The following is a 72,089-nucleotide window of genomic DNA, read 5'->3' as shown; positions in this document are numbered from 1 at the left end:
CTTCGAATCTCAAGGATGAGATTCATTTTAAGTGTGGTAGGTTTGTAACATCCCAAAATTGGAAATTTTGGAATGTTATATTAATTAAATAAATTTGATTATTTATTTGATTGATTGACTGAAAGCGAGTGGAATTTGAAACTTAAAAAAATCAAATGAGAGGGAAGAAAAGGACTTTCCCAAAGTTTTCCATTTGAATCCCTATCAATTTTAAGTTTGCATCTTGTAAAAAATTTTCTGATAAAAAAATAATATGAGAGGAGGACTATGACACTCCAAAAATCAGAGACAATGTTTAACTATTTATTTGAAACTCAAATTCTATTTCCATTTGGAGTTATTGCAAAAATGTTTTTTAGTATTTTATTTGGCTGTATCTTGAGTTTTATAAAATATTTTTGATTGATTCTTTTTGGTACTGTTTTGTTATTGTTTTGTCTATCTAGTAGCATATAGTGATTTATTTTTAGTTTATTTTAAATTAGGTTTATTGCAAAAACAACATTTTCTTATATAGTTGTTTTAGTCATATAATTATTCTTTTCAATTATTTTTAGTTAATTCTTTTTGTAAATTTTTACATGTTGTTATATATTTCTGTTATACTACAGTATAATTTTTTTAGTTATTTATTAGTGTTTACCTACTGTTTTTGTATTTGCTTGTTCAGTTCATAGTGATAGTTGATAAAAAATAGTTTTATTAGTTTTAAAAGTAATTATTTTTGCCACTCCAAGTTAGGTTATATTGTTTCTGTTATTTAGAATTAAATTAGTTTTTTATAATTAATTTAGTATTGTTTACTATTGTCTTAGTGCTTTCCTAGTTGCTATAATTGTTTTAGTGTTAACTAGACATTTATAATAGTTTTTTAGTTCTTTTTGCTAGTTAATAATTTAGTGTATTATTTTCTATTGTTTTATTACAACTAGCAGGTGTACCCGCGCAATTGCGCGGCTAGGTTTGGTTATATTCATATATTTGATAAATAATTTTTGCTTTTGTTTGTGCCTTTTTTGGAAATTTATGATTATTGTCTATCGAAATTCATCATTTGAGTCATCTAATAATACAGTAGATCTCTGTCTTTTTCCCAGCGTACATATTTCTCTAATATGATTACTTATTAAAATGTCTATTGGTATATTTATATTTGTATGTCGATACATTTGTCTATTGAAATGTCTTTCTACTTTTTTATTTAAAATTTAGATGTACATTGAGTACTTGAAGGTCCTATCACTATTAGTGTGACCCTGCTACCGTTCCATTTTTTTTACTAAAAAGAGAAGTAGTTGCTTCATGGCAGTTGGTACAGTAATTCATTTTAGAAAATTAGATTTGAGACTATATCTGAAAGTATAAGGATCCAACGAATATTTACAAAGACAAACCTTAAAATCTTAGTTAGGAAGCTACAAAGAAGTTAGCCCGTCAAAAAATAGATCAATAACTAGATAATACCCCGCGCGTTGCAGCGGAAAAATAAGCTAATAAAAATTTAGATGTATAGAAAATAAAAAAATGATACTTGATTTTTTGTATAAATAGTTTAACTACAGATGTTATGCTAGTGTGGTAAAAAAAATATCGACTATAGAGATGCATGTTCGATATAACTATATAGTGCATGAAAATAGAAGGCGACGAATGGCAGAGGCGCCTGTATAGAGAATTCAAAGTTACTATTTGTTTCCGATCAGCTGAGATACACATTAAACAAACATCAATTACTTGTTTTTTTCCACTAAAGACAACATCCGTTAAAGTCCATATAACAACTCCATAAATATATTTTTCTTGGTCCTTGATGTAGAATTCAGTCTTTGTCACTGGAAGAATTAAGCGACTTCGCAAGGAAATATTATTTGTAGTTGTCCAACTGAAACTGGCCTGAAAATAATGACAAAATTGTGCATCCATTGATGTGTCATCAGTGTAAAATGTACTTATTGTATTGTGCTAGGGCAGATAGGAAAATCGTTAAGCAAGAAACATTACGTACCATAGGAACCAACAAACCTTAGGCAGAAGTATATTAATCATACCTCAATTGTCAATTCTACAAGGATCTGTTGTGACAGAAAAATAACTTTCCAGTGATAAATGGACCTTTGATATTTGAAACACAACTTTTCCAGTGCCTGAAATACCATGTACGATTAATCATATGACAGACATTTTAGTACCTTCTAGAGAGCAGTAATATATTAGTTGAGAATGGTACACAATAAAATGAATAGAATGTTAGGTCAGCTATGGTGCATTGCCTATCAGAACTGACCAAAATCTATCATTTTTGTTGCCTCTAGGCCTTCTACAGTACAGTGGAGGGCAACCATACCAACCTAGGAAAAAAGAAAGTGTTGCCTCCACCCAATAGGATAATGTAATAGGTAGACATATATGTTTCTTTAAATAGATAAAAAAACTATTTTACTTGCCTCGCTCCGCACGATCTACATCGCATCCCCGCAGTTTGGAACTCTCATATGCACAGGGAGTAATCCAACATACACTAAAATCTGAACATGCCGCCTTGAATTTATGATATCTAATCAATGAAAAACAAACACATTCTATGCGGTTACCTGTGAGGATACAGATGCAAGCAGCAAGACCATCAAAATGAACATCTAATTTATTTAGTCGTACCCAAGGCTATAGTTAAGTCTGATCAAAGAAACTAAAATGGGCCGAAAAGAATAGGAAGTCTGAAGTACTTACCATATTTCAAAGATTACAGAACATAGGAGAACCAAGCGCGGATCTGTAGGAAGACTTGTACTGATATATGCCTATCTTATTTCCCTGACTTTGGAACCCAACTCTCTGTTTTCACAGTAGAAAAACTTGTATACAGACAGAGGGAGATTTCTATTCAATCTTGAAAATCCTCGATCTTACCAAACTAAAAACACATAAACTAAATCATGGCGATATTCCAACTTGCAACTGACAGAATCCACCAAATATTAACCATTACATCAATGTCGTCGGCAGGCCATGGTAGCAAGAAGATAACTGGTGGATCCATGGCGAGGTGATGGCTACTGCACGTTGGGCCGAGGAGAAGGATTATTTTGTTTGCGAGGACAGGGGTGCGGAAGGGATTCATCGTATGGAGATTCGATACTTGTACCATTGGAAGGGCAAAAGAAGATGCTAGGAAGGGGAAGAGATTACTGTGTAATATTGGAATGTGAAGGAAAAAAGATGGCGCCTCCATCAGTTTCCATTTTTTAGATCGTGTCCAATAGTTTCCTTTCTTAATTGCTTCCATCGGGCTGCATGTGGGTAAGCAGGGAATTGGAAGGGGGTATGCAAGCCGGATCCATGCATAGGGATATTTTTTTTTCCTTCTAATAATAGGCTGATTGTGGGTCAGCATGGAATTGGAAGGGCGTACGCACATTTTTTTGGAACGTGATGTTTTCGAAGGTGGAAGGCCGTGGTAATTGATTGCATGCATGCTTGTGTTTGGTAACTAAATGCGAATGCACACAAGGAGATAGTTGCTGGTGTGGCTGGGCTGCTGATGTGGAGTGATTGTCTGATTTTGCAAACTGATTGATGATGTGGCATATAGATGATGTGGATAGTGTGCATGTTGAGAGAATAGGTAGAAGTGGGAAGCAACTTCTTAAGAATGTTAGATATGCCTTGTTTTGACAGAGTAAATTATTAGTTTATATCTCCATAATGATTTCATGACTATTAGAGTGTGTGTTTTGACTTGTATGTCATTGGCACCATATTTTTGGCAAAAAAGGGTCATGGCGAGTGGTTCGAAGTTGTTAGTGTTTCTCAAATAAAAGAAGCGACTCAAGAGAAGAGACACCTCAGGACATGTGAGAATATTTGTAAACACAAACTTTTACTCCCTCCATTCCTAAATATTTGTCTTTCTAGACATTTCAAACGGACTACTACATACGGATGTATGCAGACATATTTTAGAGTGTAGATTCACTCATTTTGCTCCGTATGTAGTCACTTGTTAAAATATCTAGAAAGACAAATATTTAGAAACGGAGGGAGTAGATGTTAACTATTAAACAACTAAAATATTTTTTTCAGGGAAAGATTACAATACAAAAGAAATTAGTTTGTAATGCATGCGGATAAAAGAAGAGATGAAAAATAATACCTTAATAATGCATATTTGATCTTGTCGGTTGTTGAGTAACTGCTTTGAGAGGGCGCGCAATTTTTTTTGTTTTCAGAGGGTCCAGGATTTTTTTTATGTATTTTTGCTTTTTAATCAATATTAGTTACAGTACCTTGCAAGAAGCCTAAGTTTTTTTCGGAGAGCCTAGTACGACGGGATTTTCAAAAAAATTTGAAACTGGTATTTTTCTAATTTGATACGCAGAAGTAATTGACTTATGTCTTTTTTTAGACTCGACTTACTTCTTTTTTTAGGCAACAACTTACTTCCTATATTTTTTTTTGAGAACCACGACTTTACTTCCTATTTTCTTTTGAGGGGTGACTTTACTTCCTATATGAAACAGTCAACTTTGCCTTGCCCATGTACGGGTGGTTGAGGCACAGCAGTCGTGATTCAGGGGGTGTTTGGTTCAGGGATTTTTTAGTCCCAGAGACTAGAAAAAGTCCCTAGGAACCAAACGGGAGGGACTTTTTCTACAGGGACTAGAAAAAGACTCTATTAGAGAGTCTTTTTTGATTAGTCTCTGGGACTAGAAAAAGTCCTAGAACTTCTGAACCAAACACCCCCTCATGCCCATGTGAGTCATTTAGTAAACTACCTTTTTCTCAAAGTTCACCTAGAAAAAACATTTTCTCAAAGTTAAAGCACTGGTGCCTCTTCGTCTCTATCATCTCCGTCAATCCTCTTCTCAAAACAAAAAATCTCCGTCAATCCTAGCCTGCTCGTGACCACATCCACATACACCAGTGCCTTAAATAAGGATCCGCCGAAGGAAGATTTCACTGCTGGCTTATGTGAAACTAATTCCCGACCTATCCAGGCACTACTTCTTGTCTCTTATCTTCATTTTTTGGCGCTGTCCTCAAACCCTAGCTCTACTGATCTTAGGTTGTGCATGAAGCTGCGACGAACCGTGTGTGTAGGTCTCAGCTCGTTGGCGCGAGTTCTCGCCTTCCTCATTTCTGGTGCCGTCGGCCCTCCACCAATGTAAGTCCTAGTGCTTTGCATAGTTCCTCGTACAGATCGTCTGACTCTGTCCATAGCACTATACAATACATTGTGTTTTATTTGTTATCACCATGCCCTGTTAAATTAGATTATTTATACATAAATAAGTGAATGCAAGAAGGTTTGTAGTATTTATTAATTCAATTTTTTTGGTCGTTAGAACGAAGCAGAGGTGCCGAAGCAGATTTTGAAGAAATAGTAAGACAGGATATGTGTCCGCTGGCTGAGCCCAATTGTGGGCCTCCTCGTTGTTCATGATGTCGGGTTTCCACCTACGTAATTTGCTACAGCTTCACATCATTCCTACTTCCTCCATAGCGGGTGATTCTTCGCATGTATCTTTTCCCCCTCTAACAAAGCTAAAAGGATATAATGGTTTTATTTGTTGTTACCATATATTAGCAAGTGATATTACTTGTACATGTATTTAACGCGAAGCAATACACATGTGTTATTTGACATAGAATGGGTTTTCTATATGATGAATATAACGTTGGAGCTTTTCTAATGTTTCTCTCGAGCTGAAAAGACTGTAGGATAGAAGATTTGTTATATGAAGAACACAAAACTCATATTTCAAATAAATACTATATGGCTTGCTTCTGGCAGTGCTAACTTCAGAGCCTTCATCAACCTCTTTTGTATTTTTTTGTGCTCTCCTTGCGGCTGCAGTAAAAGTACATATTATTTTGCCACAACGACAATTGACTCTTAATCTTAAAGCGGGGGGAAACCCTTTACCGTCTCTTCAAGCATCGTAGTTTTTACTTTTGCTTCAACATTTTTCTTGTTCCCAACGTTACAATTTTCTCCTTTCTTTTTGGCACGCTTATCTCGGCTCATTCATCCTCAGAGCCATTCAATAATACAGTAGATCTCTATATTTTTCTTTTTTTCATTGCAGAGTCCATGTGATTCCAACATTTTTTCTTCACACCTATCATCATTTAATATAGCCTCATTAGTATTGTGGGGCTCTTCTTCCGTAGGCACCAGTTGACATCTTTTTCTGAGGTGAAGCTCTATTGTTATTTGTCAGCGAAATAAAAGTATATTTCAAAGATTAGGCCCATCTCTAAAAATTGAGAAGTATGTACGCTGAGAAAATCAGTCACCCTTTTATCCTCCATGTTATACTTCTTCGTTGATTTTTTTTAACACGGCGTCCACCTTATCATCCATCAAAATGTACGCATAATATCTGATGTGTTAGTTAGGAAATTACAAAAATAGTATTTATTTTGTAATGAATTAAATGGAATTACCTTGGTTTTATCTTTCAAGTACAACATCTCAAGCCTATTAATTATTAGGCATAAATATTCACTCTACTGCACAGTTTTTGTTCCGAAAGTGAGATTGCCATTGCGAGTTTAATTGAAAATAAGTCTTCGGCAACATTATTGTTGTATAATCTTTGGCGCTTCTTCATATTTCTCATCCAATGAGTTCAGCAAGTGGGAGACATAATAATTAAGTAAAATATGGTTCCATATTAACTTATATTGACTTGTTTTCAGTGCAGGTATTAACATCATTTTTGTCATAAAAAAGTGGCGATTTCATATCTTATAAGAAGTCTCATGCATTACCTCACTTGCCTAGTTTTTGTGCCTCATTTCAGTAAGTTCTTGCAATGTTCTCCTCTTGTAAAACACTTGTTCTTCTAGTGAAAAATTAGTTGATTAATAGTAAAAAATGGTCTCCCATGCATGTCAAGTATTTCCCAAGTTTTGGTATATCTTGATCTGTATGTATTTTTGTGGCACTGGTTGACTTTAAGCACAACCATGTTTATCAATGAAAAATCTGTTAGATATATCTTTGGTAAAAAAAATAGAAGAGCTTGTAACATTAATGAACTTAGAATTGAACTTCTGCACCATTGTGAGGTCACAATAAGGACAGTTTGGTTTCACATGCTTCATTTGGGTGAGTAATCCAATGACATCTGTAAAATTGGAGATTAATTATTTGAAAGTCTAAAATATTAATATTTTGAAGTCTCATTTACAACTATAAATTATAGAGATACCTGAGCATTCTTCATCTTTCTCTACATGTTCTTCTAATATTTCCTCTGTAGCAAACTCGAAGTAGTAATCTGGGTAACCTTTGATTATTTCACCTCCTTTACTTTTGTATTGTATGCAAAAATAATTATATTTCACTACTTAGCTGGTAATACTTTGTGGAATCCGCACTTAAAATTCCTAAATGCATAAGTTGATTCTATCAACTACTCGATAGTATCCTGAATTGTTTGGCCCTGTTAGAAAAATCAAAATATAGTTAGTAGTTATTGTATAAAAAATAGAAAAACTTGCAAGTCAATATGTAATGACAAAACCTTATCATCCATGAATATCATATCAGCAAAATATACTTAGTTGTTGTATAAAATAGTAGAACAATCTATAAGTAAATACGTAATGACTAAACATTTTCGTCCATGAATCATCATATCGAGGCTCCTAAGCCAATTACTTATAAAATTGATTGAATCTCATATTCTCATTACTTGCACTTGAATGTCAATCTCATTCTTTTGCTATGAACTCGTAAAGATTGTTCTATGCCCTTGCTGCAAAAGGATCATACAATCGCTAGTCAATTAATATTGTACCTATGAAGATTTTATCCAGAATAACAATTACAAACCTTGATGCTCCAGAGTGAGAGGCCACTTGGAAGACAGATTTGATTTAGAATAGAAGTTATGAAACCTTGATGATCTAGATGAGAGGCCACTTGAAAGATAGACTTGATCTAGCATAGAATTTATGAACCTTGATGATTCAGGTGAGAGGCCACTCAGAAGGTTGCTTGGTGTAACTTCGTCCGACGGTGCGACATTGCGCAGTTGAATCTGAAGACTTTGATGTTGTTGGTAGTGTGCTGGTTAGGTAGCAAATTTGGCTTACTTTGATTTTGGACGACGATAACTGCCACACATGTGGCATCTAGTGGGGTTGTGCCGCACGCCCTGTGTGGCACGGCGACAACCCCGCCCTCACGACGATGTCCGGGCGCACGCAGCCACAACCCGCATGTCCGGTGTGTGGCACAATCGCCCACACGTCTGGGCGATCGACAACGCTGCCCGCACGACCTAACACGCCCATCGTCCCGGCCTGCCTTCGAACCCCAGTCCGACCTGCCGCCGTTGTCTCCTACCTCTCGATCCCCTACCTCCATCGTCTTCCTTCTCTAGTTGCCATGGCAACCAGAGCAGATCCCTAGCGCATCCCTACCCCCACCCCCACCGCCACCCCCCCCTGTGATGACGAGCTAACAGGTCGATCTCTGATCTCCTCCTGTTTCTCGTCCTTCTTCTGTCCAGAAAATTGAAATTCTAGATTGCCCACGAAGATGGCGACTAGATCCACACTGTCATGGCAAACACATCACAGATTTGTGTGTATTCCCCTTTGCCCACCAACATACACCAGATCTGCCATATTGTATCCTAGAGTTGAACTAAGCTTCTGTGTTGGGTTGTTGCAAGTAGTTGCTCCAGAAGGATGTGTAGGATTCACTAAAATTAGGGGAAGAAAGGAGGAATTTGGGTGGTGCATACGGAGTGCGAAAATTAATTGCCACCTATATCTGACGTTAGTTGCCACCTATCTTCGCCGTTAGCTGCCATCATGTTATGTTGTTACTTGCCATCATATTATCTTGGCTGTTGCCATCTTTTTAAAATGATAGTTGGCATCCAGATTTTAGAAAAGAGAATGAATGTGCATGTCCTACTTGCCATGATGTATTGGTTGTCTATGCAAGAAATGTGATAAGATTGCCGTGTTTTCTTGTATGTGCAAATAACAAGTGTGCATTTTCGGATATTCATGCGTTCTTGTTCGTGCAGTGACTGAAAACACAGTGGTAGAAAAAGCGGAAAAATGAATTATGAAGACGGCACTGATCCTTGGTTTTCTCAAAGGCCGGAAACGCCCCCTGGGATGCAGCAGAGTACAATCAACTCATTTCCGCAGGGCCGTTGCTGCCACTACTAGAGCAGTACGTGAGCATCGGCATGATGCATGATAAAAAAAGAGACTGTTGCCATGTTTGTGATGAGGAAAATGGCGTTCTACTTATGTCCTACAATGTCATTTTTCGCAGGTTCTTATGACCCAACCACACACACACAGGGATACCATGGCAAGTTCAGGCACAGAGCTCTAACGTTGACAGATGTACAGGAGACCAACTTCAAGTAGCCAATGTGGCAAATCAAGGTAACGCATACGAAAAGAATCATACTGGTGTGGCCATGAAATTAAACTTGTAAGGATGACAAAGACTTACGAGTTTTATGGAAAAACGCAGGACCTTCATGCAGCACGTGGCAACAGGCGTCGTACACAGGTGAGCCGTATGAAGTGATTTTGTGGATAGTGAATCAGGAGAAGGAACATAGGTGACATTGGTGTTTACATGGTGACTTGACAAAACGCAGTTGACGTGTCTGGACAACTGCAGTTGCCATGTCAAATCAATTGCAGTTGCCATGTCTAATCAACTGTGATTGCAATTTCTAAACAACTGTGGATGCCAAGTGTGAACAAATCTATTTGCCATGGTTGAACCACCACATGTGCCATGTTGTACAAACTACAGTTGCCATGCATTGACCAACTGCTAAATGATCGCAGGTTGTTATGGTGGAACCACGTCGGCAAATGTATCGTGGCAAGCTTTATTGTTGCAGAACAACGCTATTGCAGATAGAGCACATCAAACTGGAATGACAGACCGACTTCGATTAGCACATGCGGCACAACAAGGTAAAAAATATGTGAACCAGCAAAACAGTAGTGCATTTGCTTTAGTGGAAAAGCATGGGGGGAAAGTGGATTTGTCACGGTGGCGGCGGAAAAACAACAAAAATGCTACCAAGTGGACACGTGCAAATAGTTATCTATTGTCTTCAGGATTTGTCAATTGCTGTCCGCTTGTGTGCAACATTCGTGATTGACTCCATTTGCCTAGTGGGCTCGTAACTAGAATCCAAGTTTTGATGCTAAAGATGATGGTTGCCATGCCTTGGCTACAGTAACTGCCATGTTTGTTGGACTGTAGCTGCCATGGCTGAAAAACTGCAGTTGCCATGTATGGCCAGATGTAGATGCCATGACTTGCTGTATGAATGATGTCATGCCAAAATCAGATGCAGTTGCTATATTCCGTTACGATAAACCTGCCATTCAAGCAATGCTTACACACGCACCTGTTTTTTTTTGCAGGACCTTCAACTACAATCAACAGCGGCGCGAGAACATCTCCACCAGCAAGTCAACAATCCTGCCACAAACAATGCAGAATCAGTGTCAGAAATGGCAATTATTCCAGTAATGACGACAAGCACACCTTTGCACACCAGCACAAGCAACACTCAAGGAGATGAAACAACCGCCGATACTGAAGTGAATGATGAAACTGGTGACGAAGCACAAGGGGATGAAGAAGGTGGGCAATCAGAAATCATGATACCTCAACCACCGTATGTTGGGCAGAGATTTGGTTCCTTTGAAGATGCCAAGGAATTCTACCAGAGATATGTAATGTTCCATGGGTTTGCGGTGAACACCGAATACCATAGGAAAATAAAAAAACTAACAAATACAGCAGAGGTGAGATAAGGTGCTACAAGGCACGAAGGAACAAGAAGGGTAAAGGTGTTGCGCTTGTCGTGCCGGAACGAAAGAGAGGTATCATTGTCAAGACGGAATGCCCTGTCCGGTGTAAGCTAAATGCAGATGGAGCACGGTGGGTGGTCACCGAATATTTCGACGAACACAACCACAAACTCACAAAGAAGTTTGACCTGGTAAAATTTCTAAGCATCGACAGAGGATTCAGCCCCCTCGAGTAGAAATTCATAAAATTGCTACATGATTGTAACGTCGGTCCATCAAGAATGGTCCAAATACTATCCATAATCTACAGCGGAGATGGTATACTAAGTAGCATGCCCTACATACCAGCAGACGTCACAAACCTAAAGGCAAAGTACCATAGAGAGAGCCGGTTGGCTTACATAGAAGACACAATAGCCTACTTTAAAGAGAAAGCAAAAGCAGATGCTGATTTCTTCTACAGGATAAGATTGCATGATGAGGACCGTGTCAGAAACATGTATTGGGTGGATGGTGCTGCAAGAAGAGCCTACAAACATCTCCGTGATTGCATTTCATTCGACGCGACATATCTCACTAATATGTACAAGATGCCCTGCGCTCCATTCATAGGAATAAATAACCACAATCAGTCATTGCAGTTTGGTTGCGGACTCGTTCGGAACGAAGATACGGATGGTTACACTTGGCTGTTCAAAACCTTCTTGGAGTGCATGGGTGGACTTGCTCCGATGAACATAATAACAGACCAGGATTTTAGCATGCGTGCAGGCATAGCGGAGGTCTTTCCGTTGGCAGTGCACAGGCACTGCAGGTGGCATATTATTAAGAAGGCTGAGGAGACGCTAGGACCATTCTTTGCTGACCGTCCAAAGCTACACAAGGCATTCGAGTTGTGCGTGGACCACAGCTTGACGGTGGAGGAGTTTGAACGGAGCTAGGCGGCTATGATTGAAACATACCAAGTCCAAGACAACGAGACACTTACTAGCCTGTGGGAGAAGCGAATGTACTGGGTGCCGGCCTAGTTCATGCATTGCTTCTTCCCATTTCTGCAGACTACTCAGCGCAGCAAGGGGTTCAATGCTGTTTTGAAGCGGTACTTGAGCCCTGGCAGCTCATTGCTGCAGTTTGCCAAGCAGTACACAACTTTGCAACAGAAAATACTGGGAACTGAGCTACATCAAGAAGCAAACACCGTGCTCAAGCAGCCTGAATTGCTAACATATTTACCGATGGAGAGGCAGATGAGTAAGATATATACCAACAAGATTTTTAACAAGTAAGTGGATTATCTTACCGTCTTATTTGCACAAGCATGAAGATAGTAGGTGCCATGTAGAATGCAATGCAGTTGCCAACTTTTTTTGACTTGCCGATCTATTGAAAAATAGCCACTGAGTACATTATAAGCATGATCTGTAGTTGCCATGTGAAATCAACTATATTTGCCATGTGTGGTGAACTGTAGTTGCCATGTGTAATCAACTGTAGTGGCCATGCGAAATGATATGTAGTTGACATGTGACACAAAACTGCATTTGCCATGTTTTATGAACTGCATTTGCCATGTTAAATGAACTGCATTTGCCAATTTAAATGTTATGCAGTTGCCATGTGAAATATCATGCAGTTGCCCTGTGGAAACAAACAACCCAAGAACAAATGTGGGGAAAAATAAGGATTTTCCTGCCATCATTGATTTTAGATACATTTGTTATGTTACGACCTACCTCAACATAAGTTGCTACAAACATCATATAAGAGTTTAACAAAGCACAAAAACATGCAGATTCCAGGAAGAAATAAAGCGTGCCAGCATGTACACAGCTTACCAGGTGGACGAACATACGTTCAAGGTGTGTTCTCTCTTGGGCATGTCGGATTCAGAACCTGAAGACCCGGACAAGGGAAGGAACTACTTCGTGAAGGCCTCGATAAATGAAGGCGAATACTACTACCAATGCTGCAAATTCGAACAGGACGGGATTGTGTGCTGTCACATACTGAAAGTAATGGACATGCACGCGGTAACGCGATTGCCCCGCCATTTCATACGGCGGAGATGGACTTGGGACACTGACGATGCGTTGGGGCCACAAACATCAAATGTAGTTTTGGCTGTGCATGATGAGAGACCAGAGGCAACCATGGACGCCGTGAGGCACGTTGTGTTGACCAAGAACTATGCTGAACTAATAGATGAAGCATGCAAGAGTGACGAGACAGCGAGGGTGGCAGAAAAAACACAGGAAGGCCCTGAAAAGAGAGCTTGATGAGATCAAGAAGAGGAAGGCTGAAGAAGCCTTACATAGGTTCCCCCGCACCTCAAGTGGCCTTCGTCCACGGGTCCATCATATGAAAACTCGGTAGGGTCTGGAACAGCAAGCACGCAAACCCAGGCCAGGAACCCGCCCTGTTCCATCACAAAAGGGCGTCCAAAAGAGGTGAGATACAAATCGGGGTTGGAAATTCAAGCAAAGCACAAGAAAACAAAGAAAGGGACGGGCAACCCGTAAGCAACTGTGGAGGATTGTAACTTGGGTGTTGGTGACTTTTTTGTAATGTAGATGGTCTAGATTTTAAAAAATGGGAGAATGACTGTTGGTGGGCATCAGAATTTGAAGAAAATGCCATGAATAAATGACTAAAATTGCCATGTGTGTGCTACTAAATCTGCCATGCAGCTTCCATCGAATCTGCCATGTTATTTCTACTGAATCTGCCATCGCGTATATTTCCGTTTTCAGACAACGCATTTTTCCCACACATATTGTATTGTATGCATACTATGAACAAACTAGTTGAAACGATCACGTGCAAAAAACACGAGATAACGACTGCTTATGAACTACCATGCTAACCGATACAGTTAGCAATGCAAAAAAAACCTAGAACCAAAAAACGGAATGATTACTTTCACTAACCGTGTCTGATCAACTATATTTGCCATGTTTCAGGCATCATAGACGCATTCAAACACCCAACTGGTACTACCAACCACAAACACATAATAGTACTGAACATAAACGTAGCTGCTGTCACACCTAAGCAGGTTCACATCCACACATATATTACAAATATTCAATGGCACTCACACGCCACCACTATATATACTACGGGGGGATGCAGTCATAATATAGCACACGGACATAGTTTTAAAAGAACAAGTTGATACATTACATTCCTCAGCCACATAATGTAAGGTAGGCGTGCGGTATGGAGCACCACGTGATCACTTGTACTTCTTATTGGCTTTTTTGATAGCTTCCTCTGTGAACTCTCGTGCGTTGGCCCACGTGTTGAAATCTTCATTCATCAACCAGTTCCATGTGTATATTTTGCGGAGCTCAACGACCATTGCAGCTGTGATGACAGGGACCCGTCGACCTTCCCACTTTGCAAGGTATTCCAACGTGTGAAAGCCACGGTCATGCCTATAAAGAAAAGAATCAGGTGAACTCAATAGAAACAGAAAAAAAATCATAAACTTCAATGCAGAGGTGACAAAAGGTTTAGGATTGGTGTGGAGGACACATGAAAAAAGATAGTAATTACCGGTTTCCTTGCTTCGTAGTCGCGACATACTCGATTGGGAAATGACTGATCTGGACCTTTGAGTTTTCGTAGTGACGGTACCATATCTCTTTGAGGTTGTTGATGAAAAATTCAGCATGTGTAGTAAGGTCTTCGTCAGCTTCTGAAAGCATTGAATCAAGCACCTCAAATCGTTGGTTCTTCAGGTTAAGGCAAATCGCGTAGTGGTGACCACACTTGTCATCTGGGTTGTCTGGTGCAAGCTCCTGGAACATGGGGAACATGACCTGCAAGTAAAAAAAGGAAAGAAAAAGCAGAGTTCACATAAAAACAAAAATGATGTAGTTGGAAAAATAATATGTAAAGATATTGCCAGATGCAGTAAGAGGTACATGAATGACAAAGCAGCAAGGGTCCAAAAATGCGCCCACAGAGAATGTTTATTTTCCATGTGTAATTAAAAGAAGTTGCCATCCATGTATAAACAAAGTTGCCCAATATTTTAAGTGAAGTTGCCACATAAGTTGCATTAAAAATAGTCAAACTTATTTCACATGGCAGCTGTTGCCACATGAAAACATCTGTCACAAAACAGTATGTAGCCCACCTATGAAGCATAGCTACTGACAAAACATACAATGGGAAAAAAATATGTGCAAACAAGAAGGAACACTCACACATTTCTTCAGTGTGAGCTTGAATTCACCATGCGCGGCAAAATGCTTCCTCAGGATTTTATGGTGGAAGTCACCATCCCATATTTTGCAGGTCACGCTGTACTGCATGATCGTCTTGTCGGGACAAATATCCATATGCCTGTTGATGAAGTCAATCCCACACGCAACTACATTCTTCGACATTTTACCAAGTGGCCTCACAGACTCGGCAAGATCACCCAGCCGACGTACATCGCATCACATTGTATGATTTTGGTTCTGTCCAAACATGAGCTGTATGAAAATGATATAACATGAAAGAATCATGTCTACTAAATAAAATAAAAATAAAACATAAACAACGCATGGCTGGAATAGCAAAGGAAAAAATAAGAGAAAAGCAAGTGAGGGGTTATGTGGTGTGGACATTACGCTTTCAGCTCCTTCATGTGCTTGCTGTTCGACCTCGCATTTCCAAAACGCTTGACAATATCGTACAGATGGTTCTGCTCCTCTGTGGCCTTGACTTCGCGCTCATAGTCATCCACGGGTGGTTCGTAAACTACCCTATGCTGCCTCACAGATCCAGGGGTGGCACTTCTAACGGTATCCTCGGATACCAACTCAGCAGGCACGTTAGAACTTGATTGCCCCTGACCCCGGAGGACCTCCTCTTCGATGCTTCCTCCTCAATCCTGCAGTAAGCTTCATCAACTGACGGCGAAATCTCCTCAGGGGTGGCTACAAGGATCAAACAATGGGTTAGGAAACTTGGAAACAACAAGTTATTGTGAAAAAGAGTGCAGAATGTGAACTGTAGGTGCAAACTAGAAAGCGTCCATGTGGAAACAACTCCAGTTGCCATGTGCAGTGCACTATAGTTGCCATGTGGCAACAACTGCAATTGCCAAGTACATTGAACTGGAGTTGCCATGTCGCAGCAACTTCAGTTGCCATGTGCTTGGCGAATGGAATTGCAACATGACAACAACTGTAGGTGCCATGATGCAGCAACTCCAGTTGCCATGTGCATCTCATGAGATTTGCCATCACTAGTAAGAAACCAAAAAAGCTTGTGACAAACGTCAGACTAAAAAAATGTAGAAACAACATGATAAACACACAAAAATGTAACTTGCGCTATCGGCTCTGCAAACTTCACAACCTTCCTGCCATCAGCCATTGGCTGCGCCATCATTGGGGCCATGCCTGCCGGGAAAGCAAAGGCAACAGGTGTAGGATCTTGCACCACTCGTTCATCTTGACTGCGATCGATGCCAAGGCTACAGCTCAGTGGGGTGAAGGCCATTGGGTGCCTCTCCTGCCTACCAGCCGGATCGCGAACAAGTTGCCTGGCAGAATCCAGGGGTGACAGATCAACAAACATTTTTGCCTCGTCTACTGCAGAATCATCATGCTTATTAGTAGGGCGGGGCATGCTGCTAGCGGTATCAATCACAACTTTCTTGCCAATCTTCTTGTTTGGGCTGTATGGGACACCAATGTTGACTGGGAGCTTAGAAGTGCGCAAATTTAAGCTGGGGTTCTCCATGGCGGTGAAAGACGCAGTCTGCTCCGGACGTTCACCTCCTTCAGTCGTGCACGGCTTGCCACCTGCGTCAGTTGTACTCCGGACTTCCGTTTTCTCCATAACATTGCTTTTGGCAGGAGGTGGGAACAGTGTGGAAGCAGGCACATAACCAGAGTCATCTCTGCTGCTCCTAGCTACATCTGGTGCATTGGATATGTCTGCAGGATGTTTGTGGGGGCTACGCCGCCTTGGTGGAAGACCAGCTCGCGCAACGGTCACTGTAGCAACCTCTGGACCACCAGAAGCTGGAGCTGTTGTGCCATGAGTCTCACCTGTGGATGGCATCTCATTCTGAATTGTGGCCGCAACCCCTTCTTTTGTGGACGCAGAAGTACCACCAGCCACATGCTTGGAATCCGTATTAGATGAGCAGGAATCTTCCTTGTTTAGGTTGATCTCGGGAGCGTCCACTTCAACACTTGCTGATCGGGTGGCATGGGTCACAACATTATCCCTCATTGTCAGCAGAGTGGGCAATATCTCAGCAGTCCTGGCAGATACTGACTCATCACTCCCAGATGTACGGATGCCTGTTGTTGTAGCCTGCACATATGCAACCGACGGAGATGGTCGGCCGCTTGCATCAGAGCTAGTGGGAACAGTGGACGGTGCAGCAGCAGTTTTGTCGACTGGCGGCTAATGAACATCTGAGTTGCCACTTGTCGACAACTTGGAGTGAATGCGTTCGAGAGGGTCTCTAGGGTTGTGTTTGGTCACGCGTATAGTAGTCTTCTTCACCCTGCAAGAAAGCACATGAAGAGTATAAAAAAGTGAACAAAATATTTGCCATGCTAGTCATCATAGAAATGAAAAATGTGAGATCTGCCAGAGCTGCCATTTGAGAACATGGTATGGATGAGCACACATGACAATGTTAGGTGGTGGAAGTCAGTGGAAAGCTGCTAGTTGCCACATCAGTGGAATAAGAATTGCCATGTGGCCTAGTTAGCAGTTGCCATACAGAACAAGCAGGAGTGGCCATGCAGCAAAAAATAGATCATGAAAAAACAGCAGTTGCCATATGGGACTGATGGCAGTAGCCCATGTGGCAAGCTGGACAACTGCCATGAAAAGCAGACGGTAGTTGCCACATAAATGTATCAAGTAAAAAAGGTGTGTATGATCTAGAATGCAGCAAGCAAAAAAATAGCACGATGACTTGAAAAACAGGGAGAACCTACTTCTTGATTGTCTTCCTCAAGTCTTCCAACACGACAGGATCCCCGGTGTTGGACGTTGACGTACGAGGAGAAGACCTAGCGGAAGTGGTGTCACCAGCAGTGGGAGAACCCTTGTTCAAACGGGCAGAAACACGGGTTGGAGTTGGTGCTTGTTTCTTCTTAACTACTCGTCCACCAGCTGTCACCTCACTGGACGTAGAAAAAATGGCATAAAAGGATACCAAGTGTGAGACACAAAAATCATGCCACACTTAGCAAGCAATGAAAAAAGGGTCGGTCTGTTAAAAGGGAGGGACAAACAAAACACTAAATAGATGTCGAACCTCCTCCTAGCAGCTACGGGATCGGTCCTAGACCTGTTGCCAACAGAGCCCTGCCCCTCTTTGAGGGCGACACTCCCGTGTCTCACAACTATTTGTTCAATGACTTTCTCCGGTGGAGGAACATTTGGTGCAGCCTTGTCCTTCTTACCACCTACACGAACTTCAACATGTTCGTCGTCGTCGGTTTCATGTTGCACATTTGTAGCGACCAGACCTCAAACAGTCTGTGCTGCTGTGCACTAGTGTCATCCCTGGATCAGTAATGCTGACACGCACAGTACAAATGGAGGATTTATAACAGAGTAGCAATCACACACTTATTACAACGAATATCTCAAGAGAGAATAAGTATGATAAATATGGCTTAAGGCCATCTAAATACGATAACAGAGGAAGGCTTCGAAGATAAGTGAGTCCATCAACTCCAACGGCATCACTGAGTATAAGACCACGACCTAAGGCACCTTACTCGTCGTCTGAAAAGTCTGCAACATGAAACGTTGCAGCCCGAAAACGGGTCAGCACATGGAATATGCTGGCAATGTAACACATAGAGAATAATGAACATAATAATGCTATACTACATGCATATATGGCTGGTAGAAGGCTCTATGGTTACAGTTTTGCGAAAAGCCAATTTTTCCCTACTGCAAAGGAATAAATTTTATTTAACTATCATGGTGGTTGTGAAACATTGAGAAGGTACCTCCAACTCAATCCCAATTAAGTATCATCATTAACCCAACAAAATTAATAAAAGTAACATGGTGATGAGATTCATATGATAATCCAGGTACTAGATAATCAAGATGTCCATAACCGGGGACACGGCTAACCATGATTAGTTTGTACACTCTGCAGAGGTTTGTGCACTTTTCCCCACAAGACTCGATCGCCTCCGCTTGATTCTCGCACTACATGTTGTTTGAGAAACGGATGACCGAGACACAGTCTTTCAGAAGCGTAAACTCTCTACTCCGGGTAGACCGTACCACCTACATCCCCTACATCTGCTAGTCTACCTCTTCAAGAGCTCACACAACTTAATCAACTATGCTAGAGCCCATAATAGCTTGTGGCTGCACATGGAAGTTTCTAGCATGAATAACCTCATGATCCCTTTGAGCCTGGGTGGCGGTCCATAGGATGATCACACGGGTACTCCGGGATATCCAAAAAATACAGGCAACACTGGGTTCTCCAGGTGCCTCAATCCACCCAGATGTGAGTTTTAGTTGCCACCTTAAGTAAACCATTAATTAACAATCTCACATCTGTCGTGAATATCTCTCAAACCCAATCCACGTCTACAAGCATAGCATGGCAATATAAGCAAACGTAGAAGTAACTCCCAAGGGTTTGATAATAAAACAGGTAATAGGTACTACCTCAACTACTTCCCAATACCTACAATTTAAATGAGATCCTAACCATGCAATGTTTGAGGATTGATCTAATGCAATAAAAACTGGGTATGGAAGAGTATGATCAAAGTGTTACTTGCCTTGCTGATGATCCGCGAAACCTAGAGATTCGAAGTAGCAAGCGGCGCACTCCGGGTACTCTATCGCAAACAAACAAGCAATCAATAAGTACTCATCTAATGCACAAGTAAAACTCAAATAAAAGATCCAACCAGAAAGTTCAACTTAAGAACTCCGGTTTGCAAAAAGATTCAACTCAAACGAAGCAACGAAAGTCAAACGGCGAAAGAAACAAGCTTCGTTTACTAATCTGGATCTAGGTCAAATTTTACAGTAGCAAAAACTTGTTTGAGTAGGTTAAACGGAAAGAGAATTTCGAGACGAAACTCTAAGCGCTTGAATCGCCTGATTCCAATAAACGAGCGAAAAGTTAAACGAAAGCGAAGATCTGATCAGAAATCGCGATCTGGGATAATCGCGGAAAATCCGACGAACAGTTAAACGAACGAACGTTCGTTAACAGCGACAATCCGACGACGGGTCGGTGAACGTTCACTAAGTAATAAAACCAGAGAAAATAAACCGATCTAAAAAACTAGGGTTTAGAAAAATAAATAAACCGAATCGTTTTTTTTTAAACCGGACTCGGCGGCTTCGGCTACCTCGGCGGGCAGCTCCGGCGGGGCTCGGGCGGGGCGGCGAGGGGCGGCGGGGCTCGGGCGGCGTCGGGGCGACGGCGGCGCGGGCGCTCTTGCGGGCGGCGGCGGGTGCGGGTTGGGCGGCGGGGTGGGGAGAGGTGGCGGGGCAGGGGGTATTTAAGGAGGGGGAAGGGGTGGCGTGGAGGAGGGGGCAAGGCGGCGGCGGGCGGCGTGCACGAGCCGGACTCGGCGGCGGCGCGCGAGCGTGCTCGGGAGGGAGACGACGACGGGACGGGCCGGCCTCGCTCGGCTGGGCCTCGGCCCAGTCGGGCGTGGGATTTTTTTAAATCGCCGAATCTAAAACAAATGGCAGAAAAATAAATAAAAATCCAAAAATGTTAAAACAAATTTTCCCCGTCTAATTAAAATAATTAGAAAGAGATGAACATTTTCTTGGCCCAAAAGTGCAGTTTTGAAAACGTGCAATTTTTTAAATGCAATTAAAATTGCAAATAAAATCCGATAAAATCAAATATTTGATTTTAATATTTTTCCTCCAATATTTCCATTATTGTGGAGAAGTCATATTTTCTCCTCTCATTTATTTTAATATGAAATATTTTTCGGAGAGAAAAATAATTAAAACCAAAAATCCTCGTTTTATTATTTGATAAAAATCAAATATGAAAAACCGGGAAAATCCCCAACTCTCTCCGAGGGTCCTTGAGTTGCTTAGGATTTATCGAGGATTTGCCAGAATGCAAATAAAATATGCTATGCAATGATGATCTAATGTATAACATTCCAAATTGAAAATTTGGGATGTTACAACATTCTCCATGTCATTGTTATCGTCCTTGTCGAGACCAGCATCTCCATCTAGCTCATCTTGCGTGTCAGGGAGCTCCTGAGAGCTGTTGTAGTCGTACCGGCCACGGCAACCAGTTGGTCGATGTGTCCGTTCTCCAACGAATGGCGTGAACTACCTCGCAACCGCGTCGCTGTCAGAGCCATTAAGTGTCATCCAACCCTCAACCAACTTCCCGAGCAAGCTGGTCATGCCAGAAGCAAACTGCCCAACTAGACGCTCAACAGGTGCCCTCGCTTGAGCACAAAACAAAAAGTAGCAATAACAAAACATATTAGAGTCACGTGCGTAAGAACAAAAAAACCAAAACAACTATAGAGATATATCAAAATGCAAAGAGAAAAACAATTTCAAAAAACAAAAATAAACATCCTTGATTACCTCAGCAGGACAAGATGGAGCTGAATGCACATCCATCCACTTGCCAAAGTTTTGTGGCCCACCAAACACACTGTAGTCTATAGCATGCTTGGCCATCAGCTGGAAAACAGCAAAAACAACTAAGATGTAAGAGAGAAATAAGGAGAAGTGACTAACAATTCATGTATTGCAAAAAAGAGGAAAAAAAGGAGTTTCGACACGGATGGCGGAGTTGCTGTATGGGGTCAGACATGGGTGCCATGTGCAGAAAGCCATGGCTGCCAAGGTATTTATCTCTTGTTAGCCACAAATGGTTGCCGTATGGGGATTTCTTCATATGTTATGCAACATCCAAATTGAAGAATGTCGTGCAAGAAAGAAGGCAGAACTAACCTGCAGTTTCCCATATTTCGTATCAGTTATCCTGTCTGCGGCAAGCACAACCTTGACAACATCGTACGTCCACGAAGAGACAACAAACTTATGTGGAGGCGGCGGACCTCCTATCCCAGTAAAGTCGATGGTGGACAGATCAAGACGGTCGACGTACATGAGCTGATATACACAATAAAAAAGAAAGCTATGTCAGTTGCCATCATGCTATGTTGAAAAGAAGCTTATGTAGTTTCCTTGAGTCATCAAGTTGAAGGGAATGAAGAAAAAAGATTTGGCATCTATCTATGTTAGTTGCCATCATGCTATGTTGGCAGTTGCCATCTTGTTATGCTAGTAGCTGCCACCAACTTAACATCATGGTTGCCATGCAGATTGTATAAAAGAGAATGGATGTATGAAATGAACACTTTTTTGTGTTATTGAAAAATGATATTGCCTTGTAGGCAGCAACTACAGATGCCATGGATCAAACAAAAGTCACTTTCACATGTAAAAGATTCACATAAAAAATGTAACAAAGGGTTGCCATGCACGATCTTGTGCGGTTGCCATGCACGATCTTGTACGGTTCACACGTATCAACAACTGCGATGTTGATTTAGGAAAACAATGAACCATTATAAGAGTATTTGCAAAAGAGTAGGGAAAATACCATTAAGTGCAAGCGACAACCCTTCTGGTACATCTTGTTTGAGAATGCATCATGCAGGAAGTCCGCGATGAATTTACACCAATTCATGTTCTTAACGTCTTTCAGCTTCGCCTGCACAACACAATTTCAGGACAAAAAGTTGTCGCATCAGCATTCTAATGAAAACGTCAAAAAACGGGCAGTGACTAGCTTCCAGATGACATCAAAATGAAAAGATTGAAGGGAAAAAGAAGTAAAGAGAGAGCATTCACCAGGATGGGGAAGCACTTGTTGCTTGGGCGAAGAGATGTGGTAGGCGCAAAGACAGCTGAGATCAAGTACATGAGCAGCTTCATCTTAAACACCTCGCCATGTGTTTTCATGCCCTCCAGCGAAGTTGCCAGCACAGTCGTATTCGGCATGGATGCCAACCCAGGAAACAAACGGGCGAACAAGGCTTCCTCAATCTTATTATTCACCTCATACGGGACTTTGATCTCTCCACGGGGCACACCCAAAGTGCAGAACACAGATTCCTCATCCAAAGGCAGTCTTCCACGTCCGGGAATCATGAATTCCCTGGAGACAGGATCATAAATCTCACCGAGCCAGTCTCATACAGGGTTCACTAGATTCTTGCACCGAACATCCATCAGAGCCTGCATCCCCATCTCACCAGCAGATCCCTTCTGCTCATCAGTAAATCCCTCGGTCAATATAGTCAGGCATTCTTGCGAAGCCCTATTGCGATGACGTTTCTTCTTCTGCATAACAGAAAAAGGATCATTTGTTGCCATGTTTAATGTCATGAAAATTTAGTTCTAACGGAAGATTGAAAACTCAATGTGACATTAAAACATATGGGGGTGGAAAGTGACCTCATCGCCATCTTTTGTCCGACCAGTCGCGCGATTCTGTTGCGGTAACTCCATGAAGTCATCATCATCATCTTGATGGTCACCGCGAGCCATTGTGCTACGGTAAGAACAAAACACACGTTAGGGTGAAATGAAAACACAGCGACGGATACGGAAAGAAATGCATAAAGTAAATATTCAGTGGATATCATCGACAAACAAAAATGAAAACTCCATGGTTGCCCCAAAGTTTAAGCATCTTAAGAGGGCAGTAATTGCCATGTGCTGAACATGCACAAAAAGGCAGAGAAATAATCAAATGGAAAAGCAATTGCAGAAACATGGCAACTGGACGTGTATGTGTTTCTGAAGGAAGCAGTTGCCAGCTAGCATAATCTACTTGCCATGTTGGCTCCAATGAAAGTGGAAAATGAGGCAGAGCATAGGAACACCCACCCCTAGGATTGTCCAACATGAAATGTGGCAACTAACACATTGGCTTCATAAAAATGTACATATCACATCTACTAGGTTCAAGTAGCCATGTTAACATCAGGCACATCAAAAAAGGGCAGACAACTTCCAATGCACAACATATAATGTGGCAACTCACACCCTGGCCTCATATAAAAATGAGTTGCCATGTAATACATTCAAAATATGCTCAACTATCACAAGTCAGCATGGCAAACGCAATTGAGAATATTGTACAGTCAATTTGCCATTATCCTGCATATGACATGGCAACAGGCATAGTGTATTCACAAAATTAGTTGCCACTTGGAAGCATAGTCGCGGGTAAACAAATGCAATGAAAATTTCCATGACTGCCATGATCGCACACTTAAGTATGCAACTACCTAGATGTTGAAATCATACACAAAAATTACTCCCTGAATTGGATCTCACAAACTGACATTATCCTACAACTGACATGGCAACTGACACGGTTGATTCAGAAAATTAGTTGCCATCAGTGATGGTAGTTGTTGAAAATGCCATGATTGCCATTATCCTACAGTTTGAAATGCACCTAACTATATCTAGGGTTCAATCGCAACTATCATACCCTGAATTCAACAACAAAAAACGCCCTACACTGATGGCTATAACATTTCGAGGCAAAATCAGAACTAACATCTAGAAAATCCCCGCACAAACACAGGCAAAATAAAGATGCAGTTGCGGACCAGGCGAGCCACACCGGCATGTCTGCCGCCACGGCGGCGACGAAACTGCGCAATGCCACCCTAAATGGCAAGCACGCGACTCCACCGCCGACGGGGACGCCGGAGCACCGCGAATCGGCCGGAATCTCGAGGAAACTCGAGGGGAAATTGAACACATAGGGAGGGGGCAGAAATCGCAGGCAGGAATGTGAGCACGGAGGGAGCCTTACCTTCAATCCGTGGCTGCTCCGGCGACGACCCTCTGGTCCAGCGAACCCCAGCAACGACTGCGAATGCGGTCGACTCTTCCGCTACCACCGTCGCCTTCTCCTCTCGGTTTCTCCTCAATCGAATGCAACTGGTGTGGAAGGTGGGTTGGGGAGTAATGAATGGGAGGGGAGTAATGAACCGCGAGTGGCAAGTCATGGGAGACGGCAACCGCAGTCGGGTGTGGCGTGCGGGTGCGACGGCAGTTCCACCGCACGCCCCGACTCGCAACCGCTGACCTCGGAGGAAAAACCGGCGTGCGGCCGAACTGCCTACACGCCACACATGGGACTTGCCCTACATGGCACACCGAAACCACCTTTTCATGCCAAGATTGTGCAAAAGACATTGAACGACGATCGAGGCGTGTGGGCGAGTTGGTGAATGCCCACACGTGTGGGCGTTAGTGTTTCCGTTGATTTTTAGGTGTGTGCTGTGAGCGGTCGGTCGTATGTCTTCTTATGTGTTATGGTTGACTTGGCAAGTATTACGTGTTGAGTAATTTTGGTTGAGTCCATGTGGAGTTCTGTGTGTAGTCCATGTATGTGTCTTATTTGTATCTGCGTGTTCACGTTTGACTCTTTGTTTTTGATGCTGTGTCCACGTTTGGAATTGGATGCATGTGAGCTTCCGTATCTTCAACGGTTTATCCCTAAATACCGTACATGGTCATGATTGTCGCTAACCAAGCCTTGTTTTTTTTCTGAACTTAGCCTAGTCTCATGTCTTTCCTTACCTGCACTTTACGTATGCATATACATGACAATGTGACTGTCCAATATGTTGTTACGTATATGTTCCCCTAACAAAACCATGTTACATAAAAACTCTAAATCTTAGCCATTATTTCTCTAATCAGACGGTGCAAATAATATTAGCAGATGTGGACGAACGTGATGGCTTATTTGTCTCTTCTCTTAATAATATAATAGATTATATTTCCTTTGTTGGAGTAAAGTTATTTAGAATAATTTAGCTGTTCTAAGGGTTATATGTTGATATTGTGTGTTGTCGGTTTTCTCTTGTTTTCTTTGGAGTTTTCATTGGAATTTTATTTGGTTTTCTTTGATTTCATTATTGTTTCTTTATTGCTTTTGATTGGTGGTATTGATTGTGTCGGTGCAACAAACCTTCATGCATGTTGCCCAGACTGTACACAGGCGCAATGGCGAGGGTACAACAGCACCAAGCTTCCAAGCCAGAGAGATAGCTCTTTGAGGGATCAAAGACTGGATCAAGAAGACCAAGACAAGCCAAGGGAACAAGATTTAACTAAGAAAAGACCTCCCTTACCGGGCAGTCGAGCCTGGTCAGGTCGAGGCCTCACCAAGGACAAGTCCCAAGATTTCCCCGGCAGGCTTGCCGATGCCGGCAAGGGCAGATCTCCCCGCCAAGACTCCACCGCTCCACCGCACAGTGATGCAAGTCAATTATCAATGTGGTGTCGAGCTCCCAAGTGATTAAGTGGCTGTCATTTGGCACGTGGTAGCCATTCAGAAGGGAGATTCCCCCTAACCCTTCCAGAGGCATGTCATGCAGACAGATAGAAGATGATTAAGCGGTCCGCCAGGCTTGCCAGGCTTCATCCTTAGTGTGACACCTAGTAGTGCATTTAATGCACTTTGTCCTAACTGCCAGAGTTAGGTATGATAGCACTGTTAGCTATCTAATCAGCAGATAATGACTATTTTGCCACTGTGGTAACCCCTTAGCCTATAAAGGACGACCATGTCAACCTAAAAAAGGATTCGAACCCTTGTAAACTCATACGCGCGTAGCTGCTCCCCGTGGCGACCTTGCTGGGCTTGAGTGCTGCATGTCCACCATGGTCCTCCCTTCAATCCACCAAAGTAGGAGTAGGGTTTTATGCTTCTCAATAGCCCGAACCTGGGTAAAAACCACCAGCGTCACCACTGTCGTGCTGTTCCATGGCTTCTGCTCTTTGTGCTACGTGATCTCCCCCTGCCGAACCACAAGGGGCTGATGGCCCCATAGGTGATCGTGTTCCACCAAGACATCTTTGGCGTGCCAGGTAGGGGGCAGCGCTTGCGCAAACCCGAGGTCGTGAACAGCTCGTCAATCTTCATCATCATCCTCTTCATCATTAGCTTAATTGTCCATGGCGCCCAAGAAAAAGTCCGGCGCAACAGCTCACCCTTCCACCTCGAAGGTCCCCTCGCATGCAGCTACTGATACCATGGGGGACGCGGGTGCCATGGGGGACGTGACCGGCGTAGGCGGCGCTGTCATCATTCCTCCTGCGGTCGAAGCGGGAGCGGAAGACGCCTGGGGAGGGCGGCATCAATAGTGCCCCGATGGCCGTGTTCCACAAGGCGTGGGCGGGGAGAATGTTCAGTCTCCACCTCCCCATTGCGCTGGAGGGCGCAACCGCAGCGACAACGCCCGCTCTGGTGCAAGTCGCGAACCCCCAGCCGTCCCTGTTACAGGTGCAGCAACGGGGCACACGCCTTCCCCAGGGCAGGGTAACCAAGACAAAGCATGAAATGGGGTCGTCAACCCCCAGGCGCACCCTTCTCGCCGTCGTACCATCGTGGCAACTGTCTCGCGACGACAAGAACATGGCGCCGCCACTACTAATACTGTCAGGAGTCGAGCGACGTCGCGGTCTGCGTCGTCATCTGTGCCAAGCACTGCTTCGGTAGCCATGGTGCGAGCCCAACTCCTGCTGAGATTCCCGCCACTGGCCGATCAAATGGATGAGTGGAGAGCCACCATCCAAAGTTTGATCGGTTTTGCTGAAGCGGAAGGATCATAGCGGGCGGGCCTGCCACGGCGCCCGCAAGCAATAACTGCGGCCCGAGCAGCTAACCATCTTGAGGGGGCCACTCCAGTGGTGCAATCCCCTCCACGACAACCAGTGCAGAGGCTGCGGCCGGAACCGCGCGACCAAGAGCCCGACGAGGCGTCAATGGCTTCATCTGATCCTCGGGCCCGTCGAGATCAGCGGCAGGTCCTGGAAGATCGGCGGAGGGAAGACACGCGTGTCACTATAGAATGGCCCCGCGAGACCCACCGCTAATCTGACAGGCGCAATGGCCCAAACGTCGACGAACCCGCGCCCAGTGAAGGCGGATACTTGCCTTTCGAGGTTGGGTGCCCTGCCTTCACTCGCGAGCTGCGGCAAGTCCGTTGGCCATCTGCACGTGTTTTCAAACCAGAAATACCAGAAAAGCATGATGGAAGGCTGAACCCGACAAAGTTCTTGAGCATCTACACAATCGTTGTTCAAGCCGCCGGAGGAAAAGATGAGAAGGTGTTCGCCAACTACTTCCCTTTGGCACTCAAGCCAAACGTGAGATCATGGCTGATGCACCTGCCGAAGAATTCCATTTCGTCTTGGGCTGACATGTGCAATGAGTTTGTTGGTGCCTTCATGGGTGGCCATCAAGAACCAGGATGGCCCAGCGATTTGCAGCTCCTTCCACAAAAGGAAGGGGAGAGTTTGCGGAAGTACATGCAGAGGTTTAGCCAGGTGCACAGGAACATTCCAGATATCCACCCAGCAGCCGTGATCGCCGCGTTCTAGTCCAACGTGCACAACAGGAGGGTACGTTCCAAGATGAACGTCCGGTTGCCCAAGACTGTGAATGAGCTATACACCTTGACGGTTAAATGTGCCCATACAGAGGAAGGGAGGCGGCTCGCCAAAGAAGAGGACGACATCGAAGTTGACTCAGAAGATGACGACGATGTCACTAACTCGAAGAGGAAGAATAAAAAGCGCAACAAGAAGCGCAAGGAAAAGGAAGTACTAGATGTTGAGGGTTCTGGCACTCCTAGTACCGGCAAGAAGGCCAAGACCAAAGCCCGCGGCAAGGAGGTTGCCGCGTGCACAGAATGCTGAGAGGCTGCGGCGGCTGAAAAGGCCGGGAAGGCTGACGGACCATGCTGCAAGATCCACCGGACCAAGGGCCATGATCTCCAAGAGTGAAACCAAGTTGAGCAACTTGTCAAGAAGCAGAAAGATGAATACGAGAAGCATGACAAGGAAAGAAACCAAGAAGGTGTTGGCGGGAAGGGCCGAGACGGTAGAGGAAGCCGCAGCTGCAAGATTCCTCAGTATCAAGAAAAACCTGCTAGAGGCCGTGAGAAGAAGGAAGGTGGCGATGAAAGTGATGAAGGGGATGAAGAGGAAACCAGTGGGCAAGACTTCCAGAAAGCCACTGAGGCCCTGTGTATTGATGGAGGCGCATCGCCAGCTTAAACAGTGGGCGCGTGAGGCCAATACCGTAGAGCCGGCGATAGATTCCCAGAAACCACTCAAATGGTCCCGCACGCCCATCATATTTGTGTTGGGAAACGTTGCATGGAAAACAAAAAAAATTCTATGCACACGCAAGATCTATCAAGGATATGCATAGCAACGAGAGGGGAGAGTGTGTCTACGTACCGTCGTAGATCGTAAGCGGAAGCGTTTAGAAACGCGGTTGTTGTAGTCGAACTTCTTCGCGATCCAACCGATCGAGTACCAAACGTATGACACCTCCGTGTTCAGCACACATTCAGCTCGGTGACGTCCTCCACCTTCTTGATCCAGCAAGATGACGAAGTAGTGGATGAGTTCTTGCAGCACGATGGCATGGTGACGGTGATGGTGAAGCTATCTCCACAAGGCTTCGTCTAAGCACTACGAAAATATGACCGGAGGTTTAAACGGTGGAGGGGGCGCCGCACACGGCTAAGCAATTGTCGTGGTTGTGCTAGGCGCCCCCTCCCACATATATATAGGTGGTGGGGGGAGGAGGGAGCAACCAGGAGGTTCCCCCAAGTAGGTCGAATCCTACTTGTGGTCCCTTCCCAAGTGGTGCCCCCTTCCTTATTTGGAGTGCGGGAGGAAGGAAGGAGGAGGTGGCGTCCCCCTTTCCTTTCTCTCCCGAGGAGGAAAAGGCAAGAAGGGGCCACCCCTCCCCTTTTGTTCCCCTAGGGCCAGCCGGCAAGGTAGAGGGGCGCACCATCCCCCTAGTGGGCTGGTATGTCCCCTCCTTTGGCCTATTAAGCCGTACACTTACCGAGGGTGTCCGGAACCCCTTCCGGTGACCCGATGACTACCCGGTGTACTCCGAAACTATTCCGGTGTTCGAATACCATCGTCCTATATATCAATCTTCACCTCTCGACCATTTCGAGAATCCTCGTCATGTCCCTGATCTCATCCGGGACTCTGAACAACATTCTGTCACCAAATCATATAACTCATATAACACTATATCGTCAACGAGCGTTAAGCGTGTGGACCATACGGGTTTGAGAACTATGTAGACATGACCGAGACACCTCTCTGGTCAATAACCAATAGCGGAACCTGGATGCCCATATTGGCTGCTATATATTCTACGAAGATCTTTATCTTTCGAAGCTTATGACAACATACGTAATTCCCTTTGTCCATCGGTATGTTACTTGCCCGAGATTCGACCATCGGTATCTTCATACCTAGTTCAATCTTGTTACTGGCAAGTCTCTTTACTCGTTCCGTAATACATCATCTTGCAACTAACTCATTAGTCACTTTGCTTGCAAGGCTTCTTATGATGTGTATTACCGAGAGGGCCTAGAGATACCTCTCCGATACTCGGAGTGACAAATCCTAATCTCGATCTATGCCAACTCAACAAACACCTTCGGAGATACCTGTAGAGCATCTTTATGATCACCCAGTTACGTTGTGATGTTTGATAGCACACAAGGTATTCCTCCGGTATCCGGGAGTTGTATAACCTCACAATCGAAGGAATATGTACTTGACATTAAGAAAGCAATAGCAATAAACTGAACGATCAATATGCTAAGCTAATGGATGGGTCTTGTCCATCACATCATTCTCCTAATGATGTGATCCCATTATCACATGACAACACATGTCTATGGTTAGGAGACCTTAACCATCTTTGATCAATGAGCTAGTCTAGTAGAGGCTTACTAGGGACACGGTATTTGTTTATGTATTCACACATGTATTTAAGTTTTTGATCAATACAATTCTAGCATGAATAATAAACCTTTATCATAAATAAGGAAATATAAAATAAAACTTTGTTATTACCTCTAGGGCATATTTCCTTCAGTCTCCCACTTGCACTAGAGTCAATAATCTAGATTACATTGTAATGAATCTAAGACACATGGATTCTTAGTGCTGATCATGTTTTGCTCGCGGAAGAGGCTTAGTCAACGGGTCTGCCACATTCAGATCCGTATGTATTTTGCAAATCTCTATGTCTCCACCTTGACCTTTTCACGAATGGAGTTGAAGCGTCTCTTGATGTGTTTGGTTCTCTTGTGAAACCTGGATTCCTTTACCAAGGCAATTGCTCCAGTGTTATCACAAAAGATTTTTATTGGACCCGATGAGCTGGGTATTACACCCAGATCGGATATGAACTCCTTCATGTGCTACTTCTGAAGCAGCTATGTACTCCACTTCACACGTAGATCCCTCCACAACACTCTGCTTGGAACTGGACCAACTCACAGCTCCACCATTAAATAAAAATACGTATCTGGTTTGTCACTTAGAGTCATCTGGATCAGTGTCGAAGCTAGCATCGATGTAACCATTTACGATGAGCTCTTCGTCACCTCCATAAATGAGAAACATACCCATGGTCCTTTTCAGGTACTTCAAGATGTTCTTGACCGCTGTCCAGTGATCCACTCCTAGATTACTTTGGTACCTCCCTGCCAAACTTATGGCAAGGCACACATCAGGTCTGGTACACAGCATATCATACATGATAGAGCCTATGGCTGAGGCATAGGGAATGACTTTCATTTTCTCTCTATCTTATGAAGTGGTCGGGCTTTGAGTCTGACTCAATTTCACACCTTGTAACACAGGTAAGAACCCTTTCTTTGTCTGATCCATTTTGAACTTGTTGAAAACTTTATCAGGGTATGTGCTTTGTGAAAGTCCTATTAAGCTTCTTGATATATCCCTATAGATCTTGATGCCCAATATATAAGCAGCTTCACTGAGGTGTTTCATTGAAAAATTCTTATTCAAGTATCCTTTTATGCTATCTAGAAATTCTATATCATTTGCGATCAACAATATGTCATCCACATATAATATCAGAAATTCTACAAAGCTCCCGCTCACTTTCTTGTAAATACAGGCTTCACCATAAGTCTGTATAAAACCATATGCTTTGATCACCTCATCAAAGCGTATATTCCAACCCTGAGATGCTTGCACCAGTCCATAGATGGATCGCTGGAGGTTGCACACTTTGTTAGTGATACGTCTCCAACGTATCTATAATTTTTGATTGTTCCATGCTGTTTTATTATCAATCTTGGATGTTTTATAATCATTTTATATGATTTTTTTGGTACTAACCTATTGACATAGCGCCATGTGCCAGTTGCTATTTTTTCCATGTTTTTTACATCGCAGGAAATCAATATCAGATGAAGTCCAAATGCCACGAAACTCCACGATGATTTTTTACGGGCTAGAAGGAAGGCAATGGGCCCTGGTTGCACCTGGGGGGGTGCCCCGAGGGGGGCACAACCCACCAGGGCGCACCAGGAGGCCCAGGTGCGCCCTGGTGGGTTGTGCCCACCTCGGGTGCCCCCCGGACCGCCTCTTTGCTCTATAAATACCCCAAAAATACCATAACCCTAGAAGCATTGACGAAATATTCATCCAGCCGCCGCAGAGTCCAGAACCACCAAATCCAATCTAGACACCATCTCGGATGGGGTTCACCACCTCCATTGTTGCCTATCCGATGATGCGTGAGTAGTTCTTTGTAGACCTTCGGGTCCGTAGTTAGTAGCTAGATGGCTCTCTCCCTCTCGCTGAATTCTCAATACAATGGTCTCTTGGAGATCCATATGATGTAACTCTTTTTGCGGTGTTTGTTGGGATCTGATGAACTTTGAGTTTATGGTCAGTCATATCTTTTTCTATACATGAAAGTTATTTGAGTTTCTTTGATCTCTTATATGCATGATCTCTTATAGCCTCATATTTCTTTCCCAATATTTCGGTTTTGTTTGGCCAACTTGATCTATTTATCTTGCAATGGGAAGAGGTGCCCGGTAGTGGGTTCGATCTTACGGTGCTTGATCCCAGTGAAAGAAAGGGAACCGACACGTATGTATCGTTGCTACTAAGGATAAAAAGATGGGATCTATATCTACCGCCATATATAAATAGATCTTGTCTACATCATCTCATCGTTCTTATTGCATTACTCCATTTTTCCATGAACTTAATACACTAGATGCATGCTGGATAGCGGTCGATGTGTGGAGTAATAGTAGTAGATGCAGGCAGGAGTCGGTCTACTAATCTTGGACGTGATGCCTATGTAATGATCATTGCTTGGATATCGTCATAATTATTTGAGGTTCTATCAATTGCCGAACAGTAATTCGTTTACCCACCGTTTGCTATCTTTCTCGAGAGAAGCCACTAGTGAAACCTACGGCCCCCGGGTCTTCTTTCTCATTTATTTGCTTTGCGATTTATTTTATTTGCACATTTTATTCATATCCACTAAACCAAAAATACAAAAATACTTTGCTGCACTTTATTTTATTTGCAATCTATTTATTCAATCCATTACAACTTTCTCCCGTCAACACGCAATTTCTAGCGCCGTACCCCGAAAGGGATTGACAACCCCTTTAACACGTCGGGTTACAAGGTGTTGTTATTTGTGTGCAGGGGCTGTTTACGTTGTGTTGCTTGGTTCTCCTACTGGTTCGATAACCTTGGTTTCATATCTGAGGGAAATACCTACCGTCCCTGCGCTGCATCATCCCTTCCTCTTTGGGGAAATACTGACGTAGCTTCAAGCGACATCAAAAGGAATTTCTGCCGCCGTTGCCGGGGAGGATCTTCAACATAACTAGGTTCCTAATCACAAATCTCATCTCCTCGCAATTTACATTATTTTCCATTTTCCTCGCATTTTCCTCTCACCCACTTCACAAAAAGTTGCCGTTTATTCGCTTCCCTTTTCCGTTCGCCGTTTTCTCGTCAGATCTATTCTTTGCTTTCAATCATGAGTGACTTTGGTATGGCACCAACAGATGATGGCCTGACTCCTAAGATTGGACGTACATGCAATCTGGATGCTAAACCTTTTATCTTGGGGCAAGGGAACGTTATGGGAAAAGAACATATCCAAGAATTCTTCAATTGTGTTGGAAATCTGAGTCTTGATGATGCTCCTATACTTAAAACTACTAGATCTTATGCGGATGCTATTTCAGCACTAGTTCTAAAACTTGAAAGCAAATTTATCCGCACTCATCCTCCTTTGCAAAGATTGTTTTTTGAGCTTCCCGAAATAAAGAATCCTAGCGCCAAAATGTTGGCCACTCTCGTTCTTATGAACGAGTTTGACTACATAATTCGTGAAGCTAGGGAAATCTTTGACTTTTATGGTATGAATCGTGAAAAACCCGTGATAGATGAAATTATTTACAATAGTGACTATGCACTAAGGCATTTGCTTGGGGATAATAAGATCTTTGATGAGAATTTTAAAAAGGAGGTCCCCGTTCTAGAAATAATCCAACAAGTTTTTAATGATGTTAATCAACACTATTCTTGGATTGTTGCGGGAAATCAAAGGGGTTATGATGAAAACCAACTAAGGAATGCTAAAGTTTCTATGGATAATATGTTTTATGTTGTGTTTACAAAACCTCCTAATAAAAATACCCCCAAGAAAATTAAGAAGAACAAAGATGACAAAACTTAGATCCTTGCTTTATGCCTAGCTAAGGGCGTAAAACTATAGCGCTTGTTGGGAGGCAACCCAATGAATAAAATTTATTTTTTCTTTTTGATTTCTGTTTTTGAGTGTTAGCACAATTACGCTACTGTTATGATTGTGTTTTTTGTGTTTTAATTATTGTTCGTGCCAAGCAAAGCGTTTAGGATCTTCTTGGGTGATAGTTGTTTGATCTTGCTAAAAAAGACAGAAACTTTGTGCTCACGAAAATTATTTTGATAAATCACAGAAAAGAGATTTTGCCCTGATTCTGTTTGCAGAATATTAATATACAAATTACCCTGGTCATCCTAATTTGGTAGAATTTATGGAGTTCCATAAGTATTCACAAAAGTCAGATTACTACAGACTGTTCTGTTTTGGCAGATTCTGTTTTCTTTGTGTTGTGTGCTTATTTTGATGGCTCTATGGTTTTCTTTGATGAGTTTTTGCCATAGAAAAGTTGGAATACAGTAGATATAATACAAAAACAAAATATGAATTGGTTTGATACAACATTTATAGTAGTGGTTTGCTTCCTTATACTAACGGATCTCACAAAGGTTTTGTTGAGTTTTGTGTGATCAAAGTTTTCAAGTTTTGGGTTATCTTACGATGGATGAAGGAAGGATGCAAGAGCCTAAGCTTGTGGATGCCCCGGCATCCCAAGCTATTATCCAAGAATGAGCAACCAACTAAGCTTGGGGATGCCCCCGAGTGGCATCCCCGCTTTCTTCCAACAACTATCGGTATTTTACTCAAGGCTATATTTTTATTCGTCACATGATATGTGTTTTGCTTGGAACGTCTTGTAATATATGAGTCTTATCTTGTTTCATTTTGTGTTTTAAGTCATTAATCCTTGCTGGACACACCTATTTGAGAGAGCCAAAATTATATCATGACTTGTTAGATTTGCTCTCTATGCTTCACTTAAATCTTTTATGAGCTAGGACTTGCTCTAGTGCTTCACTTATATCTTTTTGAGCACGGTGTGCTTTGTTATTTTTGAAGAAATTCTCTCTCGCTTCACTTAGATTTATTTGAGAGTTCGTAAAATTTTGAAGAAATTCTCTCTTGCTTTAGTTAAATTATTTTGAGAGAAAGAAAATTTGTTATGCTCATGATCTTCACTTATATTTGTTTGAGCTTATGAAAAGCAACACATGAAAATTAGTCCCAAAGTGATAGATATCCAAGAAGGATAAAGAGAAAATGTCATGAAGATCATTGGACAAGATAAACTTGATTCTTAGTAATAGTTTTGAGATATGATGATGTGATATGTGAGTTATGTTGACGAGTAATTGTGCTCTAGTAAGAATATTGGTGTTAAGGTTTGTGATTCCCTATGCTTGCACGAAAGTCAATAATCATGCAATGAAAATTATATCCTACTTGTGGTGCATTATTCGGTTTTAATTATGCTTAATGCTGGCTTATGAGATTATTCGTTTCTTGGTTGGTCGCTTCTTAATCTTTTTGCTAGTATGATCTCTACTTGTGCATCCAAAATCCTTTAAACCAGTTTTACCACATGAGTCCACTATATCTACCTATATGCGGTATTCTTTTGCCGTTCTAAGCAAATTTGCATGTGCCATCTCTAATTTTCAAAATAAACTTCTCTTTTGTGTGTTTGGTTCGCTCGCGGAACGGTAACGGGTGGCTAATATTTTCCATGCTAGATGTGTTATTCTCACATGAGTGTTTATTCACTTGTCATTGCATGAGAGTAAGGCAAAGATCTTAGGGATGCCCAGTCCTGAAATGCAAAAATGAATTTACTTTATGTTGTCAAATAATAAATTCCTTGGAAAGTGTTGGTGGGCACCCGTGGATACGGTTAGCCATGGAAAGTGAAAGAATGGTGGAAAAAGGAATAAACTTTATTTTCTATTTGAGAACTACCTATGGCATATCTAGCATGGAAAGTGTTCGGAACTCTGAGTCATTTTCGTTGGTGGGATGGATACACCTCCCAGATTTTTTTTATCTCTAAATTTTTCGCTTTGAGCTCTGGCACCTCTACAAATCCCTACTTCCCTCTGCGAAGGGCCTTTCTTTTACTTTATGTAATTTTTATTTTGAAATTTGAGTCTCCATCTTCTCTCATAAAAAGCACCAACTAGGAGGCAATATGATCGTACTTAATTATTGGGTGTAGTTAATATTCGAGTGTGTTTCATGAATGGATCAATGTTTGAGCATGATGGGCTAGGGATAACTTGTTTTAGCATTGATATTTTGAAAGACATGGTTGCTTGTTGATATGCTCGAGTATCTAAATTATCATGTCAAAACTAGACTATTGCTTTGAATCGCATAAAATTCCAAATGTCCATGCTATAAAGAAAAGAAATGATATGACATGATGAACAACACTCCACATAAAAAAATCTGTTTTTATCACTTACCTACTCGAGGACGAGTAGGAGTTAAGCTTGGGGATGCTGGTACGTCTCCAATGTATCTATAATTTTTGATTGTTCCATGCTGTTTTATTATCAATCTTGGATGTTTTATAATCATTTTATAGTCATTTTATATCATTTTTTGGTACTAACCTATTGACATAGTGCCAAGTGCCACTTGCTGTTTTTCCATGTTTTTTACATCGCAGGAAATCAATATCAGATGAAGTCCAAATGCCACGAAACTCCACGATGATGTTTTATGGGCCAGAAGGAAGGCAGTGGGCCCTGGTTGCACCTGGGGGGTGCCCCGAGGGGGTCACAACCCACCAGGGTGCGCCAGGAGGCCCAGGCGCGCCCTGGTGGGTTATGCCCACCTCGGGTGCCCCCCGGACTGCCTCTTTGCTCTATAAATACCCCAAAAATACCAGAACCCTAGAAGCATCGACGAAATATTCATCCAGCTGCCGCAGAGTCCAGAACCACCAGATCCAATCTAAACACCATATCGGATGGGGTTCACCACCTCCATTGTTGCCTCTCCGATGATGCGTGAGTAGTTCTTTGTAGACCTTCGGGTCCGTAGTTAGTAGCTAGATGGCTTTCTCTCTCTCGCTGAATTCTCAATACAATGGTCTCTTGGAGATCCATGTGATGTAACTCTTTTTGCGGTGTGTTTGTTGGGATCTGATGAACTTTGAGTTTATGGTCAGTCATATCTTTTTATATCCATGAAAGTTATTTGAGTTTCTTTGATCTCTTATATGCATGATCTCTTATAGCCTCGTATTTGTTCTCCGATATTTCGGTTTTGTTTGGCCAACTTGATCTATTTATCTTGCAATGGGAAGAGGTGCCCGGTAATGGCTTCGATCTTACGGTGCTTGATCCCAGTGACAGAAAGGGAACCGACATGTATGTATCGTTGCTACTAAGGATAAAAAGATGGGATCTATATCTACCGCCGTTGATAAACGGATCTTGTCTACATCATGTCATTGTTCTTATTGCATTACTCTGTTTTCCATGAATTAATGCACTAGATGCATGCTGGATAGCGGTCGATGTGTGGAGTAATAGTAGTAGATGCAGGCAGGAGTCGATCTACTAATCTTGGACGTGATGCCTATGTAATGATCATTGCCTGGATATCGTCATAATTATTTGAGGTTCTATCAATTTCCCAACAGTAATTCGTTTACCCACCGTTTGCTATCTTTCTCGAGAGAAGCCACTAGTGAAACCTACGGCCCCTGGGTCTTCTTTCTCATTTATTTGCTTTGCCATCTATTTTATTTGCACGTTCCACTAAACCAAAAATACAAAAATACTTTGCTGCACTTTATTTTATTTGCGATCTATTTATTCAATCCATTACAACTTTCTCCCGTCAACACGCAATTTCTGGCGCCGTACCCCGAAAGGGATTGACAACCCCTTTAACACGTCAGGTTGCAAGGTGTTGTTATTTGTGTGCAGGGGCTGTTTACGTTGTGTTGCTTGGTTCTCCTACTGGTTCGATAACCTTGGTTTCATATCTGAGGGAAATACATACCGCCGTTGTGCTGCATCATCCCTTCCTGTTTGGGGAAATACCAACGTAGCTTCAAGCGACATCAGTTAGCACCTTTAGGGTCAACAAAACCTTCTGGTTGCATCATATACAACTCTTCTTTAAGAAATCCATTAAGGAATGCAGTTTTGATGTCCATTTGCCATATTTCATAATTATAAAATGTGGCAATTGCTAACATGATTCAGACTGACTTGAGCATCGCTACGGGTGAGAAGGTCTCATCGTAGTCAACCCCTTGAACTTGTCGAAAAGCTTTCGCGACAAGTCGAGCTTGGTAGATAGTGACATTACCATTAGTGTCTATCTTCTTCTTGAAGATCCATTTATTCACAGTGGCTTGCCGATCATCAGGCAAGTCCACCAAAGTCCACACTTTGTTCTCATACATGGATCTTATCTCAGATTTCATGGCCTCAAGCCATTTATCGGAATCTGGGCTCATCATAGCTTCTTCATAGTTTGTAGGTTCACCATGGTCTAGTAACACGACTTCCAGGACAGGATTACCGTACCACTCTAGTGCAGAACGTGCTCTGTTCGACCTACGAGGTCCAGTAGTAACTTGATCTGAAGCTTCATGGTCATCATCATTAACTTCCTCTCTAGTTCGTGTAGGCATCATGGGAACGGATTTCTCTGATGTGCTACTTTTGAAATTGAGAGAAGGTACAATTACCTCATGAAGTTCTACTTTTGTCGGGGATATACCCCGCGGTATGACCCGGCTGGAGTTATGACCAAGCTGGGACTTGGTATTTCATTAGTAAACCGCCTGAGGACTAACGATTCACTGATGACCCGGCCGAGCCTGGTGACCCATTGGTAAGCCGGCAGATAGTGGTAAGCCGGCAGACAGTTGTAAGCCGACAGAGCGTGGTAGGCCAGCAGACAGTGGTAAGCCGGCAGATAGTGGTAAGCCGACAGACAATTATAACCCGACAGACAGAGTCTCCTGAGCTTAATAAGCCCGAGACGTTAAGAAGCCCAAGACGTTAAGAATCCCATGGAGGGAGCCCGTGATAAAAAGTCAGAATACTTTAAGTCTTAATCCGACTAGGACTCTACATGTAACCCGCCCTTCAACATATATAAGGAGGGGCAGGGCACCCCAAGAGAGACAGGCTGAATAATCTTTAAGGCTAGACACAACTAGGAGAGTCGGTTGATACGACAACTCCCTCGTGATGATAATGAGACCTAGCCACAGACAGCATGTAGGGTTGTTACCGGATGATGTTTCCCGGGGCCCGAAGCTGTCTAAACCCTTGTCTTGTGTTGCGTCTCTCGATTCCGATCAACCCCTCTCAAGCTACCACATAGATGCGTTGGCATCACGACTAAGTCCTCTCACTAGGACATCTGCCATGACAAATCCACGACAGTTGGCGCCCACCGTGGGGCCCACGCACGGTGGTGTTGAGTTCTTGGAGGGATCTTCCCAGGGTTTTGATAAGTTTGCAATTTTTCGGATAAGCCGGTTTGAAAGGATTTTCGTCAACTTCAAATTTCATGTGTCCACATTAAAGATCTGTGAGATTTGAGGATAAGAGAAAATTAGGGTTACGCGTGGATGAACGTGACCCGACGATCCGTCTAAATTTGGAGACAATTTTTCTATGCCACAGTCAACAAAGGAAACCGATCTAAGCCGGCTTGCTTAGCCGCGTTAAAAAAAGGGTTCAGACCAAGCACGACCCGGAGGACATCTCGATCAACCGGAGTCGGCCTCGCTTCCACGCGTCGCATCAAGTCATCGCCGCGCCTCTGAGGCATTACGGCCGGCCTGGGCCCTGCCGTCGCCACCACTGCACTTCTAAACCGCCACTGCGCCGGGTCACCTTCTGCCGCCGTCAGCCCCGCGTCAATTGGCCTGCCACCATCGTCGACCCGTGGGTGCTGCCGCTGCTGCTTTGAGCCGCCGGCCGCCAAGCCTCCCAACTGCTGGCCTCTGAGCGTTGCGAGCCGCCCTGACTGAGTTGCCGTCGAGCCACCCCGGCTAAGCAGCCTCACCTACGCCTTTCCCTGACCTCGGCGGCCCCTGGGCTGGGCCTGTGCTGCAGTTGTCGCTGCGAGATGAGTCGACCGTCTTTTGAGCCGCGGACCTGTTCCGTATCGCCACTTGAGCCGTAGTCCAGCCGGCCTCGCCGCGACGGTCACGCGCCAGGCCAGCCTTCCCTCAGTTGTGATCCGCCGTCCGTGAGCCGCCTTCAACACCGCGCTAAGCCAGCCTCGTGCCGCTGACCAGCTCCGTCGCCAAGTCGCCGCACCAAGCTGTAAGCTTCACCTGGCCAGCTCTGCACCTTGCCTCCGAGCCGCTCCAACACATGCCTCGTGCCGGTTCTACTGCTCCCCCGCGTGATTCCGCTGTCGCGCCGGGTTAAACCGGCCTCGCTTGCAAGCCGCCCTCACCGGCGGGCCTAAGTCACCCTTGTGACGGCTTCGCTGCCCTTAGCCGCCGTTGGGGCCTACGTCCGCGGCCTTACTTCAGCCTTGAGTCGCCGCGCCCGAGAGCCGGCCCGCCTTGCAAATTTGAGTCGCCCCGCTAAGTTGCCGTCGAGCCGCCGTCTGGCTTTGAGCCGGCGGGATTCCACCTCGGCCTCCAATGCATCTCTGCTGAGACGCCGACTCCGTTGGGTCTGAGCCGCCCCCCAATGAGATGGAGAAAATCAACCGCCTGAAAGATGCAATGAATACAACACGATTTGGGAATCATACGACCATGATCCGGAGAAGGACATGGACTCTGCGATCACCCTCGCTCTGAGTCGTCGCCTATGGCCACATTGAGCCGCCCCGGCGCGAGCGGCTCAACCCGGTCTGGATTGACCCGCCCATTGTTGTCAGGCGCGGGATGGGCCTGCTCAACCGCTCCTTCGTCTGCTGAGCTGCTGCTACCGTAACCCGCTGCATCACCGACTCTGACCGCATTGGGCTCCGCCTCATCTTCACACGCAGCCACGTTGAGCCGCCGCATCTGCCATAACCTTGCCGCCTCACCATTGCGTGCATCGCTGATCCATGGCGCGTAAGACGCTGCTCGCAGCGAGCAACCGCCGGAGCCCCTTCGCCTCCGGGCCAATCCAGTTTCCGCTGAATCGCTATATCACGGCGCCCGGTGCCTCAAGCTGCTGACGGGGCTGTAGCTGCTCTGCCGTGGTAGCCTCTTCTGTCATGGACGCCCCCACTTTGCGCTGCCGCGGCCGTGAGCCACCCCCCAGCTGTGACTCACCTCGCCATGGACCTCCACGGCTCTTGCCGTGCCTCGAATCGGCCCCGCCTTAGAGCTGCTCCATTGACCCGCCTTGCTGTTGCAGCACGACTGCCGTCGAACCGACTATGTCCCGGGCTGAGCTCTAAGTCGCCCCGGCGGCCTGCCTCGGCCGCGAGCCTCTCCGTTGTCGCGGCCTCATCTGCGCTGGCAAGCCGCCCCCACTGCCGCTAGGTTGCTGCCGCGGGCTCATTGTGAGCCGCCAAAGTGCCTCTACCTCCAACGTGATTAGTTCTGGAAGCACAACAAGCAAAAGACCAGCAATGCTTTTCATCAACTATTCACATGGCTACAGTACTAGAGGACAAATACTGGAGCAGCAAGCTAGTATAATTGAGATGTGCTATATCCGACTGAGCCTTACCACCAGAATTCATCATCCGTCTTCGCTTTGACATCCGGTTTTGGCGACTTCATAGTTGTATTATCATCGCAACCTGCCACTCATGGGCACAATCAACGGAGATGCCTACGACCTGCGAGGTAGAGCTGTGACCAGCGATGGTGATTTGGCAAGGGTGTGACCCCTGAACAGCTTGCCCGAAAAAAGAGAGGAGGTGTGATCAGCTACAAGATTCTTCAGCATGCACACGCCAATTCTTGCGAGCATATCCTACTTGCCCGTGGTTGAATTTAATTCCACTGCAGTCGTCATCACCCTGTGGCTGATAATTGCTGGCAAGACATATCAGGTGATATCCATCTAAGTATATTTTCTTGAAACTTATCATTTCTATCAAAGAACAATTACTTTGGTTTATATATTTTCATATGCAGGACAAATTGTCTACTGCAAAGGTGACCGTCATGTCACAGAGTTTGTTGAATAACTCATACCAGGAGTATACAACGAGTATTACAAGGATCATCAACTTGCCACCTTGCCTCCAGCTTCAAACATACTCCAGCGCTCCGCTGTTCAACTATATGTCGGTTCATATCATGGTCAAGTATGGAGAATCTCAAGACAACTCCTTGACTCGTCTTAAGACTCGGGGGCTACGATGACATGACTTAGCAAATCTTGTCAGTTTCAGCCAATTCAAGATCTCCGGGTCATTGGAGGGAAAATAACCCGGTCCCGGGGTCTATTGCCATATTGATGAAAATTTAAAGGCCGTCAGAAAATTTTCGGCTTAAAATGAAGAATTCCGGTTTAAAATCCGGCTCAAGGTAAATTTGTCTCTCACAAAGCTTTGAAGCTTTCAATATCCGGTTTGAAATTCCGGTTAAATAAGAATTCATCTCTCGCAAGTTCGAGTTCTAAGAAAAATTAAAAGGTTACCAAAGGGAGCTTGTTGACATGATGTGCAGTTCAAACATGGGTATCCTGCCTTATTGGATTATCAAATTGTTGATCACATGGGGGCTTCCTGCTCATTGAGCATAGCTATGACTACCCTTTGATCCGACTTACACGCCTTGTTAAAAATTAATTGGGGGCTTCCTGCTCATTGAGCATAGCTATAACTACCCTGCTGATCCGGCTTACATGCCTTGTTACAATTATGTGGGGGTTTCTTACTCATTGAGCAAGATGGTGATTACTCAAGTTCAAGGTTACCAAAGAGAACTTGTTGCACTGCACGGTTCAAAGATAGGTATCCTACCTTCGGGCTTATTATATGTCATCTTAGAGCTTCCTGTTCAAACATAGGTGTATTCACCAAAGAGAACACAACCTCTTATTTGGCTTGGAAGGCCAGGTGTATTAACCAAAATTTCCGGGTTATCCTGTTCAAACATAGGTGTATTCACCAAAGAGGACATAACCTTTTAATTGGCTTGGAATGCCAGGTGTATTCACCAAAATTTCCGGGTTATCCTGCATGTATGTCGATGCTACTCCGCCCAGGTAATCCTGGAATGACCCGTCCTACTCTTGACAGTCAATCTTTTAACTAAGACCCTGAATTCGTTAAGGTTAAAACGACGGTTTGCCATGTGAGGGCTGGCTTATGGATAGCAAGGATTAACTCAGTGGTTGTGCGACCCATGAAAGCACTTGGTTTTAGGCTTGGCGGCCTCTGAAAGCCTCAATTTTTCTGGATTTCTGTTTTTCTGAATATTTTGGATTTATATCCTTCTTTCATGTTAACATATGGTTTTCACAATTCGGGCCATGCAGCCCTGATCATATGACTCATAGTTGAGTATTTTGGGTTTGGTAACCCGCCCTGATAGCGGACTCTAAGTCGCCAGGATATTTTTTGCCTTAAGCAATCACAACCATGATAATTCATGATTTTGGGATGATACCCGCTACGGATAATAATTATCAACATATCGCCATGATGTCAATCTACAGGTATGTCTTTCAATAATTGTATGAATATTTGGGGTTTGGTAACCCGCCCTGGCTTTGGACGTTAAGCCGCCAGTATATTTTGGATTGCGCCATTGGAATTCATGCGCTTATAAATCATTGGATTATTACCCTCATTGGGCATGGCAATGTAAGCCAACAGTATAAATCAATCCTACAGGATTTGCAGAACTATGACTTATATAAATGATTAAGTTCAAGGTCATCATCAAAATTGATGTTTCAAAAGGGTTATCCATTCTGGATTTTCTCAAAGGCTATAAGCCGCCGGGTTATAAAAATTCTGGCTTACAATGAATGCGCATTAAGTCGCCATCGGCCAAGAGCCGCCGAGTATTTAAACTCCGGATGTACTTGTCAACCGATAAGGTATTCACATCTTTCATAGCCAACATGGTTGGATTTTTATTATGGTTATCAATAACCAGTATTATGATTGAGGTTTTCAAAGTTGTTTTAGCGCAATGGCTATTATCTTATCAATGGATATGATTTGTTATACAATGGAAGGAATAGTACTGAGTCGCTGCAGGCTTACGACCTGGCACTTGGGGGCTACATTATTCAAGTTGAGATTACATCAAATATGCAAGTCCCATGTCATTGCCAGCATGCACCATGGCACTTGGGGGCTAATGCAAAGTCATTTTTACTTGCCTTATTGAAGACCCGACTCATCACATAGTAATGAGCCGGCCCTTCGGGGCTACCAATTGCTCCTGTTAAAAATTCAAGGTACACAAGTTAAATCCATTATATTGAAGGGTCCATTGCTCAGTTGTTAAAGCAGAAGGCTCTTAACCTTGTGGACGTGGGCTCAAGCCCTGCGATGAAGGCTACATCATATGATGTTATTTTCAATGATCATATCTGCAAAGTCCCTGCTCATTATTGCATAATGACCCGGCCCTTGGGGGCTACACTGGTTGAAGTTTTTATGAGCATAAGGCAATTACAAGTCCCAGGTTGCTGCAAGCATGACAACCCGGCACTTGGGGGCTACATATGTGGAATATTCAGTTCATGACTAGTGTCTGAGATGAACAACCTGGATTTCTTCAAGGTCGTGACATTTATATTGAAGCAAGTCTTAAGCTGTTACTATGCTGCCTTCTTAAGACTTGGGGGCTACAAGTAATATGCATATAAAGGAGGTACATTTTCAAGCTTGATGTTAGCAACAATTATGACCCGGTGCCATCAATATTTACAAACCGGCAATTTTGGCAATGTTAAACCGGCATGTTCTACATCTTCAAGCCAGCTGAAAATCAGATGAGTATTTCAAGCCCAATATTTTTTGTTAAGCATTGGGAGCTGAATCAAATGAATTATACTTCACAATATTTTTCTGTGAGAAACCAATGTTAGCAAATTGATTATGAGGTTGGCCTATTGATCCAGACTTTTCTGAAGAAGGAAATGACAAGGACTTAAGGATGATCAGGATCAGTTTAAGATGGATAAATCCAAATTAAACTGGGGGCTAATGTCGGGGATATACCCCGCGGTATGACCCGGTCGGAGTTATGACCAGGCTGGGACTTGGTATTTCATTGGTAAACCGCCTGAGGACGGACGATTCACTGATGACCCGGCCGAGCCTGGTGACCCATTGGTAAGCCGGCAGACAGTGGTAAGCCGGCAGACAGTTGTAAGCCGGCAGACAGTGGTAGGCCAGCAGACAGTGGTAAGCCGGCAAACAGTTGTAAGTCGGCAGACAGTGGTAAGCCGGCAGACAGTTATAACCCGACAGACAAAGTCGCCTGAGGTTAATAAGCCCGTGATGTTAAGAAGCCCAAGACGTTAAGAAGCCCATGGAGGAAGCCTGTGATAAAAGGTCAGAATAGTTTAAGTCTTAATCCGACTAGGACTCTACATGTAACCCGCCCCTTCAACATATATAAGGAGGGGCAGGGCACCCCAAGAGAGACAGGCTGAATAATCTTTAAGGCTAGACACAACTAGGAGAGCCGGTTTATACGGCGACTCCCTCGTGATGATAATGAGACCCAGCCACAAACAGCATGTAGGGTTGTTACCGGATGATGTTTCCCGGGGCCTGAAGCTGTCTAAACCCTTGTCTTGTGTTGCGTCTCTCGATTCTGATCAACCCCTCTCAAGCTACCACTTGTATGTGTTAGCCTCATGACTAAGTCCTCTCACTAGGACATCTGCCGTGAAAAATTCACGACAACTTTCCTCCCACTTACTTCTTTCGAGAGAAACTCCTTCTCTAGAAAGGTTCCATTCCTGGCAACAAAGATCTTGCCATCAAATCTGTGGTAGAAGGTGTACCCAATTGTTTCCTTAGGGTATCCTATGAAGACACACTTCTCCGATTTGGGTTTGAACTTATCAGGCTGAAGCCTTTTGACATAAGTGTCGCAACCCCAAACTTTAAGAAACGACATCTTAGGTTTCTTGCCAAACCACAGTTCATACGGTGTCGTTTGAACGGATTTAGATGGTGCCCTATTTAATGTGAATGCGACTGTCTCTAATGCATAACCCCAAAACGATAGTGGTAAATCGGTAAGGGACATCATAGATTGCACCATATCTAATAAAGTATGGTTACGACGTTCAGACACACCATTACGCTGTAGTGTTCCAGGTGGAGTGAGTTGTGAAACAATTCCACATTGTTTTAAATGAAGGCCAAACTCGTAACTCAAATATTCGCCTCTGCGATCAGATCGTAGAAACTTTATTTTCTTGTTACGATGATTCTCCACTTCACTCTGAAATTCTTTGAACTTTTCAAATGTTTCAGACTTGTGTTTCATCAAGTAGATATACCCATACCTACTCGAATCATCTGTGAAGGTTAGGAAATAACGGTACCCGCCGCATGCCTCAACACTCATCGGACCGCATACATATGTATGTATTATTTCCAATAAGTCATTAGCTCGCTCCATTGTTCCGGAGAACGGAGTTTTAGTCATCTTGCCCATGAGGCATGGTTCACAAGTATCAAATGATTCACAATCAAGTGATTCCAAAAGTCCATCTGTATGGAGTTTCTTTATGTGCTTTACACCAATATGACCTAAACGGCAGTGCCACAAATATGTTGCACTATCATTATCAACTTTGCATCTTTTGGCATCAATATTATGAATATGTGTATCACTATGATCGAGATTCAACAAGAATAGACCATTCATCAAGGGTGCATGACCATAAAAGATATTAATCATATAAATAGAACAACCATTATTCTCTGATTTAAACGAATAGCCGTCTTGCTAAACAAGATCTAGATATAATGTTCATGCTCAATGCTGGCACCAAATAACAATTATTTAGGTCTAAAACTAATCCCGAAGGTAGATGTAGAGGTAGCGTGTCGACGGCGATCACATCGACCCTGGAACCATTTCTGACACGCATCGTCACCTCATCCTTAGACAATCTTCATTTATTCCACAACTCCTGTTTCGAGTTACAAATATGAGCAACCGAACCAGTATCAAATACCCAGGCGCTGCTACGAGCATTAGTAAGGTACACATCAATAACATGTATATCAAATATACCTTTGTTCACTTTGCCATCCTTCTTATCCGCCAAGTATTTGGGGCAGTTCCGCTTCTAGTGACCAGTCCCTTTGTAGTAGAAGCACTCAATTTCAGGCTTGTGTCCAGCTTTGGGTTTCTTCCCGGGAGTGGCAACTTGCTTGCCATCCTTCTTGAAGTCCCCTTTCTTTCCCTTACCCTTTTTCCTGAAACTAGTGGTCTTGTTAACCATCAGCACTTAATGCTCCTTCTTGATTTCTACCTCCGCGGCCTTAAGCATTCCGAAGAGCTCAGGAATCGTTTTATTCATCCCTTGCATATTATAGTTCATCACGAAGCCTTTGTAGCTTGGTGGCATGAAGAACTCTGTCAATAACACTATCAACTAGAAGTTCAACTCCCAGCTGAGTCAAGTGGTGATGATACCCAGACATTTTGAGTATGTGTTCACTGAGAGAACTATTCTCCTCCATCTTGCAGTTGTAGAACTTGTTGGAGACTTCATATCTCTGAACCCGTGCATTTGCTTGAAATGTTAAATTCAACTCTTGGAACATCTCATATGCTCCATGATGTTCAAAACGTCTTTGAAGTCCCGGTTTTAAGCCGTAAAGCATGGCACACTGAACTATTGAGTAGTCATCAGATCGAGCTTGCCAGACATTCATAACATCTGCCTCAGCTCCTGCAGCAGGTTTGTCACCCAGCGGTGCATCAAGGACATAATTTTTCTGTGCAGCAATGAGGATAATCCTCAAGTTACGGACCCAGTCTGCGTAGTTGGTACCATCATCTTTCAACTTAGCTTTCTCTAGGAACACATTAAAATTCAGGGGAACGGTAGCTCAGGCCATTGATCTACAACATAGAATGCAAAACTATATGACTAAGTTCATGATAAATTAAGTTCAATTAATTAAATTACTAATGAACTCCCACATAAATAAAAATCCCTCAATTTTATCGAAGTGATACATGATCCAAGTCAACTAACCCATGTCCGATCATCACGTGAGATGGGTTAGTCATCAATGGTGAACATCTCTATGTTGATCATATCTACTATATGACTCACATTTGACCTTTCGGTCTCGAGTGTTCCCAGACCATGTCTGTACATGCTAGGCTCGTCAAGTTTAACCCAAGTATTATGCATGTGCAAAACTGTCTTACACCCGTTGTATGTGAACATAGAGTCTATCAAAACCGATCATCACGTGATGCTTCGAAACGACGGACTTTGGCAACGGTGCATACTTGGGGAGAACACTTTTACCTTGAAATTTAGTGAAGGGATCATCTTATAATGATACCATCGTTCTAAGCAAAATAAGATGCATAAAGGATAAACATCACATGCAATCAAAATATGTGACATGATATGGCCATCATCATTTTGTGCTTTTGATCTCCATCTCCAAAGCATCGTCATGATCTCCATCGTAGCATCATTGCATCAAGGTCGTATCGCCAACTATTGCTTCTACAACTATTGCTAACGCATAGTGATAAAGTAAAGCAATTACATGGCGCTTTTATTTCATACAATAATTAAGAGACAACCCTAAGGCTCCTACCGGTTGTCGATATTACAAAACATGATCATCTCATACAATAAAGCATATTGATGAGGACATGACTACCTTGGATACGACCAAAAATATTGCATACATGCATATTCGTCAGGTGATTTCTAGTGCAAACTATTCAATAATATATTTATGTTATCCAGAACAAAAATACTTCACACACGTTTGTGTTTTGTCTAATTGCAGGTGTATGGGACATTTGTACAATCCACATATGAAGATAGGGGAAAAGGAGAAGTTTAGGTTCTGTTCAAAAAGACCTCTCACGTCACTTTTGGGCCAAGAAAAGATAGAGTCCAAGTCTCTCACGTTCTGGATTCAGATTCAGACTGCACAGACATACCTGACTTAAAACGCCAACAACTTTTTCATATGGACTCCGAATTGGGCGATTCTTTTTTTGTTGGAAAGTAGATTTCGTCCTCTTTCCAACCCAATTAGATTCACCTTTAAATTCGTCTGGAGCGTTGAGATATGGACGAAACAATCTGACGCTGCAGCAGAATCCGAGTCAAACAACAAGTCCAAAGGTGTTGCATCACCTCCACTTGGGCCCATGAGCCTTGTACGACCTAGGGTTGGTTTTAGGATGCCTTGGGACGTCCTCCCACCTCCTTGGCCGCCACCCCTTGCTCCTATATAAGTAGATCCATCTAGTAGCTTTTTCCTTGGGATTTGTTTAGTTAAAAGTTAGCCATTGCAACTTCGTGTACTTCGTTTGTGTCCAACGACCAGACCAAGACCGCTGTCGGATACCCACCTTTATCAATACTTCATCTCTATTCGCAATATTCAAATTGCATTATCATATTCTTGCTTGTTCTTCGATTGCGTGCAGGAATAGACCTTCGTGGTCAGGCTGATTCTGCTTCCAGCATCGTCACTAACCTCGGGAGATTGGTTTAGCGATTACTAAGGCGCAACGTCGTGCACGTTTGTAATCGGATCGTCAAAGTTGGCTCCACCAAATCGATAGTTATCATCTCATCGAAAGATCGGGACACCCCGCCTCTATCAAGTGGTATCAGTTTTCAGGTTGCTCGGTGAGAATTTCCAGTTATCCCTAGCTTAGATTTATTTTCTTACCTATTGTCCAAGAAAAAGCCACACAAAAAAGTTAGGTCTATTCATACTTTGTCCTAGCCAGTCTGAGCCTTTGCAATTTTCTTTTCATTGTTTGCATTATTAAATTATCGGTTGCATCGTCGTGTCGAATTGCTGGTCTTAGTGTCTAGTTCGGTTAGAGTTTCGAGTTCTTTTTACATTAGTCACGTCGCCGCTGCATCATTATCCCTTCCGCTGTCCACCACACCATCCATCAATTTCCACCACGTGGTACCCATAGTTCATTGTCACAATCATAGTTGAGGTCGTTCACATCTTCGCTTGATCCAATCTGCATCTTATCTAGTTTGTCTTGGAAATAGAGAGAGAGAAAAAAAGACAGAGAAAAAAAGAGAGAAAAAAAGTAAAAAAAAAGTCAGAGAAAAAAAAGAGAGAAAGAAAAAAATTGTGAGGAAAAAAAAGAGAGAAGAAAAAAAAACAAAATTCGGATCTATCTAGACTCAATCTCGTAGTTGAATTCAGATTGGAATCTGTTTTGCGCACTGTTCAGTAAAACAGACATAACTTCCTCATACGAAGTCCGTTTTGGCTCCATGAGTACTCAAATAAAAGCTAGTGACGAGCCGCATCTAAATAGTTGCAGAGGCTAGTTCAATTTTTGGTACCTCAAAATCGGCTTCTAAATAGGTCTTTTTGCCCTCCGAAGTTCGCGAACACAGCTTATTCCAGTTTTTCAAGCCAGTTTTAGAATTTTTTGACTCCTCATATCAATTCGGAATTGAGTGATTCTTTTTGCGCTTGAAAGCTTGAGTCAGTGCCATTTTGAGAAAAATTATTAGAAAATTATCACAAACTTTTCCCGAGAAAAGTTGAGGAGAAAGTTGTTGATATATCTTGGGTGTGGTTTCACATCATTATCTTTACTGCTATTGTGATCTTCACTTATATCTTGTTGTCCAGAGCTACTTCATATCCTTTATTGATGCTAGTTGTGCTACGGCATGACCTTATTAGTTTTCTAGGCTCGTGTCTCTAGTTCCGGTCTAGCCGAGGACCAGCACAGTACCGTCGTTGAGCGTTTATTCAACATTGCATCTTTGAATTGATTATTGCTAATATTTTGCTACCATATATAGCCAACCCAGCTCCACGTATTTCTACACCGTGTATACGTACGTTCTCTTGGCAATCGCTTTACACAATCTTCGGAGTTATTTGACACTGCCGGTTGCCTGTCACCACCTGCCGCATGGTAAGAACTTGTAAGATATTGACATTTGCTTTACTGTGAGCACTTTACAACCACATCCTAGTAGTTCATCGAAACATTATTCTTGAATTTTGTTTCTTGTTTCTACTATTCATGATAGGTTCCGGAGATAGAAGTTCTTGGACGACGGACACATCATCACCATCACGAGAGTTGGGACAACACACACAAGCACATGGTCAGGTTATCTCTTTACCGTCATTTCAGGGTAGATATAATCCTGGTATTTATCTAGCTTGGGAGCTTGAAGTAGAACAAGTTTTTAGTCACCATGACTTTTCTGAACTTGAGCGAGTACGATCTGCCACTAGAGCATTTACGGGTTTTGCTTCTGTTTGGTGGAGTGTGCATTGTAAGAAAAACATTGATAACCAACCCACAACTTGGAAAGATTTGAAAGATGTAATGAGACAACAATTTTTCCCTCCTTACTATCGTCGTGAATTGCTTCGCAAATTTGAACAATTTAAACAAGGCAACAACTCTGTTCATGCTTACTACCAAGAGTTCAAATCTTATATGCATCATTGCGACATAGAAGAATCTGTGGATGATACAATGAATATATTTTTTGGTGGTTTGAACCATGATATTCAGGCACGATTTCAGTATATTCCTCGTTGCATTACTGGTATCACTACAAAAAAAACACTTCCGTGATGATACGTGTTTGTCACAGTAGGTCGCGTTTTTTGTCATGCATGTACATCCATGACAAATTTATGACAGAATCAAGATAGTCATACCTGTGCTGTCGTAGAAGTGTTCCATGACATTACCAAAATTATAATCACGGAAGTGTCCACTTCCATGACGATAAATCGCGCGTCACAGAAGTGCTTTCGTCAAGGGTGACCGACACGTGGCATCCACCGTAACGGAACGCCGTTAAGCTATCGGGTCGGGTTTTGGATCCGATAACCCGTTAACAGCCCCGACCAATGGGGATTTTCCACGTGTAAAATCATCATTGGCTGGAGGAGACACGTGTCAGGTCCGCGTTGGCACAGGTGTCACTCATGCAATGGGCGAGACGCGCCTATGATATGTTGACACGTGGACCGGCCCATCAAGTTTAAATGGGCCGGCCCAACTGAAGGCCCACAAGATTTTGCGGACCATAATGGGTCGGCCCAGCTAAAGGCCCACGAGATTTTGCGGACCATAATGGGTTGGCCCAGCTAAAGGCCCACAAGATTTTGCGGGCCATAATGGGCCAGCCAGGTAAAGGCCCACATGATTTTTGTGTGCCATAATGGGCCGGCCCAGGTAAAGGCCCACAAGATTTTTGCGGATCATAATGGGCCGGCCCAGCTAAAGGCCCACGAGATTTCGCCGACATTAATGGGCCGGCCCAGCTGTAGGCCCACAAGATTTTGAGGACCCTGGTAGGCCGGCCCATTAACTGGCTGCCATGTTTTGGGCCAAATGCCGGCCCATATTTGATCCGGTCCATTAATGGCCTGCCACGCTCCGGGCCTAATAGTGGCCCATATGAGATCCGGCCCGTTAAAAGCCTACCATGTTCTGGGCCAAATTACGGCCCAGATCAGATCTGGCCCTTTAAGAGGCTTTGGGCTCAACTATGGCCCATATCAGATTCGGCCCGTCAACTGGACACTATGCTTTTGGGCCCACTTGCTAAAGGCCCACTTAGTAATTCGGCCTGATATTAGTTTTGTCCTGTTAAGGGCCCGTTTAACATTTTGGCCCTATATTAATTTCGGCCTATTAAAAGCCCGTCATATAGTTGGGCCTAACTACGGCCCGGTTTGCATCCGGCCTGCTCGCAGCCGATATCTGATTGGGCCAAACAAGGACCGAGACAATTTTGGCCTGTTAAAAGCCCGTGATTTGATTCGCACAATCATGGGCCGGGGTTCATTTCGGGCTGCTGCCGGCCCGTGAGCTGTTCGGCACGTTTCAGGCCCAACCTACATCGTGATTGCATGACGGCCCGATTATGTACCGTAATTTTACGGTTTGGCCGGTTTACTGCGAAGACAGGATATATATACAGTAAAATAACTGCAGCATCGTGAATAAGAAAAAACCTAGACTATACAATAAAGAAATTACGTCATATTAATCCACTGGGCATCAAAGTTCGCCACTATGATAACAAAGCACAAGCAGACAGCAGATTACATACACTGGGCATCAAACATCGCCACCAGTGCAAATAAACACGCCGACAAAATAATATACAAAACCGACAGCACTTCAATAGAGTTCAAGAAAGGTTAGCCCTGCTGGGGAGCTGCAGCGCAAGCAGCTGAGCAAGATGATGAGACCGCGCTTGTTCAACACTTATATCTACCTCACTCTGAAAGATAAACAAGCAGACAGATGACAGGTTTTGCACATAAAAGTATCAGTGCTGACAATTCATCACATTTCTTACTGACGAATAAAGTGAGACAGTTTAAAATTGCATTAACACAATATGGTATTGTTCAGGTCAAGACATGGCAGGAAATGACATTGTGAAGGAGTTGGCAGCTTCACGACACCACTGGATTACAGATCAAGAACTCATAAGTATCAATGGTTAGTGTGCTGTCAATTTATACCATTTCAGATTGGTAAATAAAGAGACGGTTTAAATAATAGTAGAATGATATGACATTGCTCATAGTTAAGACATTGCAGAATATGACATTGTGCTGTAGTGGGCAGGTTCACCACACCACTGGATTACGGATGAAGAACAGAAGCATGCATGCAGTGCAAAAGAAGATCACTTGCTCTGTATAGTTTAATTTACATGGTATGAAGAAGGAACTTGGTTGTACAACTGAAAACTTAAATTGAGAAAGGACAAACTTTTGTTTATGAACTACATAATAAACTTTAAACAAGCAATTTGATGCAAACACCAAAAATAAACAACTGTTGCAGTCATGCCTAACCAAATATATACAAAAAAGTTTGAAGGCTTGAGATGGACAAACTTACATTATTGGTGAAGACAGGCTCTATAAAGGCCTTGTCCATGCTGATGGGAGGGCAATTCAAGAAGTTTACCACAGAATCTTCTTCAAAAGCATTGCCTTTATTCTACATTTTGTTAAGAGTAAATATAGATGTGATAATATACGGAAAAATGGAGAATATTTAAGATAAGATGAAGAGTGATGCTACATAACCAAGTAGCTATAAATGTAAGTGCAGCGATATAGGCAAAAGGTATAGCCAAGAGCAATGCACAGCTAAACTTCTTCAGTACCAACCTTATGGTAAGAGTAAATATAGATCTGATGTGTAGAAAATGGAGGGCAAAGGAAAATAAGCTGCAGAGTGATGGTACATGAACAACTACCTGTCATTATAAGTACACTGATAAAGGACAGCATGTACTTACAAGAACAATGCAGAGCTAAAAAAACATTGGCATTGAATATATTCTACACTAATGTAACCATTCATACATATCAGATAATTTGGAGCGAACAATTGATAAGCAAGCTATCATGCATACTGGTGTCACATAATGAACCAGGTATGTATGCAAGTACAGTGATACAGGACAACAGGTACTAACAAGAGCAAAGCAGCGGGTAGCATATTTGCGATATCCTGTCGTTCTTGTCAAACCGAAATTTTTCTTCGAGCAGATTTCCTTCAAAAAATATCCGTAAGGCACATGCGGAAAAGTAGAAGTTCAAATTGTCATGTGATTTCATAGACAGTACCTCATCCTGGGAACGAGACCAGTGCATAACAAGGTTTTTCCATTCAATGTCTTCTAAATTTAGCATAGATGACTTCACCGGAAATTCGTTTATAGACTTGCCATCAAAGTGTGATTTCCTGAGGTAACACTGATACTGCTGCAATGCTTCCTTGAAAAGCACAAGCAAGCTTTGCTCGTCATGACTATCCAGATTGACCCTCGCCTAGTCACAACAATGTAATATAAATCACTGATGTGTTCAATCAGCAGAAAACAGGAAAATAATAACCATGAATAATAGCACTTACACGTAAGTTGGACAGGAAGATGTGAAAATGGTGTTTGTCTTCACAATAATCTTCCCATGATGGGAATATATGCACGTAGTCCCTAACAACATTGAAAGCATTGTCTTTTAAACTGGGAATAAATGGAATGGGGTTCCAATCTGCAGGAATTGGCCGTCTCTGCAGTTGGGATAGGTCTTCGGCCGGTGGACTTGCTGTACTTTTTGCTGGAGTGGGATTTTTCTGTGGTACAGCTGGTGCTATGGCAAATGAAATCGGTATACCTTTTGCTGGAGTGCAGGTCCTGTGTGGTGGGGCTAGTGGCGTGGCGAGTGAAGTATGGGTACAGTCTGCTGGAGTCGGTCCTACGTTTTGTGTCATTGGTTGTACAACCAATATAAGTGGGGTGCTGTCTGATTTCTCCGGCACCACCACGTTTTTCAAGGACTTTGCTGGTGCTCCTTCAGGTTCGACAATCACCCTCTTCCTTTTTGATGTCTGATGCACAAGAACAACATTTGAGTGGAAAAACATGGTATGATGATAGATGGAATATGTATTGATAATGGATGGGCATGGCATCTCGACATATATGATGAGTAAACTAAGCAGATGGCGGTGCAACAAAGTAGAAGAAAAGCAAGACAACATATGCAAGATACCCGCAATCAATAAAACATTGCCAAATTAGAACAGGCACCTTGATGGGTGAACAGGACAGGCCATCTGCCTTTGACTCCTCGAGGTTAGAATAGTCATTAGGATCATATTCTGAACAAGAATCAACAGGTGGGGAGCGTATGAGTTTCATTGCATCCAGAATGGCACTCAATGCCTTGGTGCCAATTTTGTAAGTCACTGCAGTGTTTAGCTTCAAGAGTGGACTGCTGCTAGTGCGACACAAAGCAGCTACACAGATCATAGTGTATATATAACGGGAAAACCTTCAGCATCAGAGTAAAATCAGCAAAGTGGAACTTGCTGGAATATATGTGCTAGTATTGCCGGTACGGCTAGAAAGGCTTCGGATACCAGCTCTCTTCAAGTGAAGGTGCGGTACTGTTAATACCAGTGTAACTCTCAAAGGCGACACATCTCCCCGCATTTCCTTGCTATTCTTATAGGATTCAAGTAGGCAGGCCACTACAAATCCTATTCCTATGTTTACAAGATCCTACGAATCAAAGAGGCTCAAAGTGTCCATCACAACCGACCGTATAGACCTCTACACTGCAAATGTCCCTGCTCATCTTCAGTACAAGGAACATACTGTACTACTATCATACTCCCTCCATTCCAAAATATAAGTCTTGGTAGAGATTTCCACTATGGATCACATACAGATGTATCCAGATACATTTTAGAGTGTAGATTCACTCATTTTGCTCCATATGTAGTCCATGGTGGTATCTATACAAAGACTTGTATTTAGGAACGGAGAGAGTACATATTAAAGAAGAACGGAAGAGGAACATGGTAAAGAAGAGCAAGCAGATTTTGGATAATAAAATGTTGGTTGCGCAGTGCCCACACATGATGAACCAGAGCGCATTAAGAATGGAACTCCCAGCTGTCTCTCGACCATTTCAGGCGGTTGGATGAAGATCCTATGTCTCCTAATCCTTCTTCTTCCTCGTCTCTGATTCTTCCCATACAGAACACCGCACGGGCCGCCGGCCGGACCATCGGCCCCCACCGCCTGTGTTCCTTCACCACCCCCATCCCCCACCCCCGCCCCAACCCCCACCTGCATCGAGTTTTCTTCGTTCGGCGAGGCCCCACAACCACCCGAGCCCCTTCGATCGCACCGGCGAACTCCGGCGAGCTCTGAAAAATCGACTGACCCAATTTTGAAATTTAGTCTACTGTGATTTAACTAGTGTGGAATATAAAAGGGGAAAACCATAAGCATTGGGAGTATAGTGTTGAGCGTGCCATGGCGGTTCTGAAGGTGCAAACCGGACAAAGGCAACTTCGCAACCAAGAAAAGAAATTAGAGTAAAGTAGTGGCGATCTATTTTCTTGTTGCGATAAATAAGTTGAGCAGATACGAAAGAGTACCGCCTCTAGTGTGGCGCCGTGTACGCATCTGCTGAGAATTTGACGGTGCTGCGGTAGTGATGGCTGCCGGCGGCGTGGAAGCAGACACTGGCGGACCTCTCCAGTGGGCAGGGTATGGCAGCCGCCATACCTTACTTCTGGGCAAAAAAAAATATACATATGCATTTATCGATTGGTACTTGAATGAATTGCTTGACTCGTTCGATCGCACCCAGCCTGGTCTGATGGGCCGACGCGACGCATCCAGCTGTTGGGCACTTGGGCCAGTAACAACCGGTCCAGATCGATCCAGCGCCCACGCACACGAGACACGACGCCCAGCCACGACGCAACCCTAAGCAGCTAGCGCGGCGGCGGCTGGCCAGGTCGTGAGGACGAGGAGGGCCGCAGGCGACCGACGACGGGGCAGCCGACGGCCGGACGGCGGCGGCGGCTGGTTGGGGGCTTAGAGGGCGGCGGCAGCAAGCTCGAGCGGCAGCAGCAAGCGGCGGCTCCAGCGGGCGACGGCAGTTGGGGATTTTCCTGGTAATCTCCTAGGGTCTGAAACTCTGAACCACTCCTCTGCTCTGAACTATTTGCAGCCACTGCCACTTTGTTTATACAATTATATTTTTCATTCATGCTAGTGTATGCACACGTTTTTGTTTTTAGATGATTATACGTACAAGCTAATAAGATGCCCAACCGGCGCAGTTCTGTGACTTCTCTCCATAAGATGGAAAAGAAGAGGAAAGGACCAGCAAATGCAAAGGAAAGAGGAGGAAGGGGTATATTTATCATGTCCGCTTGGTAAAATTAAGGAAGATGTGTTACACTGAGTGATAGATCTTCAAAAGTATTGCTCTTACTAAAATTAGGAAGATTTTCAGAAGGATGGTAGGGCACTGCCATTGTCTGGGTCTTCTAGACGCCATTATACGCTTCATTATCGGTATTTTTAGGTTGTTTTCCTATTGAAACATGTCTACATTTTCATTGTATTTGGTTATTCATTTGTAGTGTGCATTGTTAGTGTGTATTGACTCCTTTGATTCGCATCAAAAAAAATTAGTGAGACTTCGCCCCACCTTAAATTTTTTTCGTGGTCCGCCTCTGGAAGCAGATCTAGGAAGGTAGATGGTGGCGGCGGGGCGCGGTGGACGAGACGGTCATAGGAGCAGCGCCGGCAAGGTGGACGACGGCGGGGATGAAGCGAGAGGACGGGATGCAAGGATCCCGGTCCGAAGCCGTGGATGAGAGAGGTCGATCTCTTGTAATGGACGGCGGCGTCGGGGTATCAGCTCCGGCATGGTGGAGGAGGACGGCGGTGGATGGGGTGGCGGACGGCGGCGGACGGAGGAGGGTGGGGTGGAGAGGGTGTTTTGGCGCCCACGGAGTACGAATGGGGAAAAGGGAGGTAGAGAGGAAGGGGGGAACCATGTATTCAGGGCGCGCTTGTCTCAAATGCGAGGAAATTTAAAAACTTAGCCCCCGTTTCAAATTTCTACTACATCACAGCAACATTAGTCGGTTGGGGATAGGACGGTAATCTCGCATACACCGAATATTTGCCGACGAGAGTTTGTTTTTGGCGCCCACCATGTATGAATATCAATCGGGGAGGGAGTTGATTTCGGCCGAGGACACACTGTGTTTTGGCGCCCACCGTGTATGAATCTGGGTGAGAGGCGGTTACGTCACGTTTGGGTGAAATTACAAACCTACCCCTATCGAAACCTATAGAAATCCAGCAGATAGGCTTTGCGTGGCAGGGATAGGCAGTAGTGATTTCCATCTCGCAGATTTTGGTTTCGGACGGTTACTGCGACTTTCCCCGCTTTGTTCAAATTTTGCAGAGTGCACGTTTACCGTGCCAACTCAATTCGAATCCCGTTTGTATTCTATTTTTTTCGGGCGGGATCCATTTTCAATTGGAATTACATTCTATATACATCATTTTTTATATATACTTTCAAAAGCACAACACCATTTATACATAAATATGGTTTACAAATGGCATGATCTCAGATTCATAAGGTTGTATCCATCAATTTGGATTTTCAAATATTTGAAACCACTTTATGTTGAAATCCAATGTATGCATTCCTCGCTAACTCTCTCCAATTAATGTGTGTTTCATGTGGTTTTTTTTACTTCTCAAACATGTATAATGTGTTTCACACACGCAACATATAGTGTAATCCCATTTAGACATTAATTGCATATAAATCATGCATTTTTTGTAATTGAAGAATCTATGGATCACCAATATTGATAAACTATATAACATTACACGTGTGCCCAAATTCAAATGAATATGCATGTTTGATACACCAATTTGCGTTATGATATTATCGATGTCGTGATCTCCAGTTTAAATATTTGAATCCCCTTTAATCTAGATATTCGTCTCATATAGCTATCACTCATGCTTATATAGGACTATCTCTCTGGACCTATACGCGTTCATCGTCTCTTAGGTATCTCTCGTGCTACCTGTATGTCGACAATGATCTTTTATCTTCGTAACACACTGACGGTACTCTCTCCCTCGACCTTCATCACTCCATCTCTCTCTAAGTATATCTCGCTCCCTGCTATGTGTCTCTAACTATGATTCTCCATGCGGAATCTCTTTCTTTCACACAAACACAAAACTTTGTCTCCCGGGGTCTCATTTCTCTCTACTATTCCCATGTGTGCCACTCGCACACCCCTCATACAGAGATGTCTTTCGCTCCTTAGATATGAGAACCTACAACTCTTCCTCTTCAATATCTCTTTCTCACACACAAACACAAACTCTGTCTCCCAGGGTCTCATATTTCTCCATTGTTCTCTTGTATGTCGCTCACACACACCCTCTCTCCCTAGAGATATCTTGCGTTCCCTCGTATGTCTCTCTAGCTATCACTCTCGTGAAATATCTTTCTCTCTCGCAAACACAAAACTCCGTCTCTCTGGATCTCATTTCTCTCTAATATCTGTTTGTATGTGACTCACATGCACCCTCTCTCTATCTCTCTCACACCCACACACATAACCCAGCCTTCTAATCCACTCGACTCCTATCTCTAATGCACACTAGCTAGCATCTTTATCTTTCTATTTATCTGTTTCTCCATCAACCTTCTTTCTCGCCCTCACTCTTGATTCCTATCACGCATACTACATATGTTTCTATCTACATGCAGTCAAGTGCCCTCTCACACACATATATAACTTCACCCTTTGAACCACCCGACGGTCATCTCCAACACCCAAACTAGCGGATGTCCCTCTAGCTAGCATCTCCATCTCTGTATCTATCTATAGTTTCTCCGTCAACATTTCTTTCTCGCACGGAGTCTTGCTTCCTATCACCCACACTATATATGTCTCTCCATACATATGCATTTATAGGTTGGTCTCTTTTGCACAATCGTTGCGCCTCACTCCCTCTGCTCGCCATAGATGCATGCTCCAGCCCACGCCACTATCTCTTAAAGACAAAAACACATGCTCAATTGTTGGGCCTTCTTCCCTGCATTCTCACATGCATGCATATTGTCATACCGATCCGTCTCTCCCATGTCGCTGATCTTATGACTTATGCCTTCTTTCTTTTATCTCGATCATGCGCGCGCGCACACACACACACATCCCACGTATACATGTATACCTCTCACACATGCACGTTCAAGGTCTCTATGTCTCCATACGTAGTTAATTACCCTCAATCCTAACGCCACATCGAATCGTTCTCCTCTTTTGTGCACATAACTTCCGCCTGGATGGGTAAAACACACACTCACACTTAACAATCTCCTTCTAGCTACCCCCCCGCCTCTCACTCTTCCCCTATATCCCCGAAACCAATAAGGCCATCCCTTTGTTTAATTCCCGCCTACATGCACCATCGATATATAGTAGTCTTCCTCTGTGTCTCTCGAACAAACACGTTCTCTCGATGTCGACTCCCCTCACGCGCACACACCTTCTATTCCCTCTCTACGGGCATTTTCTCTCTCGCACCCCATCATTGGTGGCCTCTGCCGTACACATCACCTCTCTATGATGAAGCCATGCACACTTAAATTACATCCTCCACAGAGGACCCCGCGACACACACACACACACACGCACACACACACACACACACGCACGCACGCACCCCCCCCACACACACACTAAGACTCCATCTCTCTCTCTCTCTCTCTCTCTCTCACACACACACACACACCCCAGACACACACTAAGACTCCATCTCACACACACATGCTCTAGGCGGAGCATTTGTTCCTACCACCCTTCATCCAACCTTACCCGTATGATAAACAATCACCTTTATTTACTTGCATAACATGGACAAATTCCACTTTACTTTAGTAATCAGCAAACTTATCATCTATACCCTTATAAAAAACGAGTTGGCGGCGATGGTGTGCCTGCCATCTTGTAATACAGACCCTATGATCTATATCTGAGGATAGAAAGCAAACTATGATAATTTTACAAAAGATACCCGCACCTCTCTCCACATCATTATCTCCCGCAACCTCATTGCTCAGCAATTAAAAAAGGAATAAGTCTCTGGAACAATCTAGCATGCATGGTGGCCGCTGCCGCCTGCCGGCGCCGTCCATCCCCATGCCTCCGCCCATTCCGACTACCAGTGACCACCACGCTCCACTCCTCCTCGCCTTATCTCTCATCTTACATTTTTTTGATGACATTCTCGAGATACCAGTTTTGCGATAAAATTCTCGAGATATCATTAGTTTTTACACATGGGATTACTCCTGCATGGGTCAATCACAACAGGTGTTCTATAAAAAAATGCATATTGATGTTCCGTGCAATGCACGAGAATCTTGCTTGTAATTATATAACGCAAATCACGAGCAGGAAGTGACATTTTTTTGACACAACCACGTTAACATGGCCACGTAAATCACTAGCTAAAGTAAATACCATTATACTTATATCCCGATGCAAAAGGTTGAGTACATGTCCGAAGAGTAGAGTCGCACACACGCACTCTGTCTCTCAGAATCTCTCTCTCACACACACACACCAGTTACGTGACGCCCAGTTAAGCAGACACGTATGTTACAATTTGTGCACCTGCGGGTACACGTGATGCTGCACATTTATTTAAGCCGGAAGGCGAACCCAAACAGTAGCTGCATTCATTCCCCTCCGGCCGCCTCTTCTCTGGTCGCCGTCGCCCGGTAGCCATGGGCCGGCCGAAGGTAACAACATACGCCATACTCCCGCCGGAGCGGCGCTTTAATATGGAAATTTTAGTGGTCATGCATGCATCTTTTTGTGCTAGCACTCCTATATAAGGGTTGACCGGTCGCTTCCCGCGGACGTGCGCGGGCGGTGGAAGAGGAAGGAGAAGGGAAGCGGGCTGTGGAGTAACGTTTTTTACCACAATTTCTTAGGAAACTGAGTGCAATAATTGAGTAGTTTTGCAAACTACGAGTACTACACCTGAAACGGTTCAAAACCTATACTCCCTTGGCAGCGCGTGCTTCCCACGTGAAACGGCCAGCGTCGCCCTGGAGCGTCAGTGCCGCATTAATGCCCGGCCAGAGCCGAGGCGACCTCTCACTGGCGCCGGCTTTGAAGTGGCGCGACGGCCGAGAGAGCACCGCTTCCCGGTGCACGCGACTGCTCCGCGTCGAGACTGGCCATAGGCCCTGTTTGGATCCATGGGTTAGAGTTAGTTTGAGCTAGTTGGGGCTCAAATAGCCCTAAAGTATCCAAGCATGAGGGTTCAAATTGGAGCAAGTTGCACCGAACCCACCAAAAAAAACTATCCCACCCAAGAGGTGCTAACTTGAGATAGTTCTCATTGGGACCACTGAAAAATCACTTTTCTCTCTCCATGAAGTGCATTTATTGTCAATCTAACCCTGTCACCCAAACACCTCTTTGGCTACAGTTAGTTCAGGGTTAGTCATGAGTTAGTCAAACCTCTAGCTAAGTTAGAGTATCAAACAGGAGCAGTATAGGACATGCAAGTTGCTCAAAGCATACATGCAAATTCGTACGTGAAAGGATTTTTTTCCTTTTGAAAACGGAACGTGAAAGGAATTTTTTTAGAATGCTCTTGGCATGTCGCTAACATGTGATAGTTAAACGACCTCAAGAGACGGCAGAAACGCCAGCCCGCCGCACTTTGATAGAGACGAGGAGGGAGAAGCGATATAGGCTGCTGGATTACTAGAGATAGGTGTCGCACGGAAGCCAAGAAATATGGTGATAGCGTGGGTTAGCCATGTACTAGTATGATGTAACTACACTGGGCTGCCGTGTTTCGTACTCTTCCAGTCCACTGTGGAGATGATTGGTTAATTTTATATCGCTGAATAATATTAAATATTATGAGTGCAGACGCTCCACCACGAGGTTCCTTGCTCCTTCTCGGTCGTCCAGAATCTATGTTCTTCCACTCTATTTTTTTACGTGAGCTTTGTTCATCCTTTTGCCAACACGCGAGACATCTAGCATCAAGGTGCACGTGTTATGCAAGGATCGTTCCATCTATATGAAGAACACGTGGGACTGGAACTACGAGACGGACATGTACCCAGGAGTGGACGTACGAACCTGAGTAATGTAGCGCAGTAAGTGAAGTAGAAAGGCACAAATGGTATGAACATGCGTGGCATATAGGGTGTGTTTGGTTGCGTTCTCGTCTTAGCATAGTTGTTCCCTCTTCATGCATGCTCAACTCAACACCCCTCTTCATGCATGCTCTCTTCATGCATGCTTCTAGTGTATTTGTGCTAAACAGTGTGGACTCATGCACCCTCCACACACTCTACCAAACACCCAAAAGTAGGCCGAGAAGGGAACTCTTGGGCGGCATTTGTCTCTTACTACGTACTACCACTAAATGTTGTACGCGCAATGCACGGTGATGTTATGGAGTACGTGCCTAAGTACTCTACTACTACTATATTAGTTGGAGGCACATATTAACTTTTATATTTGTTTACGTGTATGCCCCGAGACCTTCCAACTAGACGTGTCTTTCTCTCCAGGTCGCACTTTGTATCGTTCATACCACTAAGTACTACTACGTGTGGTCTCCGACCCAGAAGTGGAAGAAGTGGAGACGCTCTACCATGCTGTTTTTTACGCTGGGCTCTACCACGCTGTTCATGTCCCACTCCTTTCGCTGACGTGTGGAACATCCAGCACGTGCCGTGTTTGGCACCCTTCATCGTAAGAGTTGAAATGCTAGCATTCATCAGAAATAAAAAATAAATATAAATCGGCAGTGATACTATTTTTTTGCGAACCAATCAGCAATGCTACTATACCACGCGGTTTCCTTGCTCCTCGATATCGGAAAGAATACTTCCGTTCGCCAACATGTGGGACGTCGACCATCCTGGTCCACTTGCCATGCACGCAGAACTCCAACGGAGAGTCACCCAGGTCGTCGCGCCGCAGTAACAATGACTAATGAGCCGTCAAATCACAGGCCCGCTTCCCACTTTGAAGTTGCTCGGACGAAGGAACCATCATTACTTCATTGAATTCCGCTTCTTGAAGAAAACTACTATACCAGCAGTACTGCTAGCTACAGTAGTTACTCCAACAGAGGCCTCCTTTCGTTCATAGGATAGGAATATGAAAATCATAGGAAGTGAGATAACATGCATCTCAATTCCTATAGAGAAAGAGATGCCATTTGATGCTTAGGATAGGAATTTTTCCATTTAGTCTAGGCTAATGTACTGGTAATTTGCTCTAAAAACTACAGTAGTAACTAGTAGTATTGGTACATGCTCGTACTCAGACACAGACACACACACTAACTACTAGTACTACTACTTCTCACATGCTTGCCAGACGCCGTCGTTCTCCTTCCCGGCTTTGTCGGCGACACCCCACCGTGCTTGGATCTCCGCCGACCTCTCCGCAGCAGCGTGTGCATCCTTTTCTTTCTTGCGGCGGCGGGCCTCTCTTTTCTTGAGTGCTTTCTGACTTTTCCGCTCCCTCTATGCGGCTTTGGCCACCTCTTGCTCTACCGCCCATTCGGCCTTGGCATCTTCAAATTCCTCCCACATAGTTGTGAGGTCGCGAGCGGCGATGAACTCGGCACGGCGGGATGCCATCACTTCCCTACCATTTTGTGTGCGGTCGTGGGCGGCGAAGAACTCGGCGCGGTGGGATGCCATCGCTGCCTTACCGGTTAGTGTGCGGCACAGTGGCATGAACGACGCTTGGTGAGAGCTCTGGGGTGGAGTGGCCGGACAACCGTATAGTGCATTGGATTGTCAAGAGCTCAAGGACAGAAGACGAAGCAAATTTGGATTCCCCTTCAGTCCTGGTCATTTATTACCGAGTAAAATGCATTGGCGGTCATCGAACTTGTCTTGATAGCTCACTTTGATCATTGTATCGAGATATGGTGATTATACGGTCACTGGCTCGGCATATAGCTCCGTATTTGTCTGGTTGACCAGTCAAAAAGTCCGCATGCGCCTCATCAGCTTGTGTTCTTTATCTATCTACGTGGGCCTACCTGTCAATGGAGAAAGAAATACTGTAAAAACCAAAATTATGCGTATGTGGAGAATCAAACCACGGACTCGTCGCTGCAACGCACCCTCGTCAGCCAAATGAAAATGAAATACTTCGCGTCAGACACTCACGCTCACGTTGTCAAAGCATGCTAATGCATGCACGTCGCCCTCTAAATCAAAGTCCTGCTCATGGCGCAACGCAAACGGCGAGCCCATCACCTGCGCGCCCCGGCGGTGCCTGACATTACTGTTTAGACGTTTGATGGAGGCCTACGCGAACGCCGAGCATGTATTCACCTGGCTCAACACCAACGGTTATACTCGGACCGCCTTGCTCATGTATATCGTCCATCACAACGACAATCTATAAAACAGCCTAAGCTAGAGAGGGTACTATGGTAGTATGGTACGGAGTATGTACTATCGTGAGCGACCGATCTTAGTGCCACTGCACACCGAAACCCCTTCCATCGCTAGCGCGCGCTTCCCACCTGAAACGGTTACCGTCTCTCCAGAATGTCAATGCCGCATGCACCGGACTTAACTGCAGGTGCAATTGGTGTGTCACTGACATGCGGGCCAGATGCCCGTTGGGCCCACATGTCAGTAACTCAAACGCATCTGCAGTTAAGTCACTGAAGCAGCGTCCGCATTCACGCCCGACGAACCTACTCCGGCGCCAGTTGTCCATCCGTCTACCGCGGCTCATTGCCATTCGCCCGCTATATTAACTTGAGCCCCAGCTCCCAGCCATAGCCAAAGACCCACACTTATTCTCCTCCGGTCCCTTCCTTCTGTCGGCACCACTTCAACCATGGCCTCCTGGCGCTCCGAAGCTCTCTTGGACGTACTGTCGCAGGAGCAGACGAGGGACATCGGCGGCTCCGCTTCGGGCGCGCTCCAAAGCTCTCTTCGATGTACTGTCGCAGGAGCAAACTAAGGAGATCGCCGGCACCCCCCTGGCCGCCCTCCGCCGCCACGACCACAAAGCCAGCGCGCGTGCGCGGGCGCAGCCGGCAGCGAGGAAGAGTAGTACACGGTAGGTCACCGCCGCTCTGGTCCCGGGAAGGCCACCGCTACTCCACTCAGTCGACGCCAAGCTTGGTGGGGTAAACATCGGCGGCCGATTAGCCGCTTGACGGTGATGTGGAGGCGGAAATCTTCAGAACCTTGTGCTCTAGAGGAGGAGGTTATCGAGGCGGATGAGGAGGAGGCAAAGGCAATGGCCGGCTTTCTCGGGTTCATGGCCGGACATGGTGGTCGGGCGCCAGCGATCGTTTAGATTAGGTTTACAGTAGGTTTTAGTATGGTTTGTGTGAAATATGTAATGAATTTCGTCCAGTTTGTAGGAAAAGTTTTTGAAATGTAATGAATTTCATCCGGTTAATTTGAAATTTGCTTTGTTTGCATGAATTTCGTCCGGTTAGTTCATATAGTTGTCGAAAGGTATGCGGGCAGCATCGGATGGCATCCATCAGTGTCCACGGACAGATGCCGGTGTAAATTTGTGGGCCAGCGCTGGAGATGCCCTAACTATCATGCTATAATCGCTAACAATCCTCCATTATTTGGCAGGGAACAGTTATCCCTCGATCAAAATCAGATCCACGATGTTTCGCACTCCTCCCGCGTAAGAGTGTAAACTCTTGCTTACATAAAAATGGAGCAAGTGGACGGCACTGTAGCACATCATATCACTCGAACTAGCCTGCCTAACGAGCGGGAAAGCACCGCCCTCGTCATTTTGTTCTGGATTGCTATCGATCGATCGCGCGAAAATGTTACGCTTCGCAAGTTCTAAAGGAAAAGGCGGCACACTTACGACTCGTACGCGTCGCAACCCCGACAGTCCGGCTCGCACGCCGCTCACCAGAGGGGACACGCATTGTCTTGCAATTTCACTGACATGTGGGACCGTAATTGAATAAACCGTCGATAGCCGAAATCTAATCTCTCAGCGGGCGTCGGCTGAGAAGAGAGAAACGGGGGAGGGAGAAGAGATCGCCCGCCCGCCGCGCACGGACTCCAAGAAATATATGGTGATAATGTGAGGTGGGCCAAGCTGGAGTCCAGACCGGTTCCGGAGCCCGCTCTCACCGCCCTGGCCCCTCAAGACGCCAGCTGCCCGCCGCATGCATGCATAGCAAGTAGTACTCCTTATGTGGAGGAGATAGAGGCATTGACAAAGTCAAGGAGTGGGCTCTGCAAGAGCCCGTCTCTACACTTGCTCCTAGGTATAAAAAAATAATTCTAAAAAAAGGCATAAAAAACAATTGTGTCTTCAAAAAAGAAAGGTAAAAAACATTTGAGAGGAAATAGATAGAGAGAAAGTGAGAAAAAGTTGTAACCTGGGCATTACATGAGGAAGGAGGGAGTGGTGCACATGCCAAGTTCACTGGGCAGCCGTGTTTCACACTCCTCCGTCGTAACAGTGGAGACAATAGATTTCATCAAAAATAAACAATGAATACTCGTTGCTTGTCCTCTATATCGGAAAGAATACTTTCATTCGCCGACATGTGGGACGTCGACCATCCTGGTCCACCTGCCATGCACAAAATTATCCTGGTCTACCCCGGTCGTATCGCAGGCCCAACCTTTCCCACTGTAAGTTGTTCGGACGAAGGAACCATCATGACTTCGTTGAATTCCGCTTCTTCAAGAAAACTTACTATACCCGCAATACTGCTACCACACGCGAAGACTGGACGGCACTGTACCACGTCATATCACTGAAACCCACTAGGCCAAACTAGCCCGCCTAGGTCATCTATTTTGGAATGGAGGGAGTACGTCTCTGCACTGCTATGATTTTGTGTTGCACGTTCTCTGTACTTTTGCTACGATTTTCCTACCCTATGAACCAAATGAGGCCTGAATGTATGTCGACTATTGTCTGATCGATCGCTAAGCCTACAATTTTAGGAGCTAGGGCTATTGGTCGATCGACGAGGGATAAGTATAAGCGTACCACGAGCTCATCAGCCCCAACGTTTCTCTTCGGTGAGTGTTTTGCAAGTACTATAGCTCGCACAGTAGCTAGCCTACTAACACCAAGAATCATCAAACAAGCCCTGTTGATATGATAAACAGTTCAAACTTACATCTAAGCATGCCATATATTACATCAAAAGCTGGTGAGGATACATCTGTTTCCATAACTCGGAGAGGGTTCGCATGATTCATCGCATGATTCACTATCAAACAAAAGTAGCAAGATCCGCCCACACAAGGCAGTGCACTAGCCCTAAGATGGTTTGATAACACGCATCATTCTGGTAATTAAACACAGGGCAATGCAAACTACCTTGAAGGATTAGCGCGACCAACTATTTCTTGTCATCGATCTCTCGGGCAATGACCACAGCACGGACAGCGGCATGGGAATCGATTTCTGGGGCGATGTCCACAGGACTGACCGCGACATCGGAATCGATCTCTGGGGCAATGTCCACAGGATGGACAGCGACATCGGAATCGATCTCCGGGGCGATGCCAACAGGAAGGGCCACGACATCGGAATCATCAAGGACGTCCACCGGCACCTGCACAACCCTAACATATTAGCAAGCACATTGCAAATAATCAAAAACCACAACTATGGTAATAAGCCATTATTTTTTACCTTGTGCAGCTCACCGGGGGATCTCATCCCTCCGGGGGCCATCTCCTCGTCCTCGATGGGGGCCATCACCTTGCCAGGGGAATATTGCTTCTCAACGGCGACTATCTCCTCAAACTCGGTCTTGAGCCTCACATAGGTGGCAATCAGAGTTCCTGGGGTAGGCACGGTGGGGCCCTTGCTGTTCTTCCAACTTTCTTTGAGGAGTTCGTCCGCCAACGTCCTCAACTCTTTGGCCAGTGCTTATTTCTTGGAGTTCTTCGTCTCCATGGGTTGGCCCGCCAACATGGTCAACTCGTTGGTCGGTGCTCGCTTCCTGGAGATCGCTGTCTCCAGTGGGTTGTCCGCCGGCAACTCTTTGCCTAGTGCTCCAGGATCCATCAATGAACTGACAAACAAAAAGCAATCGAAAGGAAACCACAATCGCAATGAAAATGGGAAAAGAATAGGATGTGAAAATCGGTCGGTGCTTCGCAAAAAGAAGATTCTTGGAATGAAAATATAGCAGCATAACTGATTCGCCCACCTTTCCTTCGTCGGTACAGAAGAAAAATGGCAGAAGTGAGTAGCCTGGAGTGAGGTTTTCTTCAAGAAAGGGAAGAAAGGGCCTGAAGGAGCGTTCCAGTGAAATGATGGTTGCTTCGTCCAGTCCAACTTGGAGGCCACCTTACCACTGCTGGTAAAGGTGTGGGTTTTGTGATATGACGGGTCATGACGGCCACACCGGGGTGACAGGTGAGTCTCGACTGTAGCACCTCGCTGTGATTTAGTGGATGGCACGCGGGCCCGGATGCTTTGAAATGTCCCGCATGTAGATAGAGCGGCTAGTCACATAGGAGTGCTCAATATTGTGCACCGCGACCAAGGCAGAGAGGAAAACGAGAGAACTACGTAATTAATGCATGAGTTTAATTAGGGTAGTTTTGTAAAGTAAGAGATACATTCCGCCAATCGCAAAATGCCTTGGTTCATGAGATTTGAGATTTGAGCCCTATAAACCGGAAGGGAGGGAGTACTGCACACGGTGTAGTCTAGTCACTTGTTGAAATCTCTAGAAAGGCAAATACTCCTTTCCGGTTTACAGGGCTATACTACTCCCTCCGTCTAGGTGTGTAAGTCATCTTACGAAAACCAAATAGTCCCAAAACACTTAGGCGCGGTGCATTAACTTCTACCTTGTTTCTTGTTTCTTGACATATCAACCAATAGGAGATGAGAGGTGTGCATGCTTTTAATGACTTGCAATGGCTAGTTCATTGCATGCAATGCTATTAATTAGCAAATAAACATTGGTAACCCCAGGAGGAAACGGTGCTAAGCGCGTGGGCCTATGCAGAATGAGTATCAACCAATGGATAATGGAGTTTAATTGTTAAACAATAGCAATTTTGTCTCATGCAAGAGCCTGGCTAGTACTCCAAGGAACCGCACCACGCGAGCGTTCGCAACTACCACGTTCGGGCTCTTCGCCTCTTCGAGAAGACGAACAATGACGTTACACCTACTTCTACAGTATCGAATCCACTGCTGCATGTCCGTCCAGCTCGTGCGGGAGGGATAGCGTGTAGCGAAAGCTTCTACTTACTGCTCCTGCCTTTGCGTCTATGACAGGTGGGCCCAACAGGTGGTTGGCCCTCCTGTCATGCAGCCAAAGGCAGGTGCAGTTAAGGCACCGGAGCTTAGTCCGCGAGGGAGAGGGCATTGTAGTAATCAAATTTCTCGGTCTTGTACGAGTTGACACGACACATCAAAGCACTGCACTCAATATAAGTCTTTTTACACATTTCAAATGGGCTACGTCGTATGTAGTCACTTGTTGCAATCTCTAAAAAGACTTATATTTGGAAACGGAGGGAGTACAACACATGCATGCATGCCGTGACTTTCCTTTTGATACTTGAATGTGTTGATTTGATGCACCTTGCCAAATTTTGACTATAAATTTAACTAACCAAATTTTCATGCATGTCACAAAAAATTACGGGGCTGTTTGGATTGTGACTATGTTTGTCTTATGTTGCCACATTATTTTTCGCACACTTTCCACACTTGCCTAACCTGAGTTGCTCAAATTGTTAGACACACTTTGGCTTGCCTAAGGGAATCTTGCCACAATTTTTGTGTCTATGACATGTGGGGTTCACTGCTAATAAAAAAAATCTTGTCTTAGGTGTGGCTTATAAAAAAGACTTATATTTAGGAATGGAGGGAGTAGAAAATATAAATAATAATGCATGTTGGGGCAACCCACGTTTCCGCTAATTTTAGCCGTGGGCTTGTTCACAATTTTTACGAGGGGGTGGTTGTTCATTTAATGGAGGGACTTGTAGTACCAGACTTGAACGATACAAAGTGCGACATGGCACACCGTAACACCACTTGGAACAAGCGGGTAGCTATCTCAAAAAACAATCAACAACT

Source organism: Triticum aestivum, chromosome 2D, assembly GCF_018294505.1.
Source record: "Triticum aestivum cultivar Chinese Spring chromosome 2D, IWGSC CS RefSeq v2.1, whole genome shotgun sequence".
In the NCBI taxonomy this organism is placed as follows: domain Eukaryota; kingdom Viridiplantae; phylum Streptophyta; class Magnoliopsida; order Poales; family Poaceae; genus Triticum; species Triticum aestivum.
Note: the sequence above shows the minus strand (reverse complement) of the source record.